The following is a 72,089-nucleotide window of genomic DNA, read 5'->3' as shown; positions in this document are numbered from 1 at the left end:
CTCTCATATCACAGTAGACATGACTATGTGGAAGATTCTGTAAAACCTACAAAGTAATGACAACTTAAACTTGGCAGTATGAGCAGAAAAGATAACTATGGGGTATTGGGAATAATACCCAGGGGATGAAATAATATGTACAACAAACTCCTGTGAGATTTACCTATGTAACAAGCTTTCACATGTACCTCCAAACCTAAAATAAAGGCCAAAATAATAAATAATGGCAGTACGACAGCAAAAAATGCCATTTAAAAATCATAATACTTTTCCATATGAGTAATAATTAGAAAATAAAATTTTTAAAATAGCATTTATAATTTTATAAAAATTAAACTACTTAGAAATAAATTTAGCAAATATGTGTAAAATCTTTATAATGAAAACTACACAGCATCACTGAGAACAATTAAAGATCTAAGTAAAAAATAACATTTATATGACAGAAAGCTCAATATTAAGATGTTTTCCACAATTTGACTTATACTTTCAGTGTTCTCACTTAGAAATTGACAATTTGATTCTAAAATGTATATGGCAATGCAAACATCCTAGAATAGGAAACCCTTTTAACAAAGAAGACAGAAAGTTGAAGAACTTGCATTACATTTTAACAAATAGTACTATAAAGCTGCAATAATTAAGATAGGATGGACTGGTCAAAACATAAATATATAGATAATTGGTATAGATTGGAGTACAGAAAGAGACCAACATGCATGTGGTCAGTTTTTTATGAAAATAAGAAAAACCACAATAGGGAAAGACATGCCTTTCTTCCAATGGTTCTAGAACAACTATATGTTTACACACACAAAAAAATCAGCATTCATTTTTATCTCACATCATAGAAAAAAACTAACACTTGGTATATTACAGACAAACAAGAGAGCTATCACTATAAATTTCTAGAGAAAAAATAGGGAAAAAAAAACTTCATGGCCTTAGGGGAAAAAAAAATAAAGATTTCTCTAGTTAGGACACAAGAAAAAACTATGAAGAGCAATATTCATGAATTACCCTTAGTCAAATTTTTTTAAAAACATATTTTTGCTTTCAAAAAACTTCATAAAGGTAATTAAAAGGCAAAATATAGAATGCTGTGAAATCCAGTTTATATCTTTGACAAAGGGTTTAAATCTAACTTGTGTACAAAATAATTACAACTCAAAAAAATCAGCAAAACATTTGCCAAAATTTTATAAAACACTTCAAAAAAGGCAACACTGTGCATATAAATACACAAAAAAGTTCAATATAATTAGTCATTCTGTAAATATGAAATAAAATAACAGTAATATAAAATTACAGAAAAACTTAGTTCTAAAATTTATGAAGATGTAGAGGAAAATAAATTTACATATGCTACTGCTGAGGATGTAGAATCATAAGACTACTTTGGAAAATTGTTTAGTAGTTTCAAACATATTTAAACAACATTGCTCCTATAAACCAGACATTTGATTTATTTGCATTTACTCAAGGGACATGAACATATTTAATATTATGATTTATACACAAATCTCAACAGAAGCTTTATTCACAACCATCAAAACCTGGCTGCAATTCAAGTGTCCATCGCCAGGTGAACAGACAAAATGTATTCACTGAGCATGCTCATTAATGGAAATAAATCATTATTGACACTTGGGTAAATTTTGAAACCATATGCTAAGTAAAGGAAGCCAGAAACAAATGTCATATGTTTCTATTTATATGCAAGTCTAGAAACTACAAACAAACTTATAGTGACCCTCAGCAAATCAGAGATTGCCTGGAGCTGGGAATACAGGAGAGATGGATGGATTGCAAAGTAGCCAGAAAAACCTTTTTGGAATGATAGAAAGGTTTTATATCTTGATTGTAGTACTGGTTTTGTGGCTGAGTATATATGTCAAAACTGTTGGAATTTTATACTATAAGTTGATTCAGTAAATTATGCCTCCATGAATTTGATAAAAGAAAGCATAGAAAGTGAAGTAATAAAATACTCAAACCCATGCAGAAAATAAGCATAAGAAAGCTAGAAGAGCTATAATCTTAATAGACAATTAGACTTAAAGATTTATAGTTTTACAAGAGGTATACATGTTACTGGATTTTGGGGGTGTTGCTTTTTCTGGTGGGAAACCTCTGTGGCTGGTGGCGCCTTTGCCCAAGTTCTTGTCCTGTGTCCAGGAGGAATGAGGTATACAGAGACGTGGAGAGTGAGCAAGACGAAGGGGAGCTTTATTAAGCGTTGCAATAGCTCAGAGGAGACCTGCAGTTGGTAGCTCCTCCTCCGTAGGCAGGTTGTCTTCTGGAGTGTTCAGCTCTCAACAGAGAGGCCCTGGGGTGGGTGGCTCCTTTCTGCAGCTGGTCGTCCCGTTGTCTTCCCAAGTCTCAACAGAGAGGGTAGCTCCTTTCGGCAGCTGGTCATTCCATCGTCTCTCTGACCTCTGCCCTGCTCTGGCTGAGCCTGGGGGTTTTTATGGACATCAGAGGGGAGGAAGTGCGTGCCAGTTGGTCTACGGGCAGCCATGGGCAGGCCTGAAAACGGCACCACAAGTACCTCCTCTGGTCCACGGGCCTGGCAGCCTGGCCCCAAGCCTTCAGGTCCTTCCTGGCCTGAAGCGGGGGCCTTACTGGGGACCTGCTCTCTTCCACCCAGGAAACTTTGCCTCCTGCTGCCATTCATGGCACCTAGGCTTGGCCCCAACTTTGCTCCTATATCAGAGCAGGAGCGAACAGCAGGGAGAAGCCAGGCAGTGGGAGCAGGCAATTCCTATTCTGCAAGGGCAGGGAGGGCCTTCCCGGGCCCCCAAGAGTGCAGGAATGCCTGAGGCTGCAGCTGCAGGTTTGGGCAGCTGCAGTTGTATGGTGGGGTGGGGGAGTTCCTGACTGCTCTGTAGAGAAGGAGGCACAGTTTTGCAGCGGTGGTTTGGGTGGCTGCAGTTGCATCCAGAAGGGCCGCACTCCTGCCTGTTTGCTCCTTGGAGCATGCAGCCTCAGCTGCGCCCCCTCGCAGCCTGGGGCAGGGGCTCCTGATCCTTGCTGGACCTTGGCTGGCGTCCAGGGCAGGGGCAATATTGCCATGAGCAGCCCGTTTCCCTGGCACTCAGCGGTGACCCGGGGCAGAGTGGATCACTCCGCGGGCCCAGCCATCGGGAGTAGAAGGCTCAGCAGTCACGGTGACGCCAGACAGACCCTGGGGACACGGCCCCAGGCGGCCCTGCACAGAGACTCCTCCTGAGGCCCAGGAACCTGGCACCCTTGGTCGGGGCAGCGGGGCAGCGGCCGGGTCCCTGAAGCCGGCACCACTCCCACTTCCCACCCCAGGCGCCCACAGTGCAGCCCAAGCTCTGTACTGAAGACACTCCCTGCCCGACCTGGCTGCTGCTCCTCTGCGCCACTCCCCCAGCAGTGGGCAACTCTGCCAAGGACCATCGCCCTGGCGTCAGGGTGACGGGATGCGGGGGATGGGTTGTCTGCCTCCTCCTGGCGCCCTTCCTACAGCAGCTGGCGTGATGATAGCGGCCGCACCAGGTAGCCCTCTGTTGCCACAAATATCACATGCCAATAGTAGTACTAATTAATCAAGAAGACATAAGAATCACAAATATGTATGCACTTAAAATCAGAGCATCAAAATCTGACAGATTAATGGTAGAAATAAAAAAAATCTCCCTCAACAAATTATAGAAGTAGACAAAAATACTTTCAGAATATAGAAGAATTAGATGTCGAATTAGATGTCAAATTAGATGTCAACGTGACTTAGTTGACATTTAGATAAAAAATAAATAATACACATCCTTTTCATGAATTCCTGAAAATGTTTCAATCAACTTTAGAAATTGTCAACTTATAGAGTTTATTATCTGCCCAAAATGGATTAAATTAACTGTAAATAACAATATGTTTTCCACAAAATTCCTTAGACCTTTGGAAAATATACCTTATTTTATTTTATTTGTTGTACTAAGAAGGCTTAACATGAAATCTAACCTATTAGCACATTTTTTTTCTTTTTTTTTTTTTTTTTTTTTTGAGATGGAGTCTCACTCTGTTGCCCAGGCTGGAGTCCAGTGGCACCATCTCGGCTCATTACAACCTCTGCCTCCCAGGTTCAAGCGATTCTCCTGCCTCAGCCTCTTAACTAGCTGGGACTACAGGTGTGTGCCACCACACCCAGCTAATTTTTGTATTTTTAGTAGAGACAAGGTTTCACCAGGCTGGTCTCAAACTCCTGACCTCAGGTGATCCGCCCACTTCAGCCTCCCAAAGTGTTAGGATTACAGGAGTGAACCCCTGCGCCCAGCCCTATTAGCAAATTTTTAAGAGTAAAATAAAATCTTATTTACCTTAGAAAAGTATTGCGCAGCAGATCTCTAGAACTTACTAATCTTCCCTAATTAAAACTTTATGCCTTTGATTAGTAATTTTCCATTGCCATGCTCTTCTCCCCCAGCTCCTGATAACAATTTTACTCTCTGATTCTATGACTTTGACTATTATAGATACTTCATCTAAGTGGAATCATGCAGTATTTGTTCTTCTGAGTGACTGGCTTGTTTGGCTTAGAATAATCTTTAAGGTTCATCAATGTCATAGTAAATGACAAAATTTCCTTTTTTAAAAGGTGGAATAATATCCCATTGTATGAATACACCATGTCTCTTGTCTGTTCATCAGTTAATGGACACATGGTTCGATCTCTGTTTTGGCAATTGTGAACTTTGCTGTAATGAACTTTGGGTTGCTAATATTTCTTTGAGATACTTATTTCAATACTTTAGGATAAATATTCAGAAATGTATTTGCTGGATCATATGTTCATTCTATTTTTAATTTTTTGAAGAACCTCCATACTGTTTTTATAGTGGCTGAACACTTTTACATTCCTATCATCCACGTACAAGAGTTTCAATTTTTTTACATCCTTACTAAGTTTTGTTTTTTCTTGTTTTTGTTGTGTTTTGTATTCTTTGTTTTTGTTTTGTTTTGTTTTTATAATACTCATACTAACCACTGTGAGGTGATGTCTCATTGTAGTTTTGGTTTGCATTTGGATATGATTAACTATGTTGCATGTATTTTCATATTCTTGTTGACCATTTGTCCATCTTTGGAGAAATATTTATTCAAATTTTTAGCCCATTTTTAACTTTGGGTTTTACGAGTTTTGTGTGTGTGTGTGTTTTGCTTGTTTGGGATTTTCTTGCTATTGAATCATAGGGGTTTCTTAAATACTTTGTCAATTAACCTCTTACCTAATATAATGTTTGCAAATATTTTCTCCCATTCTGTAGCTTGCCTTTTTGGTTTGTTGATTGTTTCCTTTGCTGTGCAGAAGCTTTTTAGTCCTATTTATTCCCACTTGTCTATTTTTATTTTTGTTGCCTATGCTTTGGTTTCATATTCATGAATTCAATGCCAAGAAAAATATCGTAAATATGTTTTTCCATATTTTCTTCTATAAGTTGGACCGTTTGAGGTTTTAACGTTTAAGCTTTTCATCTATTTTGAGTTGATTTTTTTATATGGTATAGTATACGAGTCCAAATTCATTATTGTGCATGTAAATATCTAGTGTTCTCAACACCGTTTGTTGAAAAGACTACCATTTCCTGATTGTGTGTTTGTAGAACCTTACTGAAGATCAATGAACCATGTGTGTATGGATTTACTTCTGGGCTCTCTATTCTGTTCCATTGGTTCATATGTCTGCATCTATGCCAATGCCCAACTATTCTGATTACTATAGCTTTGTAAAATAATTTAAAATTAGGAACTGTAATACTTCCATTATTGTTTTTGTTTATTATAATTGCGTTGGCTTTGGGGACTCTTTTGTGTTACACATAAATTTTAGAATTGTCTTTTTATACTTATGGAAAAAATGCCACTGGGAATTTGGATTTTGATAGGGATAATATTGAATCTGTAGATTACTTTGCACAGTTTGAACATTTCAACAATGCTAAGTCTTCTAATAAATGAATACCAGCTATATATTTTTCTATATCTTTTTAAATTTCTTTCTTCAATATTTGGTAGTTTTCATGTACAAGTCTTTTTCTTCCTTACTTAAGATATTCCTAAGTACTTTATTCTTTTTGATAGTATTGTAAATGGAAGTATTTTCTTAAATTCTTTTTTTGATAGTATGTTGTTTGTGTATACAAATGCAACTAATTATTGTATATTGATTTTGTATCCTGCCACTTCACTTTTTCTAGGTTATCCAGTTTGTTGGTATAGAATTGTTTACAGTAAGCTTTTATGGACCTTTTTTATTTTTCTTATAACAGTTGTAATGTCTCATCTTTCATTTATGATTATATTTATTTTAGTCTTTTTTCTTAGTCTAGCTAAAGGTTTGACAATTTTGTTGATCTCAAATTACCAACTCTTAGTTTTGTCTTCTGTTGTTTTTCTACTCTCTGTTTCATTTACTTCTCTTCTAATCTTTGTTATTTCCTTTCCTCCGCAAACATTGGTCTTGGTTTGTTCTTCTTTTTCTAGTTCCTTGAGGCGTAATGTTAGGTTGTTTATTTGAGATCTTTCTCTTTCTTTTAGTATAGGCATCTATTATTACAAGCTTCTCTTGTAGTACTACTTTTGATGTATCCAATAAGTTTTGCTATGTTATATTTTTATTTTCATTTGTTTAAATATATTTTCTAATTTTCTTTTTGATTCCTTCTTTGACTCAGTAATTTTTCAAAACTATTTCATTTAATTTTCACATTTTTGTGTATCCTTCAGAAGTTTTTCTTCTCTTGTTTCTGGTTTCATTATACTGTGGTTGGATAAGGTACTTAGCATGATTTCAATCTTTATAAAATTTTAAAAACTTGTGTTTTGATCTAACATCTGGTCTATCCCAGAGAATGTTCTGAGCCTACTTGAGAAGAATATATATTTTGCTGCTGTTGGGTTGCATGTTCTTTAAACATCTCTGGTTCATATAGTCTTAGCATTGCTCAAATCCACTGTTCATTGATTTTCTGTATGACTGACCTGTCCATTTTTTAAAGCGGAGAGTTGAATAGCCTACTGTTGTTTTGCTTTCTCTCCCTTCAATTCTGTCAATGTTTGCTTTATATACTTAAATTTTCTGATGTTGGATGCATATAATTTTTATATGTTCCCATTGATTATTTATTGATTATTTTACTGTCCTTCTTTATCTTTTGTAACAGGTTTTTGCTAAAAGTTTATTTTGTCTAATATAAATATACCTACTCTTGCTCACTTTTGCATGGAATAACTTTTTCCATCCCTTCACTTACAGGTTATTGTGTCTTTAAATCTAAAGTGAATATATTAATACAGCAAACAGTTGAATCTTGCTTTTCTTTAACCACTCCACGTCCTTTGATTAGGAATTTTAATGTGTTTACATTTGAAGTAAATATTAATAGGGAATGATTCACTATTGCCATTGTGTTTTTTTCTCTTTGTCTTAGAGGCTTTTGTCATTTTTTTCTCTTGTTTTCCTTTGTGTGTCATAGATTTTATATTGTTATGCTTTGATACCTTTCTCTTTGTGTTTGTATGTGTGTGTAACATCTGTAGTATTTTATTCATGTTCAACATGGGCCTTATGTAAAATATAACCATCTATTTTAAGCTGATAACTTAAGTTCAATAACATACTAAAAAAGTGTGCTTTTACTTCTTCCCAGCCACACACACATATTACGTTATTGATGTCACAATGTATGTCTATTTGTATTGTGTACTCTTTAGCATTGTTATTATAGGTTTTTAATACATTTTTCTTTTAAATTTTGTATAAGAATTCGAATTATTTACTCACCACTTTGACAGTGATACAGGGTTCTATATTTGTCTATATGTTATTTTAGTCTTAAGCTATTGTAGTGCTGCTTAGCTTCCTTTTTTTACCTTTAACAACTCTCTTTAGCATTTTTACAATGTGATCTAGTGGAGATGTACTCCCTCAGCTTTTATTTCTCTGAGAAAATTTATATCTCTCCATTATAAGAAACATTTTTGAGGAACTTTGGGCTTCTTGAATCAGGATGTCTGTTTTCTTTCCCATATTTGGGAAATTCCCAGCTATTATTATTTCTTTAAATAACTCTTTTAGTCTTTTGTTTATTTGTTTTTATTCTGGGACTTCCGTAATATTTATATTTAAAAGCTTGATGCCGTTCCATTAGTTCCTTAGGTTTTCTTTACTCTTTTACATTCCTTTTTTCTTTTTGTTCCTCTAGCTGATTAATTTGCAATGACTTGTCTTTGAGTTTCTTGATCCTTTCCTCTGTTTGATCTAGTCAACTGTTTAATGCCTCTAATAAATTTTTTATCTCAGTTATTGTATTCTTCAGCTCCATTAATTCTGTCTGGTACTTCACAAAACTTCTTTTTGTTGAAATTCTCATTTTGTTCACACATTGTTCTTTTGACCTTGGTGAGCATCTTTATGACAGTTATTTGAATTTTCTGTCAGGTAAATAACACACCTCCATTTTATTAATCAGTTTATGGAGATTTATCTTGTTGCTTTGTTTGAAAAGTATTTTTCTCCTTCTCTATTTTTCCTGATTCTCTGTGTTCATATCTGCATATTAGAGACAACAGCCACTTCTCCTAGTCTTTACAGACTAGCCCCGTACTGAACAAGACCCTCACAAATCAGCCTGGGCCAGAGATTTTGAAGGCTCCTCAAATATTCATGCTGTTGCAATCCACATTTTTTATTTTTAGTAGTCCGTGGTGTCTAGAGTATGATGAAACCTGTCAGTACTCACAGAGCCAATTTATCAGGCAACCCCTCCTTCAAGTTGGGTCGTTAGGTGGACAATGTACTTCATTCATTTTCTAGATAGAAGTTGGGATCTTGGATTTTTCCTCTGTCTGTGCTATCCGGAGCTAGTGTCACTGACTATGGTGACAGGCTAGACTGAAACCAGTCTTCTGGGTAACCCTTGGAAAAGTTAGGATATTGAACACTCAGTGCATCTCTTTTCCCTTTCTCGCCTCAAAATGAACCTGGGAGCTGGGGCTTTTTGTCCACTTGCTTGTTGTTGAGCCAGGGAGTGGCTATGGGGACCACCAGGCCAAATGTCTCTCTCTGATCTCACAGGGAGGCCTTAGGTGGCATAAAATGCTGTGTCCCAGTTTGATTAGAGCTCTGAGACAGAGTAGACAGAAGCTAATCTTTTGGGTAGCTCTCTGAAAAGTTGGGACATTGGACATTTAGTGCGCCACCACTTTTCCTTCTCAAGAAAAATCTGGGAGTTAGGATTTTACCACTGCTATTTCTGTGCTGAGCCGGGGGTGTGAGGGTGTTGACCCTCAGCCTGAACCATTGCTTCTGTTTTCACTAGCTCCAGGTGGCTAGAGTATGCCATGTTCCATATTCTGTATTCTCTTCAAAATAGGATAGAAAAATTGAGTCCTCTGTTCGCCTCTGAAAATGTTGGGATGTAGGATACGTGGTGTACCTCTTTTTATTCCAGAGAGAAGCTGGGAAAAGGTATTTCACATTGTCCTACTAGCTTCAGTGTGACTTATTTCATCTTCTGCAGGAATGCAGTAGCTTCTTAATTAGTTTCTGAATTTCTCACAAAGAGAAAATGTCTGTGAATTACTGTTGAAACCATGAGTTAGTCAGAGTAAAGGAGGGTTCAAGACTTCCTGTTCTGTTGTCTTGCTAATACCACTCCCACTGGAAAGTATTCTTATACATAACCCCTAAAGCACATAAATTAAAAAAAAAAATGTTTAAAGTATTTAAATCAATGAAAATAAAAATTTAATTATACCTATTAAAGAAATGAATTTAATAATCAACTAAACTTTTAGGCATAGATTTTTTTCTACCACTGATGAATTCTATCAAATTTGGCATAGAAGTTATGCCAAATCTACACATATTTCTCATAAAATAAAGAAAGTGCTATATTGATAATTTTATATTTGTTGTAATTTGTATAATTAATGGAACAGTAATCAATTAAAAAATACATTTACTCTTCTCCTCTCTTGAGGATAGTATGGGGTAGATGCTAAAAAAAGTTATAGCACTAACGGAACCCAACCAGAGACTGATGAAATGACCAAATAATTAAACATGAACTGACAGAATCAAGTACAAACACTATTCAGAGAAGCAAATGCTAGCTTGATGGTGGTCTCAGAAACTGATGAGACAATACTGTCTTACCCTTTCCCACTGAGTATAATGCAGCAAAGGGCCTCTTATAAAGGGAAAACTGATTCATTATAATGTGTTAGTTTTTAATGATGAAAAACTGGCTTTGTACATTTCCCCCTCTTAATAGCATAGTAACTTAAAAATTGGAAAGAGAATATTCATACATTTAATTATTAATTGACTCAATGAATATATACTTAGCACCTTCTTTTCCAGTCATTGTTGTACATACTAGGAGTACAGATGTGAATGAAACAGACAAATTCTTGCTTCCATGAAGCTTACATTCCAGTAGGAGGGTAGAGTCTTAATCAAATACAATTTTGAACAGTAAATCCAAAGAAGAATTTTGAAAAGTATTTGATTAGAGCACACTATATTTGAACATTCTATTTTTTTTGCCCAAATGGATCATCAATGCAATTTCCTTATTCATTTTAAATTATATTAAAACTCTATTTAATGCTGAATAGGTAGTTTTACTTGGTAATTTTAGACTGTTTAACTAGTTTTATGAGCTCTTATAAGCTTTGTACTTTTTTAGTCCAGCAGACTTAGGTGGTGTTGTACAAAGAATTCAGAATCTAATGATTTTTATAGAATCCAAAGTCTCACAAAATTGAACTTACTCCCTGTGGATTCTTTTTATGTAAACTGAATCTCTGGAGACTTTGACTCTTTTAAAATGTCCTACTCATTATTTCTGACCTTCCTTACATGGCATGTAATAAATGATGTGATCTATAGAGTGTGTCAATTTCATTGCCATCCAAATAGTCAAATATATAAAGCATTCTATTTGATGTTAGATTATTTTTTGTTTACCAATGATAGTGCATTCACAATTTTACAAATGGAAGAAACAAGATGGGGAGGGTTATGTAATATTTTTTCAGTTCTCTTTTTTAATAACTGAAGTATAAAGTTTTGTAGGAGGTAGGAAATAGAGTGTTATAACCAGGCACCATACTGATGAGAAAATATGCAATTAGTGAATGTGGTCATTTTAAAAGCTAGTCATTTTACCCATGCCTATGTCCTGAATGGTAAAGCCTAGGTTTTCTTCTAGGGTTTTTATGGTTTTAGGTCTAACATTTAAGTCTTTAATCCATCTTGAATTGATTTTTGTATAAGGTGTAAGGAAGGGATCCAGTTTCAGCTTTCTACATATGGCTAGCCAGTTTTCCCAGCACCATTTATTAAATAGGGAATCCTTTCCCCACTGCTTGTTTTTCTCAGGTTTGTCCCAAATGTCCAACAATGATAGACTGGATTAAGAAAATGTGGCACATATACACCATGGAATACTATGCAGCCATAAAAAATGATGAATTCATGTCCTTTGTAGGGACATAGATGAAATTGGAAATCATCATTCTCAGTAAACTATCGCAAGAACAAAAAACCAAACACTGCATATTCTCACTCATAGGTGGGAATTGAACAATAAGAACACATGGACACAGGAAGGGGAACATCACACTCTGGGGACTGTTGTGGGGTGGGGGGAGGGGGGAGGGATAGCACTGGGAGATATACCTAATGCTAGATGACGAGTCAGTGGGTGCAGCGCACCAGCATGGCACATGTATACGTATGTAACTAACCTGCACATTGCACACATGTACCCTAAAACCTAAAGTATAATAATAATAAATAAAATAAAATAAAATAAAATAAAATGAAATAAAATTTTAAAAAAGCTAGTCATTTTAAATTGAAGACTGATGGAGAAAAGAATTTTCCTAGCCAGAAATATAAATCTTTCTCCTCTTTTTAATTCTCAAGCTTTCATTTCTCAAATAAAGGATCAAAAATTTCAAAGTCAAATGCAGAGTTTCTGAATTCTGTATATATAATTTCATATCTATGCACAGTAGTTCCTTTAAAACCTATAATCACTAATTCTGTATAATTTGTAGAACACTAGGAAATTATGGCAGTAAGAACACTTGATTAATAGTTTTGCTATTCAGAGAATAAATAATATATGAAACAGACTTGTAAGAATTAGATTTTATTGTAGTTAAATTGAATGTATGCAATGCTGGGAAAACATTATTGGTGGTAAAAATAATTAATAACCTGTTGCCCTCAATGAAAATCACACTTATCAATAAAATGTATAATGTTAATAATAATGATAAAAATTTAATATCACTTGGAATTTTTTTGACAAATTCCTAAGGCAATATTATGACTTCTCAGTATGTATAATAACACAGCTTATCTTTAATTGATTAGCCTACAGTCATCAAATACAATCTTTCATTGGGTATTTCCACAGGATGCTTTGTCATAAATAAAAACACTATGTAGGTTGTGGCAACAAATGTCATGTAAATGACAAAACATTGGGAAATTCTCAAGAAAGTCCAGCTGGTTCTCTCAAGAGGATTCCTAGGACACCATCAACGTGGTAAACATGCCACAGTCCAGGAACTCCAAACTCATTCTGACAGGTTCCAAATACTGATTTCCTGGAACACACATGAAGTTATCTCCAGAGAAAGATTTGCATTCACCTCATGGAAAAGAAATGTAATTAAACAGAGCCTCCCTGTTTTGATGAACATTAGATCTAAAAGGAGATCTGACTTTCCCATAATCACTCATCTGAATGAAGAGACTTATGGCTCCTTCCTGCCCCACGCTGTTAAGGTTTAAAGCACATGGTTGTTCTACACATAAGGAACATATGAGGGAGTTGAGCTCTTTATTATTTCGGCCTTCATTAATGTTAACCAAAATGCACCTTTTTGCATTCTCTATATATTCACCAACTCCCACAACCTGATATAATGCCTGGCATTTTCGTGATAACCATTTGTCAAAAAGAATATAATATCAGGCTTATCTTTTCAAGTCTTGGTCTTCACACATTCTATTCATGTTTGTAGAAAATGCTTTTTCCTGTCTAGGATAAAATTACTTTTTGGAAGTCATTCATGCATACTCTTCAGTTCTCAAGCCTCATTTTATCAAGAAATTATTTCCTGGCCTATGAATAGCTTTATTCCTCCAGTGCTAATTTTGTAACAATATGTATTTTATAACACTAGTACAAGTTGGGGTAAGAAATTGTCACATTGTCTGTTTTCTGAATAAGTATAAGCATCACGGGGTCTGTTTCTCTCTTTCTGTGGATCCAGAGCCGTGCATACAGTGAGGACTCAATAAATATTTGTGGGAAAAATGAATAGGATTGAAGAGGTAGCCAATAATTGCAAATTTCATTGAAGAGGCTGTAACAATTATCTGCATGGTCTCAGTCCTAACTTCTTTTAACCAAACATTCTGTAACTTTTTAAATTTACTATTCTCCTCCTACTTTATGCAAGTTAACAGGTTGCAAGCTATATGCTTATGGCTTGAAATTTTGACATGAATACAAAAACACAAGCTTAAGAAATCTGTGATATGATATAGTAAATTAATATTTATGGATATAATTATGATTTGATCTACACTAAACTTGTTACTTTCAATTAGACTATGAAAACAATACAAATATGATTTGGAAGTATTTACTCAATGGAACATTTTTAAGTTTATTCTGTAAATCCAAGTTAAAGCTATTTTGAGTTCAAAATACATTTTTATGATATTTGCTTCTTAATTACTTTTTTTCTTTTTTCGACTTATGTTTAATGACATTTTTGTTTTAGAAAAGCAATGGGAAAAAACTCAACAGGATACACAACTAAATTCTATTAAGTTAAATCCCATATCTGACAGCAAAAGCCATTAATAATTTTCTTTTAAGAACCTATTTTGTCAGGTTTAAATATTTGTAAAATAAGATTTTTGTGACATTATCACTAAGTACTGAGCTCTAATTGAATTCTGTAGTGGATAGTTGGCGTCCATGGTTTTGCATTTGTATTTGTTTTTAATTTTATTTTGATAGGTGGTCCAGAATAAATGAATGGAAGAAAACATTTGATAGATACAGAGTCTTCCTTCTCATTTTCCAACTGGAACACAATTGCTTTATTTAAAATAGGGTTTGTAGAGGCAAGTAACATAAAACAAAAAAATGAAAAAAGATATATGCAATGTCTTTATATATCTGTGCCAGATTCTGTTTCACTTTTAAAGTTGTTTATAATATAATTAAGATAAATAAATGATAGAGTCAGCTTGAAGTCCTAATGGACTAACAATTTTGGACTATCCTTCCACTCATAAACAATTAGAAAACTGATAAAAGTGTATGAAAAACAACTTCATTTATGTTAGACAATCGATAGCATAGAACTATGAATCCTATGGGAAGGAAAAACATAAATGAAACACACAAAAATTGCTCAGCTTTCGGCTTGTACACACTTACAATGTTGCAATGCAGGAAGTTGAAAGTCCAAGAATATCATGGTGGTCCCACTGAAATGAAGAAACAGAGATCAGAGTTGAGGAGGCTAAAGTTGCTAGACTTTGTAACGCAGAGTACTAGAGAAGAGGAGGTCCAGAAATTGAAATAAGTAATTCTTTCATTGTTTATCTCAATAATAGCCTATGCGTGCACAGGAAAAGACTCTGCAAGTTTTGAGTGAGAAATGGTATCGGGGAGCTGTGAGGTGAACAGACATTATAGAAGTTGCAAAATGCTAGTTGTTTGGTTTCCCAGGAACCAGCATGGAGTGACATTAGTGACCTTTCTGATATTCAGCTGAAACCTCATAAAGGTGAACTCCAACACTTTAGTGATATACTGGATCTGGTTTAACAGATTAAAGCCAAACCTTGAAGAGTTTGTTTCTCACTAAAATGTAGAAAGTTGCAAGAAAACATCATTCCATCTCTAATGGCAAAATAAATTGTTAACCTATGAAATCAAAACTATTATTGACCTCTTCATAGTGCTGAGGTTGCAAGGCAACTAGGTAAACTAAATTCCAAATAGTCACAAGACTCTGAGAAGAGAGCTGGAAACCAGAATACAGTGAAAGGCAAATGTTAAAATAACACATGTTATATCAGAAGTGAAGAATTTCTTCACTGGGTTTATTACAAGACCAGATACAGAAGATGAAAAAATGAGAAAACTTAATTATAAATTACTAGAAATGGTCAAAATTAAAATGAAGAAGAGAAAATAAGTTAAAGATACATAATAAAGGACCCAAAGGCTTTGAGAAGTGGTAAATGCTCTACATATAATTAGAATCTCAGGAGGCAAAGGGGGAAGAACAGAGTAGAAGGAATATTTGAAAAAAGAATGGCTCATTATTTTCCCAAACTACTGAATGATTCCAAACCACAGATGTGTAAAACTCAGAAAACATAGAAAGCAATGAACACAGAGAAAAAATATATCTAGGCTCATCAAATTCCTACAGCTAAAAACCAAGAAGAAAAGAGAAAAATATCTCGAAATTAAGAAAACATAAAAAATCACAGTAAAATTGTAGTAATAATAACAGAAGATTGTACAGCAAAAATTATAAAGTATAAAAAAACAGAAAACCTGTCAACACAAAATCTTATAGCCTAGAAAATTATTTTTTAAAATTTAGGTAAAATAATTTTTTAAATACAAAGAGAAGTGATGAGAGAATTCATTGTCAGTAGATCTGCCCTATGAAAAATACTTTAATATAACAGTTTTCAGGTTTATGAGACATATTGCCAGATAGATATTTGGGTTTACACAAGGACGTGGAGAATATTGGATATATATATAAGCATTTTCCCTGGTTCTTATTATTTTAAAATATGAGTCTATGTAAAGTTAAAAAATATATTTTGGGGTTTATAACATATGCAGAATGAAAATTGTATAACCACCACTACACAGAACTGGGAAGAGAAAATGGGAGCATAGAGTTGCAATTAAATGATATAATATTATTAGAATGCAAATTGTTATAATTAAACATCTATATTGTAAATTCTCATACAATTAATAAAAATATTTATAATGTAGGTAAACTACCAAGACAAGGCTGAAGATAAAATGGAATCATAAAAAAATCAACTATTCTAAAAGAAGGCAGGCAAAACATTAAGGAGAAGGACTTAAGAATATATAAGATAATAAAATAACAAAAATAAGACAGGCTTAAGTCCAAACAAAGCAACGAATTATATTAAAAGTAAGTGGTCTAATGACTCCCATTAAAGAAAAGAGCTTATCATAATAAAATTAAAAAACAAACAATGCCACACCCTACACTGCCAGCAGAACCCCATTTTAAATAAAAGGAAAAAGGGTAGTTAAAAATGAATGGATAAAAAGTTGCATACCCTAAAAATTCTCATCAAAAGAAAATTTGAAAGATTGTATTTATATTACATAAGTATACTTAGCAAAAATAAACATTACCATGAAAAAAATGAGCATTTACCAATAAGTCCTATCCAACATTTAAGAAATAAGCAATATTAATCTTTCCACAACTCTTTGATAACATGAGAGAATATCTTTAAAATTGTTTTATGAGAACAACATTGTAATTATATGAGAAGATTATCATGATATTACAAGAAATAAAATTAAGGACACGTACAAATCATAAACATTCACCTCAAAACCTTCAATAAAATATTAGCAAGTAAAATCTGGTACTATATAGAATTATAATATGAAATGTATCCCCAAAATACAACATGAGTTTAACATCCAAAAATAAATTATGTAATCCACTTCCTTTACTTATTAAAGGCTAAAACTTATATGCTCATTAATAAGATGCAGAAAAACAGTTAATATATTCAATATCCATTCATTATTAAAAACTTTCTATAAACTAGGTATAGAAAGAAACTTTCTCAAACAGATAAAATGAATTTACAATAAAACCTAATGCTAGCAATATTGTGGCAGACAAACCTTAACAATGATCCCCATTGCTCCTTACTTGCTGATGTGTATGCTGTTGTACAATCCTCTCCCACAGAGTATAAGTGGGACATAAGACTTTCTTATAACCAATAAAATATGGCAAAGGTGACGTAATGTCACTCTTAGTAGGTTAAATCATGTACCCTATCTTATAATTTAGGAGTCAAAGAATGTCCTTGCATGTTTGATGTGATAAGCAGACAATAAAGAAATCTACTTGGCTTGAAACTACAGTTGCCTCTAGGACATGAAGATGACCTCCAGCCAACAGCCAACAAGACTTTGAAGCTTTCATTCACGTATTCACAAGGAAATGAATTCTGCCAACTACTTGAATTAACTTGGAAGTAGATTCTTCCTCAATTGTGCCTCCAGATGAGAATACAGTGGGCCTGGCAACTTGAGTTCAGGCTGACCCTGTACAGAACACTGATTTACCCGTGCCCAGATTTATCTGATCAACAGAAACTATGAGGTAATAGCAGTGTATTAAGTTAGCCTGATGACTTTTTACTAATTTGTTGCACAAAAGTAGAAAACTAATACAATTATATTTAGTAGAGAGAGAGAGAAATACAATCCACCCTAAGGCTCAGAACACAGCGAGAATGTATAGGTCCTAAACATTGCAAATGGCTAGTAAAATAAATAGAAACCATACATATAGGAGAGAATGAAATAAAAGTAGTTATTTATATAAAACATGACTATATAGTATGGGATCCAAGGATTTATTGTTTAAATTTCTGTTAAAACCTGTGTAATGTTATGGTCAACAGGAATTGCATAGTTTCACATTGAATAAACTAAACACGTTCATTAAGTGATGTAGCTTTAAATTGAGAGCATGTGTTTAACAAAAACTTAACACACTATAGAGAAACGTGTGTTCTAAATTTTAAAATATTTATAATTTATTAGCTCATGTAATTATTACATGTTGGGCTCAGAAAATTTAGAAAAAAAAGCTAGCCTAAGAACATATATTTGAGAAATCAAGTTATATAGTTAATTTTTACAATTAGGATTGTTGGACAAATCTAATAAAGTCATATAGATTTTAATAAAACCATACATGTGAAGAATCTTTATAAGTTAAAGAATCTGAGTTTAACTTTATTCTTAAGCAATTTTAAATTTTGGACACAATTTAAAGTTCAACAAAATGGTTTATCAATTCTGAAAAGTAATTGGAAATCATCAACAGAGAAACCCATGACAGCCTACCTAGGAGATATCTAACAATCCTGTTGGAGAGATGACCAGAAGTTTGAGGAAACAATTTTAGTTGCAATTTTGATTTGTTTTTAAAATCTGATTCCTACATTTATTTATAGAAAGCTATTTCTTCATTCTGATTTTGATTTATTTTGATATTTGTGAACATGCTAATTTTTAGTTTGCAGATTTTTAAAAAAAATTCATGTTACACTGCTTTGTCACTAAGCATAATGATAGAATTGCTAAAAATGGAAAAGATAATAAAATAATAAAAATGAAAATTTTTAATAAGTTAAATTTTTATCTCTTTACCTTTTCTTGTTTTTCATGTGGTACGTACGCTAAAAAGTAACCAAAATAATTGATAACAAGAGTCAGTGAATTATACAATCAACTAAATTAAAATCTAGCCACTAAGTAATAAAGAGAAAAAATTATATTATTGCCAATACATACTACAAATTGCAGGATATCTGCCTTGCAAAATTAGTCATCATATTTTACTGTTAATGTTCTAATTAAAATTTGCACATAAGCCTCAGTATACGTTAACGTGTAGCTATCAAAATAAATATTTATTCCTTTTTTGTATCAATCACTTATCATAATCTCACTTCTCCCTTACAAATAAAAGACCATGTATACAGGAGATTCACAAGTGTAAATAAATGAGAAACATTTGTTTTCTTAAAAACTTTACCTTCAGCAAACTTTAATCAAAATGTCTTTTGTAATGTATTTTGTGGTTTGCATCCAAAATGCACATTGAAGTGAGATTAATTTGTTATGATATCCTTGTCATTTCAGAGCATAGAAATGCACAATTAGCATCACCATTAGTTCCACAAAGTACTTTCTTCAGATTAAGAGTCAGCAAATTATTGTAAACAACATGATTTAATTCATTGGCAGTGATATTTTTGGCAGCTCAGTCACTGTTAGAGTTGTGCTAGAATTATTATTTTTTATTAGGAGACTCGATGAAATAGATGTGAGAAAACAACTGTGAAATTATAATCTGCATAATAAGTAATACTGAAGAAGTTATTCTTGTTTCCATGTGTATTTCAAAATACAAAAATATATTTAACTTCCAACCATTTCTCATATGTTTTTCTGTACTAACTAGCAATAACAAATGTTTATTTGTGACAAGAATACAAGTCAAGAACATGTGTAATACAGATAAATATAAAAGCAAAATAGATGACATAATAAAATACAGTTTTTGTATTAGAGCTCAACTGCGATTGGAGTAAACTTTCTAGATATTTAACAATATGTCCAACTAAATCTTCTTCTAGCCTTGAATATTTTTGGTTTTGGTATATAATTTGACTATTCACTACAATTGTTCTCTAAAGTTGACAGGTTATGTGTTTTCAAAAACTCTCTAGTTTAATTTTGATTCTGCTAAGTTAGAATTGTATTTAAATGTTATAAACCATAAGCTGTTCAACAGATAAATTATAAAAATATAATTAAAATGTAAACATATCCAGTAAAAGCAACGAGTAGTCTTGCAGAAATGGAAAAATATTTTGATGTTTAAATTTTAAAATAATTTTAGTGTTAAGGGAACTCTATAGAAACATTGGCTAACAAATATAAACATGTATGTATTATATTTTAAATTATAGGGAAGCAATTAATTCTAAATAGAGTGAAGATCATTTCATATTTAATCTTTTAGTTTTAATGTGTATGGGTAAATTCAATTAATAATATTAATGTAAATATTTTTATATTTGAGTCTTTTTTGACAAATACATTTTGCATATTACAGTCACTTGAAATAAAACCACCAAAAATATGCAAATATTTATTGAATCCATGCAATGAAATATAAGTAAGACTTTTTCCATGCTACACAGGGACTTCAAATACATGACAATAGAGACAAATGAATAAGGAAAAGAAATACAAAAATTTATCTTTTATCATGAGGATTGTTCTTTCCTGAAGGTGAGAAACATGAAGGATGAAATACTGTCAGAGACATGACATCACTAATTGTCCTTTGTCTCTCCAGCAGATATTATAACTAGTTTTTTCTTAGGAGCTACTATTTTTCAACATTCTGTTTAAATGGAATTCCATAGCTTGTCATTGTAAATTCATCCAGAAAGACAATGCAATTTTTTAGAATATAAGTTCAATATTGAGCCAACAATTAAACTTTGCCAGTTTATCAGATTTACTTTGCTCAGATAGTGCCATTAGCATCTGGCTGCTAATTGTCGGGCCTCTGAGCCCAAACAAAGCCATCATATCCCCTGTGACCTGCACTTATACATCCAGATGGCCTGAAACAACTGAACATCCACAAAATAAATGAAAATAGCCTTAATTGATGACATTCCACCATTGTGATTTGTTTCTGCCCCACCCTAACTGATCAATGTACGTTGTAATTTCCCTCCCTTAAGAAGGTTCTTTGTAATTCTCCCCACCCTTGAGAATGTACTTTGTGAGATCCACCACCTGCCAGCAAAACATTGCTCTTAACGCCACCGCCTATCCCAAAACCTATAAGAACTAATGATAATCCCACCACTCCTTTTTCGGACTCAGCCCGCCTGCACCCAGGTGAAATAAACAGCCTTGCTCTTCACACAAATTCTGTTGATGGACTTTCTTCACACAGACGTGTGAAACATTTGGTGCAGAAGATCCGGGTCAGAGGGACTCCTTCTGGAGACCAGTCTCCTGTCCTCACCCTCACTCCATGAAGAGATCCACCTACGACCTTGGGTCCTCAGACGAACCAGCCTAAGGAACATCTCACCAATTGCAAATCGGGTAAGCGGGCTTTTCACTCTCTTCTCCAGGCTCTCTCGCTACTCTTCAATCTCCCTGTCCTTCCAATTCCAGTTCTTTTTCCTCTAGTAGAGAGAAAGGAGACACATGTTATCAGTGGACCCAAAACTCTGGCGCTGGTCACGGACTCGGGAAGACAGCCTTCCCTTGGTGTTTAATCATTGTGGGGACGCCTGCCTGATTATTCACTCACATTCCATTGGTGTCTGATCACCACGGCGACACCTGCCTTGGTCATTCACTCACATTCCCTTGGTGGTAAGTCAATTGTGTGGACGCCTGCTTTGGCTGCTCACCCACATTGCAGTCCAGGACTACTCCCCACCCCGCTTCTCCGTGTCTCTGACCTTCTCTTTAAACTTGCCTCCTTCACTATGGGCAACTTTCCACCCTCCATTCCTCCTTCTTCTCCCTTAGCCTGTGTTCTCAAGAACTTAAAACCTCTCCAACTCTCTCCTTACCTAAAATCTAAGCGTCTTATTTTCTTCTGCAATACTGCTTGGCCCCAGTACAAACTCCACAGTAGTTCCAAGTGGCTAGACAATGGCACTTTCGATTTGTCTATCCTACATGATCTAGATAATTTTTATTGAAAAATGGGCAAATGGTCTGAGGTGCCTGACATCCAGGCATTCTTGTACGCATTGGTCCCTCCTTACTCTCTGCTCCCAATGCCACTCATCCCAAATCTTTATTCTTTCTCTCCTGTCTGTTCCTTCAGTCTCCACTCCAAGCTCTGAGTCCTTTGAATCCTTCTTTTCTATGGACTCATCTGACCTCTCCCCTTCTCCCCCAGGCTGCTCCTCGCCAGGCCTAGCCAGGCCCCAATTCTTCCTCAGCCACTGCTCCCCCACCCTAAAATCTTTCTATCACCTCCCCTCCTCACACCTGGTCTGGCTTACAGTTTCGTTCTGCGACTAGCCCTCCCCTACCTGCCCAACAATTTCCTCTTAAAGAGGTGGCTGGAGAATAGTCAAGGTTAATGCTCCTTTTTCTTCATCCGACCTCTCCCAAATCAGTTAGCATTTAGGCTTTTTCATCAAATATAAAACCCAGCCCAGTTCATGGCCCATTTGGCAACAATCCTTAGACGCTTTACTGTCCTAGACCCCAGAAGAAGGCTGTCTTATTCTCAATATGCATTTTATTACCCAATCCACTCCCGACTTTAGAAAAAGCTCCAAAAATTAGATTCCATCCCTCAAACCCCACAATAAGACCTAATTAACCTCGCCTTCAAGGTGTATGATAATAGAATAGAGGCAGCCAAGTAGCAGCATATTTCTGAGTTGCAATTACTTGCCTCCACTGTGAGAGAAACCCCAGCCACATCTCCAGCACACAAGAACTTCAAAACATCTAAACCGCAGTGGCCAGGCGTTCTTCCAGGACCCCCTCCCCCAGGATCTTGCCTCAAGTGCCAGAAATCTGGCCACTGGGCCAAGGAATGCCCACAGCCCAGGATTCCTCCTAAAATGTGTCCCATCTGTGCGGGACCCCACTGGAAATCGGACTGTCCAACTCTCCCGGCAGCCACTCCCAGAGCCCCTGGAACTCTGGCCCAAGGCTCTCTGACTGACTCCTTCCCAGATCTCCTCGGCTTAGCAGCTGAAGACTGATGCTGCCCAATCTCCTCAGAAGCCCCCGGGCCATCAAGGACGCCAGGCTTCGGGTAACTCTTACAGTGGAGGGTAAGTCAGTCCCCTGTTTAATCAATAACGGAGCTACCCACTCCACATTACCTTCTTTTTAAGGGCCTGTTTCCCTTGCCCCCATAACTGTTGAGGGTATTGACAGCCAAGCTTCAAAACCCCTTAAAACTCCCCCACTCTAGTGCCAACTTGGACAACATTCTTTTATGCACTCTTTTTTAGTTATCCCCACCTGCCCAGTTCTCTTATTAGGCCAAGATATTTTAACCAAATTATCTGCTTCTCTGATTATTCCTGGACCACAGCCACATCTCATTGCCACCCTTCTTCCCAACCCAGAGCCTCCTTCGTGTCTTCCTCTCATATCCCCTCCACCTTAACCCAAAAGTATGGGACACCTCCACATTCCCTCCCTGGCAACCGATCACATGCCCATTACTATCTCATTAAAACCTAATTACCCCTACCCCACTCAGTGCCAGTATCCCATCCCACAACAGGCTTTAAGGGGATTAAAGCCTGTTATTACTCGCCTGCTACAGCATGGGCTTCTAAAACCTATAAACTCTCCTTAAATTCTCCCATGTTACCTGTTCAAAAACCGGACAAGTCTTACAGATTAGTTCAGGATCCACACCTTATCAACCAAATTGTTTTGCCTATCCACCCTGTGGTGCCCAACTCGTACACTCTTTTGTCCTCAATACCTTCCTCCACAACTCACTATTCTGTTCTTGATCTTAAAGATGCTTTTTTCACTCTTCCCCTACACCCCTCGTCCCAGCCTCTCTTTGCTTTTACCTGGACTGACCCTGACACCCATCAGTCCCAGCAGATTAGTGTCACACACGTCCGTGTGAAGAGACCACCAAACAGGCTTTGTGTGAGTAACAAGGCTGTTTATTTCACCTGGGTGCAGGCAGGCTGAGTTCGAAAAGAGAGTCAGCAAAGGGTGGTGGGATTATCATCAGTTCTTATAGGTTTTGGTGTAGGCGGTGGAGTTAGGAGCAATGTTTTGCAAGCAGGGGGTGGATCTCACAAAGTACATTCTCAAAGGTGGGGAGAATTACAAAGAACCTTCTTAAGGGCGGGGGAGATTATTACAAAGTACATTAATCAGTTAGAGTGGGACAGAAACAAATCACAATGGTGCAATGTCATCAGTTAAGGCTGTTTTCACTTATTTTGTGGATATTCAGTTGTTTCAGGCCATCTGGATGTATAAGTGCAGGTCACAGGGGATATGATAGCTTAGCTTGGGCTCAGAGGCTTGACATTCCTGTCTTCTTATATTAATAAGAAAAACAAAACAAAATAGTGGTGAAGTGTTGAGGTGGTGAAAATTTTGGGGGGTGGTATGGAGAGATAATGGGTGATGTTTCTCAGGACTGCTGCATGTGGGATTAGGGGTGGCGTGGGAACCTAGAGTGGGACAGATTAAACTGAAGAAAGATTTTGGGGGTAAGGGGTGATATTGTGGGCTTGTTAGAAGGAGTATTTGTTGTATAGAATGATTAGTGATGGCCTGGATGCCGTTTTGTATGAACTGAGAAACTAAACGGAAGGAAGACACAAGGTCCGAATAAGAGAAGAAAAATAGGTATTAAAGGACTAAGAATTGGGAGGACCCAGGACATCCAATTAGGGAGTGCCCAAAGGGGTTCAGCATAATTATTTGCTTGATTGGCAAATTTTTGGGCTCTATCCTTGAGTTTTTTTATGTTGTCATATACCAGGCCAGATTGATTTAGGTAAAAAGCCACAGTGGTCAGGCATTCCTCTAGGACCTCCTCCCCTAGGATCTTGCTTCAAGTGTGGAAATCTGGCCACTGGGCCAAGGAATGCCCACAGCCCAGGATTCCTCCTAAGCCATGTCCCATTTGTACAGGACCCCACTGGATATCAGCCTTGTTGCTCTCACAAAGCCTGTTTGGTGGTCTCTTCTCACGGACGCATGTGACATTAAGCTGCTGGGACTGATGGGTGTCAGGGTCAGTCCAGGTAAAAGCAAAGAGAGGCTGGGATGAGGGGTGTAAGGGAATAGTGAATAAAGCATCTTTAAGATCAAGAATGGAATAGTGAGGTGTGGAGGAAAGTATTGAGGACGAAAGAATCTACGGGTTGGGCACCACAGGGTGGATAGGCAAAACAATTTGGTTGATAAGGCGCAGATCCTGAACTAATCTGTAAGACTTGTCCGGTTTTTGAACAGGTAACATGAGAGAACTGTAAGGAGAGTTTATAGATTTTAGAAGCCCATGCTGTAGCAGGCGAGTGATAACAGGCTTTAATCCCCAAGTAATCGAACTACAGTAAGAGCAGCTTTCATACATCGATGTTTTTAGTATGGCATGACAGTTACATACAATCTCTAATTTAATTCTTATTAATTTTTAATAATGAAACCAGATTCAAATAGGTGTTAGATGGCTTTATAGATGATGTTTCCTTGAAAGAAAGAAATGAATACGATTCTTTTGATCTTAAAAGCACACTATTACAAATGTTTCTGTTTATATTGCTGTATTTTCCATAATAAAAACTTAGAAATTGCATTTTAAAAATCAATGAAGACATTAAGATAAATGTTTAATTGAATAAATAAAACAAAAATGAGCAAAATGTATGTTTTGCAACAAATTGTAACAATGTATAAATTCATATATAGTATAAATAATTATTATTTTTAATTTTTTTTCTTGTGTCTTTGCCAGGTTTTGGTATCAGGATGATGCTGGTTTTGTATAATGATTAAGGAAAGAGGCCCTCCTCCTTAATTTTTTGGAATAGTTTCAGTAGTATTGGTACTAGCTCTTTGTTTATCTGGTAGAATTCAGCTGTGAATTCATCTGCTCCAGGACTCTTTCTGCTTGGTATATTTTTTATTACAGATTCCATTTCAGAACTCAATATTAGTCTCTTTAGAGTTACTCTTGTTTCCTGATTCAATCTTGGGAGATCATTTGTTTCCAGGAATTTATACATTTCCTCTAGATTTTCTAGTTGATGTGCATGGAGATGGTCACAGTAGTCTCTGAGACCTTTTGCATTTTTATGGGATCAGTTCCAATGTCACCTTTGTCATTTATGATTGTGTTTATTTTGGTCTTCTCTCTCTTTTCTTTTTCTTTGTTAATCCAGCTAGCAGTCCACTGATCTTGTTTAACCTTGCAAAAAAACAACTTTTGGTTTTGTTGATTCTTTGTATAGATTTTTTTATTCTCACTTTTGTTCAATTCTGTTCAAATTTTAGTTATTTATTTTCCTCTGCAAGCTTTGGGGTTACTTTTTTCTTGTTTTTCTAGGTGTAAAGTTAGGTTGTTAATTTGAGATCTTTCTAATTTTTTGAGGTAGGTGTTTAGCACTGCAAACTTTCCACTTAACACTTTATGGTGCATCCCTGGGACATTGGTATGTTGTGTCTCTGTTTCATTTATTCAAAAGAAGATTTTTATTTCTGCCTTAAGTTATTGTCTACTCAAAAGTCATTCAGGGACAAGTTGTTTCATTTCCATGTAGTTGTGTGATTTTGAGATATCTTCTTGGTATTGATTCTTGGTATTGTTCCACTGTGGTCAAAGAATATGGTTGCTATGATTTCTATTTTTTAAATTTACTCAGACCTGTTTTATGGTTGACCATGTGGTTGATCTTGGAGTATGTGTCATGTGCAGAGGAGAAGAATATACATTCTATTGTTGATGGGTAGAGTATCCTGTAGATTTCTATTAGGTACAATTGGTCAAGTGTTGAATTTAAGTCCAGAATTTATTTATTAGTTTTCTGCCCTGATGTACTGTCTAATGCTCACCGTGGGTAATAAAGTCCAACATATCTGATGAACATAGATGCAAAAATCCTTAAGAAGACACAACTAAATCAAGCAGTATATCAAAGGTTAATCCAACATGATCAAGTAGGCTTTATTCCTGAGATGAAATCTTGGTTCAACATAGCAAAATCAATAAATGTGATTCACCACATGAACAGATTAAAATAAAAACCATATGATCTTCTAAATAGACACAGAAAAAGTTGTTGACAAAATTCAACATCCCTTCATTATAAAAACTCTCAAGAAAATGGGCATTAAATGAAGATACCAACATTATATTAAACGGGCAGAAAACTAGAAGTATTCCCCTCGAAAACTAAAACAAGACAATGAAACAGTCTTCGAAACAAGACAAAAAAACAGTCTTCCTTCACCTCTTCAATACAATACTTGTGTTGGAAGTACTTGCCAGAGCAATCAGGCAAGAGAAAGAAATAAAAGCATCCATATAAGATTTTAAAAAGTCAAATTATCTCTCTTCACTGACAATATGATTCTATACCTAGAAAACACTAAAGACTCCATGAAAAGGCTCCTGGAACTGATAAATGACTTCAATAAAGTTTCAGGATACAAAATCAATGTATAAAAATTAGTAGCATCTCTATACACTAATAATGTTCTAGCCACGAGCCAAATTAAGAATGCAATTCAATCTGCAATAGCTGTCAAATTTAAATATCTAGAAATACAGCTAACCAAGAAGGTGAAAAATTACGACAAGAACTAAAAAACACCGCTGAAATAAATCGTATATCACACAAAGAAATGAAAAAAAAAAACATTGCATGCACATGGATTGAAAGACTCATTATTATTAAAAGGGTCATGTAGCCCCAAACAATCCACATATTCAACACTATTTCTATTAAACTACCAATGTCATTTTTCATAGAATTAGAAACAATTATTCTAAAATTCATATGGAAACAAAGAAGAACCCATATAGCCAAAGCAATCAAAAAGAGCAAAGCCAGAGGTGTAACATTACCTGACTTCAAATTCTACTATAAGGCCGCTGTACCCAAACAGCATGGTACTGGTACAGAAACACACACAGGCCAATGAAACAGAATGGAGAAACCAAAAATAAAGCCACACGCTTGCAGTAATATGATCTTTGACAAAGTTGACCAAAATAAGCAACGGAGAAATGACTCCCTATACAATAAATGGTGCTTGGATAATTGGCTAGTCATATGCAGAAGAATGAAGCTGGACCACTACATTTCCTCATATACAAAATTTAATTCGAGATGTATTACAGATTTATATGTAAGACCTCAAACTATAAGTACTCTAGAAAAAAAATTCCAGGAAACACCATTCTGGACATCGCCCTTATGAAAGAATTTTACTTAGTCCTCAAAACCAATTGCAACAAAAACAAAAATTGACAAGTGGGATCTAATTAAATTAGAGTTTCTGCATAGCAAAAGAAACCATCAAAAGAGTAAACAAACAACCTACAGAAAGGGAGAAAATATTCACAAACTATGTATCCAGCAAAGGCCAAATATCCAGAATATATAGGAAACTTAAAAAAATCAAGAGGCAAAAAACAAATACTTCTCAAAAGAACAGACACTTCTCAAAAGAAGACCTACAAGCAGCCAACAAATATATGAAAAAATGCTCTGTATCACTAATCATTAGATAAATGCAAATCCAAACCACAATGAGATACCATCTCACACCAGTCAGAATAGCTATTACTAAAAAGTCAAGAAACAGCAAGTGCTGGCAAGGCGGTGAAGAAAAGGGGATGCTGATACACTGTTGGTGGGAAGGTAAATTAGTTCAGCCACTATGGAGAGCAGTTTGGAGATTTCTCAGTGATATGATTTGCCTCTGTGTCCTTAAACAAATCTCATGACAAATTGTAATTTCCAATGTTGGGAGAGGGACCTGGTGGGAGATGACAGGATCGTGGGGGCAGATTTCCCCCTTGCTGGTCTTATGATAGTGAGTGAGTTCTCACAAGATATGGTTGTTTAAAAATGTGTAACACTTCCCCATTTGCTCGCTGTCTGTCCTGCTCCACCATGCTAAGATGTACTTGCTTCCCCTTTGCCTTTCAACATGATTGTAAGTTTCCTGAGGCCTCCCAGCCATGCTTCCTGTACAGCCTACAGAACTGTGAGTCAATTAAACCTCTTTTCTATATAAATTACCCAGTCTCAGGTAGCTCTTTATAGCAGTGTGAGAACAGACTAACACATTCAGTGAACTTAAAACAGAATTACCATTCAACTCAACAATCCCATTTTTATATATATATATATTTCATGTGTGTGTGTGTATATATATATATATATATAAAAAATGGGATTGCTGAGTTGAATGGTTATATATATATATATATTTCATGTATATATATATATACGTACATGAAAATAAAGCATTTCACCAAAAAGATAATGCACTTATATTTGTCACAGAAATATTCACAATAGCAAAGACATGAAATCAACATAGGTGCCCATCAATGTTAGGTTGAATAAAGAAAATGTGGTATATATACTCCATGGAATACTATGGAGCCATAAACAGAATGAAACTATATCCTTTGCAGCTACATGGATGGAGATGGAGACAACTGTCCTAAGGTATTTAACACGGGAATAGAAAACCAAAATCCTACATGTTATCACTTATAAGTGGGAGCTATACAATGGCTGCTCAGGGATGTAAAGATGTCAACAATAGAAACTAGGACTTGCTAGAGCAGGGAGTGAGGAAGGTAAGTGTTAAAAATCTAACTATCCAGTACTATGCTTAGTACCTGGGTAATGGGATCAATTAGATCCCAAACCTCAGCATCATGCAATATATACATGTAATAAACCTTCACATGTGCCCCCTACATCTAAAATAAAAGTTGAAATTATTTTTAAAGGTATAAATTATTACTAATTTTAATTATTTTAAAATAAATTAATACTATAAGCTTGAAATTTTTTAGATACACCATTATAAATAACAAATGATACTATTTTTACCCTTCAAATTGGGCTTTTTGGATGAAAGGGATAATGGGTTTCCTCTGACACTGTCAGAGTAGAAATATATAATAAGACACATACAAAACAACTTTTACTGAGGTTAGTACACCACACAAAGGATATCTCTTTTATTCACCATGTGAATCATTTATATTCCACTTAATTGCTACATTCTCTGGGTATTTTATTAATTTTACAGAGTAAGAAAAGATAAAGGAGAAATGTAAGTAGAACATAAAAGAAGGAAAAAGGAAACGGATAAATTGCTTTAAATGCATTCCATTATATTTTTGGATGAATACAATTAAGAATATATTTTATCTAAAGCATGTTAATATGATACTGAAGTGATGGTAGAAAGATGTGGGTGTGTGTGTTAATATGTGTTCATGTCTCTCCAGTAGGGAGAGGTGTGTCATACACACACAAACACTATCTTCCATAATAATTAACATGGTGTTCATTTTCAAAAAAAAAAAAAAAAAACCACACACACATATGTCCTATAGTCTTGTCTCTATAGGAAAGAGAGCACTGAGAATTGTTAGTTATTGTTTCTCCTTGATCATGCTGCCTATATTCAATTATTCTAAATCCATGTTGATCACAATAAAAGTCTGGAGACTTTTATTGCCTCTATGGTTTCTCTTTTATTTCTGATCTTAACCAATTTTAACATGTCATTTAATTTTACCTGCATTTAACTTGTAATAACATCTATCCATGTTTCTTGTCAAATTATGTCTTTCTTTTTGAGAGACAGAGACAGGGTCTCATTCTCTCATGCAGGCTGGAGTATAGTGGCATGATTATAGTGCACTGTAACCTTGAATTTCTGCGTACAAGTGATCTTCCTGCCTCAGCCTCCTCAATAGCTAAGAGTACAGTAGCATGCCACTACACTGAGGTATTTTTTGTTTTGTTTTATAGACATGGGAGTCTCACTATATTGCGCAGTCTTGTCTTGAACTCCTGGCCTCAAACAGTCCTCCTACCTAAATTATGTCTTCTAGTTATAGAATTACACAGGGGGAGACTAGTAGCTTCTTTGTCCCTGAAAAATCAGCAGGAGAGAAAGAATAACACAGATAGTAATGAAATCTACAAAGAAACAAGACTTCTGGTCAATAGAAATAATAGGTAATAGAAGCAAACCCACAGCTGGCCCATATATTGAAATTGTCAGACAGTGTCTAAAATAACTATGGAAAATAAGATACGGAACACTAACAAAGAGATGGAAACCATTAAAAGGAATATAATTTAAACATTAGAAAAACCCAGGAAGCATCAGAAATAAAGAATTAATGTGATGGGATTAATTGGTATCTGACACAGCAGGGGAATGTACTAATCCACAAGAAGACATACCAAAAGAAAAAATCTAAAGAGGGGACATGAAATAATAAACGTAGGATATGTGAGACAAAATCAAGAAATCTAAAACATGTGAAAACAGAAGTACAGAAGAAGAGAGGAGAGGGAATGTGGCTAGAAGTTATTTAAAGGGAAAAAGTAATACTGGCCTAAATTATTATGAAATTGAGAAAAAAATATAACCCACAGTTCTAAGACATGCAATTAACTCCATTCGTGACCGTGGGCATGTGTGTGCATAGGTACTTCAGTCAAGTTGTTGAAAACCAAAGAAAAGAAAAGGCTTAAAAAGCAGGGAGAGGGGGGAAATATGCATAATGTATAGGGGAATATCAAAAAGAAATATGGGTGACTCCTCATCAGAGCTAAGAGAGACCCAAAACAATAGAATGCTTTTTGGAAGTTGAGTTTTGGTGAAGCTTTTCTTTCTGATTTGTAGAATATCACCTTTCTGTGTCCTCATGTGACTCTTCCTAGACCCAGAGATAGATGAGAGAGAGAGTGCAAGAGAGAAAGAAAGAGAGAGAGAGAAAGACAGTGCTCTGGAGTTTCTTCTTATATGGGCACTAACATTATTGGATCAAGACCCTCCCATGTAGGACCTATTTTACCATAATTACAACCTTAGAACTCTCATCTCCTAAGATAGCCATGTATGGGTTTAGGGCATCAACATATCATATTTAGGGGACAAAAACTTTCAGTCAATAACAGACAAAAAAGAAAAAATGTTAACAGTCTATTGTAAATACTTGAGGGGAGAGGAAATGTGTAAGAATGTCATGGTCAAAATATGAAGCACATTCAAATTTAGAAAAATGTTAAGCAGTAAATAATGTATTAGAAAGGAAGATTTTTTTTACTCTAATACTAAAATCATTTTGTTTGAGAGGCCAAGTAAGAGATGACACTAGTCCTATAAAAATATAAAGGACTATAAACTACATGATAACATTTAGCCATAAAAGCATATATTATTTTTAATTGTAAAAAATACATATAAGATGTGATTCAAAAGTGCAAATCTCAATGAGTTTTGGCAATTGATGCTTATAAACGAACCACAATCAAGATTTATATTACTTCAGCAGACCAGAAAGTGAAGGTTGCCACATGCCTTCTTTTGGTAAACTATCTCCTATCCCAGGTTACCACTTTCTTATTTCTGTCACCACCCTTTAGTTTTGACTGTTATTGCACTCTGCTGATATGAAGCCACCTATATTCAAGTAACTTAATGCTTTTGAGATTCATCAATCTTTTATATGTCAATAACTTATTCCTTTCTATTATCTGATAGTATGCTATTGTAGTGCTATATCACAACATATTTTTCCATTGTCCTATTGATGAAGCTTGGGTGTTTCTAATTTTTTTGGCTCTTATGAATAAGGCTACTATAAATATTCTTGTGTAAATATTTTATAGGCATAATTTTTCTTACATTTTGCATAAATAGAAGTCCTAAGTGTATGTTTAATTTTTAAAGAAATTATTAATTGTTCAAAACAATCATAATATTTTTCATGGTAACTGGAAATATTTGAAATGTTTGAAAGTTCTAGTTCTCCATATTATTGCTTACATTTTAATGATTAGTCATTTTCTGTTTATTGAAATCTTAACCATTTGTGTGTGTGTGTGTACTAAATAGTGGTCCTGATTTGGATTCCTTACTAACTATTGATATTGAAAACCTTTTCATATGCTTATTGGTCATCTGTGTGTCATCTTTTGTGATGTATTTGATTAAGATTTTGCCCATTTTTAATTTTCAATATGTAGAAATTCTTTATGCATTCCAAATATGAGTTTTACTGTTAGAAAAAAAGTATTGGGACTGTATTCTCCAAATAACTTTATTATCTTTTTTTTTTTTTTAGACGGAGTCTCACTCTGTTGCCCAGGCTGGAGTGCAGTCATGTGATCTCGGCTCACTGCAAGCTCAGCCTCCTGGGTTCACGCCGTTCTCCTGCCTCAGCCTCCCGAGTAGTTGGGACTATAGGCGCCTGCCACCATGCCCAGCTAATGTTTTGTATTTTTAGTAGAGACAGGGTTTCATCATCTTGGCCAGGCTGGTCTCGATCTCCTGACCTTGTGATCCACCATCCTCAGCCTCCCAAAGTGCTGGGATTACAGAGATGAGCCACAACACCCGGTCAAATATGTTTATTATCTTATATTTTTTTAAATTATTTTATTTGATGGGCAGGTATTTTAAATTATATAGAGTCTAATTCATTTTTTTCTTTTCCTATGTTGCATGCTAGATTTTTTTCCAAGACATTTATGCCTACGTTATTGTTACAAAGTATATTTTTAGCTTTTTGAGTATATAACTTGTCTGACAGGAATTTATATATTGAGAATGACACAGGTAAAAATTATGACTTTTTTTTTTTAATATAGATATTCATGCTCCATAGATTTTGTGGGAAAACTCCACCAGGGGCAGCGTTCTAGTTCCACGGATTGACTGGGTACCTTGGTCAAAACTCAACTGTCCCCATATGTGAGACTCTATATCTACACTTTTATCCTGTTCCATGGATCTATTTGTCTTATACTGCTCCACACCAAACCTGAGTAAGATTTCTTGGATCGACCAGGACATCATCTTGAACATCCTTTTTGAACATTATTTAAGTTAGCCTAGTCTGTTGCATGTGGCCCCCAATTTTTAACAGAAAGCAAACAAGAATAATTGTCTACCCACTCCCGCCAGAAAAAACTCTACAACTCCAGGCCATCCACAATGCAATAACTAATTACTGAGTTAAAATTTCCATGCAATAAATGATATATATAGTTATACAACTATTTTTATTACATGCAATAAACTATAAACATGTGTGTATTTAAAGTATACTATTTGATAAGTTTTGACTTATCAAATGTTTACACTGTGGTACTAACACGCCATCAAAATAATTAATTTATCCATCAACCCCAAAATTTCTGTCTACTCCCTGATAACCTCTCTCTTCTGACATACTTCAGGCACCCACTGACCTGCTTTGTAGAACCATTAAGATTAGTTTATATTTTCCAGAATTTTGTTGAGATGAATTCATATATTATACACTCCTTTTGGTAGGGGAGAAGGGGTGTCTGTTTTACTCAAATTAATTATACTGATTCATCCATGTCATGCTTACCAATAGTTTATTTTTTATAACTGAGTAGTATTCTATTGTGTTTTCTCCATTTTATTGCTATTAAAAATAGAATAGCTATTAAAAAAAGTGTTTGAAATGTCTAAAGACAAATGCTTTCATTTGTCTTAATACCTAAGAGTGGAAATATAATGATACATTCAACGTGTTTTACCTTTTATTAATTTAGTAGTGTCTTGAAAGACCGACTCTGAATTTTAATCAAATATATCAATTTGTTTCATTGTGGGTCATGTTTTATTATTGTTACTAAGAAACATTTGCCTATATTAAGATAATAAATTTTCTTTCCTATATCTTCTTGTAGAATTCTCATAGTTTTAGGTTTATATTTAGTTCTACTGTCCACTTTGAATTGAGTTTTGTATACAGTGCAAGGTATAGACTATCTGCATATGGTTATTAAGTTATTGTAGAACCATTTTTGGCATGCCTATATTTTTTCCACTCAGTTGCCTTTTGTCAACTTTGTCAAAAGTTGGATTAGAGTTAGCACTCCATATCTGTGGATTTCACATCTGTGAATTCAACACAACCACAGATAAAAACAATTTTTTTAAATAAAATCAGATGGTTGCATCTGTACTAGGCAGATATTTTTCCTTGTCATAATACCCTAAGCAATACAGTAGAACCACTATTCGTATAGAATTTATACTGCAGTAAACTAGCACAAGAACAAAAAACCAAACACCGCATATTCTCATTCATAGGTGGGAATTGAACAATGAGAACACATGGACACAGGAAGGGGAACATCACACTTCAGGGATTGTTGTGGGGTGGGGGGAGGGGGGAGGGATAGCATTGGGAGATATACCTAATGCTAGATGACGAGTTAGTGGGTGCAGCACACCAACATGGCACATGTATACATATGTAACTAACCTGCACATTGCGCACATGTACCATAAATCCTAAAGTATAATAATAATCATAAAAAAAGAATCTGAAATGATATTTAAATAGCAATGACCACCATTTCAAAGTTATTGAGTGGATTTGTATTTTAGAATACTATGGCTGTTGAATAAAAGGAGACAATAGTTAAAAAGCAAAAAAAAAAAAAAAAAGAATTTATATTGCATTATATAGGATAATTAATCTAAAGATGATTTAAAGTATATGAGAGGATGTGTATAGGTTATATGCAGTACTATGCCATTTTATGTAAGGGACTTGGGCGTCTGTGGATTTTGGTGTCTGAGGGGGATCCTGAAACCAATCGTCTACCGATATGACAGGACAACTATATGTATCTGTGGGAGGCTATTTCAGGGCTCCCCATTCTTTCCAATTGATCTATTTTTCAATGATGCCAAACCACACTTTGTTGAATATTTTAGCCTTATTTAGTCTTGAAGTCAAATGTAGTGTTGAAGAATGTCTGGGAAAACCAAATAGAGCCATATGAAATAGAGCAGCACATCAATCAAAATAAATATCAGTGTTCATAATTAAATATAATAGAAAGAAATTAAAAGCACATAGACTATATACTGAATAATAGAATATAATAAATAATTTCATGACAATTCCTTTTTAATAGCATGTTATTTTGAACACTCAGTTAACTTCTGAACAAATATCACATCATTTTATGTTATTCCCTAAACCAATAATTTTCTGACCTATTGCTGTCTCTGAAATAAACTACAAAACCTGAGGGATCTCTATGCCAGTAGATGCCAATGAAGGTTTAATAAGGAGCCTATTTCCAAAGAATTCTTGATAAAAATAATGCTCATTGTCTTGTTTCTTTTAAAATATCTCCATGAATAAATATTTAAATAACATTTTAGTTGTATTATATCAGGTTAATGCGAATTTATTAATGAATTTTGAAACAATATTCATGGATTACTGTATCTTTGTGACTTAATTTTATCTATCATTGTCACTTTTATTTTTTGGTTCTTATCATGGGCTGAATAGTACTCCGCTACCCTGAGATATATGGCTATATTCTAAGCTACAGAACTTATACATGTGGGATCAGTTGGAGAAAAGGTCTTTGCAGATGATATTAATGTAAGGTTCTCAAGATGAGATCATCCTGGATTATCCAGGGAGGCCCTAAATCTAATAAAAAATGACCTTAAAACAGACCCAGAGGAGAGGTATATGAAGGGGAAGAGGCAATGTGACTAAGAAAGTAAAGATGAGAGTGATTCGGGAAAGGAAGCCTGGAAATTCCAGGAGGCACTGGAAGCTGGGAGAGGCTAGGAAAGAGTCTCCAGGAACATGCAGGCTGTTTGTGGCTCTGCTAATACCTTGATTTTGGATGTCTAGCCTCCAGAACTGTGAAAAAAAAAATTACCTATTGTTTTAAGCCCTCCAATTTTTGATAATTTTTTACAGCATATTTAGGAAACTCATTTAATTTTTATTAATATGTATTTCATTTAGATGAATATTTCTATTGTTTAGTATTAAAAAATACTGGCCAGGCATGGTGGCTTACACCTATAATCCTAGCACTGTGGGAGGCCGAGGCAGGGGGATCTCTACTGCTACCACTACTACTACTACCAGTAATAATAATTATAAATACAACATTTTGTATAACAATGCAAACTACAAGGTGTTGCCACAAACCTAATGTCATTAAAGAATCATTTTATCATAACATACAGCCACTTGCTTATGAGTCATAAGCTACTTTGTAAGCCCACTGAATTTTATGGATAAGAGCCCATTTCCCTTAAAAATGTATAACATGAAGGAATGGAATGTGTTGTTAAGGGCTCCTAAACTACATGTGAAGTTTTGTAATGTTACCTGAATATAGAATGTTATGAGTTAAAAATATAAACTATAAACTTTAGTGAAACTACTAATATATACATAAGATTTACAGTAAATAATGTAACAAAGGGTAAAAATGGAATATAAAAATTGCTACATGTTAAGAGTTTTGTATGTGAATTTACTTATGTTGGTAAATGAATGTTTTATTTTTTCTAATTTTGTTAAAATATTCTTGATATATTGATTTTCAAATGAAACATTTACTCTTCGGTTTCCACAAAAATGATGAATCTTTTATTATATAAATTGTTCTCTTTATGGCAACAAGTCTCCAAAGAAAATACAAACAATGAAACCACAAAAAAGAAAATTGCCTAATTTAGTCAAAGGTAGCATAAAAAGAGAAAATGTGAATCAAATAAGTTAGAATAAATTTTTTTAAATTTTTAATCACTATTAATATTTACATTAAATGTATGTGGTCAGAACACCTAAATTAAATGGAAGAGATGGTAATATTGGATTTAGAAAAGCAAAATCCAGTGATATGTTTCTTATATGAAACTACTTTAAATATAAAGTAAGTTAAAATGAAAATATAGACTATTATAGGCCATGCTTACATTAATAAAAAATAAACTATCATTATTAATGACAAAAATAAGATTAGGAGCAAACAAATAATATTAGGGAGAGGAGGACTATTGCCTAGTAAATAAGGAGCCAATTAACCCATCAGATTTATACACCTTAATACAGATCATCAAAAGACATAAAGCAGAATCTGGTAGATCTTCTGTTTCTACCAATAATAGACAACTTCACAGTTATAGTCAAAGATTTTAACTCTTAAAAAAATTACCAACTATATAGAATGCTTAAATAGTATGATAATCTAAACTGGTCTAATTTATCCAGCAATAATAGAATGTAGTTTTCTTAAGATTACATGAACAATTTATCAAAGTGAACTATATTTTTATGGACCATAATATACATCTCAATAAATTTAAAATGATTTACTTCATGCATGAATGCTCTCTGACCAAAATAGAATTAAGTTGGAAGTCAATAACAGAATAGTAACTGGAAAATCCTCTAGTAACTAAAGCTTAAATACACTTTTTTTTTTTTTTTTCAGAGACAGAATCTCGCTGTGTCACCCAGGCTGGAGTGCAGTGGTGCTATCTCAACTCACGGCAACCTCTGCCTCCCGGGTTCGAGCGATTCTCCTGCCTCAGCCTCCTGAGTAGCTGGGATTACAGGTGCACACACCATGCCCAGCTAATTTTTGTATTTTTAGTAGAGACAGGGTTTCACCATGTTGGTCACGCTAATTGCGAACTCCTGACCCCGTGATCCGCCCGCTTCGGCCTCCTCAAGTGCTGGGATTACAGGCGTGAGCCACCGCCCTGGCCTTAGATACTGTTTTAGATAACCCATCAGTGAACAAAGAAATCACCCACAAGTGAACGAAGAAATCAAAGGGAAGCTAAGAAAGTATTATGACCTGAATGACAATGAAAACATAACATATCAAAAATTGTACATTGCAAATGAAGAAGCTTCAGTGTGAAATTTATAACACTAAATGCCTATATTGGAAACAAAAAAGGGATCTCAAACTAATAACCTCAGCTCCCATCTGAGAACAATAAAAATAGAGTAAATGACACTTGAAGTGAGCAGAAGAAAATAATAAATATCAGTGTGGAAATCAGTGAAATAAATAATGAAAATCAGTAGAATAAATGTAACTAAGAGAAAATTTGTTCTTTTTGAAAATCTGTATAATTTATAAACTTCTCTCTCGAATGATCAGGAAAAATATAGGCGACACAAATTACCGAAATCAGGAATAAGAGAAACTATTATCAATGATCCTTCAGAAGTTAAAATTACCTTAAGAGGATATTAGGAATAGCTTTTTGCCAACCAATAAGACAACATAGATAAAATTTTAAAAATTACCCGAACTATATTATTTACCAGAACTGACTGAAAAGAAAATCGAAAACCTGAATAGACCCAAGAAGTAATAAAAATTAGTTCATAATAAAAATCTTTGTGTAAATATAATTCTAGGCTTAGATTGCATCACAGGTAAATTTTATCAAACACTGAAGAAGAAACAATACCAATACCACATAAACTCTTTCAGAATGTAGAGAAGAAGGAAAAATTACTAACCTAACCTATGAAGCCAGAACTGAGGTGATACCAAAGCAAAATGGAGGCTTTATTAGTGTAGAAAACTACATACTAATATTTCTCACCAAAAGATGCAATATCATTTCAAAATGTTAACATGTTGATTCTGAAAACATATTCAAAGGATTCTACAGCATAACCAACTGGGTGTATCTCAGGAATTAATGTATCCTACAATACAAAGAAGATTTAAGATTGGAAGCAAAATAATCTAGTATACCACTTCAGCAGAATAAAGAACAAAAGCTACCAGATTTCTCAAACAGATGAAGAAAAACTATCTTACATAACTCATTACACATTATCCTTAAGGTTTTCAACAAACTAGAAGCAGAAAGGATTTTTTCCAACTTGATGAGAAATATCTATAAAAAAGCAAAAGTAAATAAGATACTTATTGTTTAAACATTGAATATTTTCTCCCTAGGATTTTCCAAATCAAGCTATAAATTTAACACAAATGGAGGAGCCAAGATGGCCGAATAGGAACAGCTCCGGTCTACAGCTCCCAGCGCGAGCGACGCAGAAGACGGGTGATTTCTGCATTTCCATCTGAGGTACCGTGTTCATCTCACTAGGGAGTGCCAGACAGTGGGCGCAGGTCAGTGGGTGAGCGCACTGTGCGCCAGCGGAAGCAGGGGCGAGGCATTGCCTCACTCGGGAAGCGCAAGGGGTCAGGGAGTTCCCCTTACAGGGGTGACAGACGGCACCTGGAAAATCGGGCCACTCCCACCCGAATACTGTGCTTTTCCGACGGGCTTAGGAACCGGTGCCCCAGGAGAGTATAGCCCGCACCTGGCTCAGAGGGTCCTATGCCCACGGAGTCTCGCTGATTGCTAGCACAGCAGTCTGAGATCAAACAGCAAGTCGGCAGCGAGGCTGGGGGAGGGGCGCCCGCCATTGCCCAGGCTCGCTTAGGTAAACAAAGCAGCCTGGAAGCTTGAACTGGGTGGAGCCCACCACAGCTCAAGGAGGCCTGCCTGCCTCTGTAGGCTCCACCTCTGGGGGCAGGGCACAGACAAACAAAAAGACAGCAGTAACCTCTGCAGACTTAAATGTCCCTGTCTGACAGCTGTGAGGAGAGCAGTGGTTCTCCCAGCACGCAGCTGGAGATCTGAGAACGGGCTGACTGCCTCCTCAAGTGGGTCCCTGACCCCTGACCCCCGAGCAGCCTAACTGGGAGGCATCCCCCAGCAGGGGCAGACTGACACCTCACACGGCCGGCCAGGTACTCCAACAGACCTGCAGCTGAGGGTTCTGTCTGTTAGAAGGAAAACTAACAGAAAGGACATCCACACCAAAAACCCATCTGTACATCACCATCATCAAAGACCAAAAGGAGATAAAACCACAAAGATGGGGAAAAAACAGACCAGAAAAACCGGAAACTCTAAAAACCAGAGTACCTCTCCTCCTCCAAAGGAACGCAGTTCCTCACCAGCAACGGAACAAAGCTGGACGGAGAATGACTTTGACGAGCTGAGAGAAGAAGGCTTCAGACGATCAAATTACTCCGAGCTACGGGAGGATATTCAAACCAAAGGCAAAGAAGTTGAAAACTTTGAAAAAAATTTAGAAGAATGTATAACTAGAATAACCAATACAGAGAAGTGCTTAAAGGAGCTGATGGAGCTGAAAACCAAGGCTCGAGAACTACGTGAAGAATGCAGAAGCCTCAGGAGCCGATGCGATCAAATGGAAGAAAGGGTATCAGCCCTGGAAGATGAAATGAATGAAATGAAGCGAGAAGGGAAGTTTAGAGAAAAAAGAATAAAAAGAAACGAGCAAAGCCTCCAAGAAATGTGGGACTATGTGAAAAGACCAAATCTACGTCTGATTGGTGTACCTGAAAGTGACGGGGAGAATGGAAACAAGTTGGAAAACACTCTGCAGGATATTATCCAGGAGAACTTCCCCAATCTAGCAAGGCAGGCCAACATTCAGATTCAGGAAATACAGAGAACGCCACAAAGATACTCCTCGAGAAGAGCAACTCCAAGACACATAATTGTCAGATTCACCAAAGTTGAAATGAAGGAAAAAATGTTAAGGGCAGCCAGAGAGAAAGGTCGGGTTACCATCAAAGGGAAGCCCATCAGACTAACAGCGGATCTCTCGGCAGAAACCCTACAAGCCAGAAGAGAGTGGGGGCCAATATTCAACATTCTTAAAGAAAAGAATTTTCAACCCAGAATTTCATATCCTGCCAAACTAAGCTTCATAAGTGAAGGAGAAATAAAATACTTTACAGACAAGCAAATGCTGAGAGATTTTGTCACCACCAGGCCTGCCCTAAAAGAGCTCCTGAAGGAAGCGCTAAACATGGAAAGGCACAACCGGTACCAGCCACTGCAAAATCATACCGAAATGTATAGACCATCGAGACTAGGAAGAGACTGCATCAACTAACGAGAAAAATATCCAGCTAACATCATAATGACAGGATCAGATTCACACATAACAATATTAACTTTAAATGTAAATGGACTAAATGCTCCAATTAAAAGACACAGACTGGCAAATTGGATAAAGACTCAAGACCCATCAGTGTGCTGTATTCAGGAAACCCATCTCACGTGCAGAGACACACATAGGCTCAAAATAAAAGGATGGAGGAAGATCTACCAAGCAAATGGAAAACAAAAAAAGGCAGGGGTTGCAATCCTAGTCTCTGATAAAACAGACTTTAAACCAACAAAGATCAAAAGAGACAAAGAAGGCCATTACATAATGGTAAAGGGATTAATTCAACAAGAAGAGCTAACTATCCTAAATATATATGCACCCAATACAGGAGCACCCAGATTCATAAAGCAAGTCCTGAGTGTTATTAAAATTCCAGAAGAATTATTTTAGAAATTAAAAATTTGAACCTAAAATTAATATAAACTGCAAAGGAACTGCAATAGTAGAACAATTTTCAAAATGAATAAAGTTGGAGGACTTATACTTCCTGATTTCAAATTTAATAAAAAGCTACAGTAATCAACACACATAAATCAAATAGACAATATGACAAGTCCAAATGTTGACCTATGGTCAGTTAATTTTTACACATTTTTAAAATGCTGGGCTGGAACTCTTAGATTTATATGCAAAAAAGTAAAATTAGAACCTTACTTCATATTGTCTACAAAAATACTCCTAACGGTAAAAAAAAAAAAAAAAAAAAAAAAAAAAAAAAAAATTACAAAACTTCTAACAAAAAATATTTCAGAAAATCTTCATAGGTTTGGATTAGGCAAAGTGTTCTCAGATGTGACACAAAATTTTATCCACCCTTTTTAAAAATTGACATCACAATAAAAATATTTTGCTTTCAGAACATATCATTAAGTCCACAGAAAGATAAGGTACAGATTGGTAGAAAATATTTACAAATCATATATTCAAAAAAGAACTTTTATTTAAAGTCTATCAAGGACACTTCAATGGAATAACAAAAAGATAACTCAATTATTGAAATGAGCACAAGTTTTGAATGTGGATTTCACCAAAGAAAGCGTAAGAATGGCCAATAAGCACATGAAAATATGTTCAAAATAATACCTCATTAGGGAAATGTAAGTTGAAATGTGACCCCTAGAAAAGGCATAAGCTAAAAGACAAATTGTGCTAACTCATGTTGAGAATATGGAGGAACTGGAACCCTCATACATTGCTGGCGGGAATATAAAACTACAGCTACTTTGGAACACTTTTTGGTAGTTTCTTTAAAAGCTTTATCTAAATTTACCATATAACCCAAGAATTTCACTCCTAGGTAATTACTCAAGAGACATGAAAACATATGTTCACAGAAAGACTTGCACATAAATATTCTTAGCAGAATTATTCAAAATAGCAAAATACAAGAAATAGGCCATATGCCCATCAACTAGTGATTAAACAAAATATGCCACATACACATTTTGAATCAAATAATATTCAGTAATAACAAACAATGAACTATTGACACATGCAACATTAATGAATCACAAAAACATTATGTTGAAAGAAAGAAAAACAAGATAATTCTTATTCTGGGATTCATTTTACATGTAATTTCTAGGAAATACAAAATTATAGATTCTGAAAGCAGATCAGTGCTTGTCTGTGTCTCGGGGTGGGAAATGTTGACTGACAGAGGGAACAAGAAAAATTTTCTGAATGATGGAAATGTTGAAGTATTAGATTGTGGTGATTGTTTTACAACTGTAATAATTTACCAAAATTATACAACTGTATGTTTACAATGTTAGATTTTATGGTGTACAAATTACATCTTTGTAAAGCTGTTTTCATTGTACTTACTGTTTTAGCACAAATATATAAAGAACTTGGGAATGGTCATTCCCATCTTTACAATAAGAAAAATGCAGAACCAATTAAGGGTCGATGACTTGTTTTTTAGTATCCATAAATATCTGAACTTTTTAAGATCCACAAAGATCATGGGTGAAGACCGTCTCTGAAATCTGGAGAAACAGGCAAATACAGAAAATTGCAGCTGAAACAAAATCTCTTGAAGTCATAAACTGGTAAGAAAACTTAAATGGTAAATTGGTGAATTGATAGATGCTGATTATGGACTAGTGTGAGAGTTGATAAACTCCTAAGAGCTACTGCTTGGGGGAAGGAGGTAAACTTTTATGTGTTTTACCTTCACAAACTGGCCAGGCTTACACAGTGAAGAACTTGGAAAGATGTTCTCATGGCAAGGCATTTTGAATTTTGTCCAGAATGTACCTCTTATAAAAGGCCTATTCTCAGAATAAAAGATTTTATTAGAGCCTTATCCTTCTTAGGGATAGGGTGTTTATGCAACTTGAGACCCCTTTACTCTTCCAGGCTAACCTAAGGTGAGATATTAAGAAACACTTGTGAAACTCAAAAGACAAGAACACAGACCACTAAAAGACAGAGACATAATCATAAATATATAAAACACCTTCTCTCCTCCACACCTTACCACCATGTCAATAGGACTGCAGCATAATAGCATTGGGTTACTATTGAAAGAGCTGCAAGGTGCAGACTCCATGTAGGGAACATTCTGTAGAGAAGCCCAAAGACAGCAGGAGAGATATAAAGGTCAAAAAGGAAACTACTGAAACCTGTGGCTACAGCAAACATTAAATGCAGCCCCACTCTTAATTAGATTAACATAAAATTCCAATAAATGCTGTTATCTGAGTTGCTTTTACCCAATACATCAAATGTAGCATTTGACTAAAAATTACAAGTCATGCTAAAAGTAAAGAAAGAAACCACACACTGAAGAGACAAATCATGTATCAGACCAGATTCAGATATGACACAGATTTTGGAATTATCAGACAAGAAATTTTAAAAAACTATAATTAATATATGAGCTCTAAAGGACAAATTAGACAACATGCAGAAACATATGTGAAATGTAAGCAGAGACATGGAAACTCTAAGAAAAAAATCAAAAGAAAATGTTAGAAATCATAAACAATGTAACACGTTTGAAGAGTACCACTCAATGACATATTAGTAAATTGAGCATAGCTTAAAAAAGAATTAATGAGTTTCAAGATAGATTAAAATAAACATCCCAAAATGAAATGAAGGTAGAAAAATAAATGAACATACAACAACAAACTATCCAAGTACTGTAGGACAATTTCGAAATGTGTAACATAAATATAACTGGAATACCAGAGAGAGATATGAGACCATAGCAGAAAACATACTTGATGTAATAATAATGGCTGAAATTTTACAAAGTTGATGATAGGTATCGAAACACCAATCTGGGATGTTCAGAGAATATCAGGCAGATTAAATACCAAACTGTCCATATTTAGATATATTATATTCAAATTGTCGAAAACCAAATGCAAGGAAAAAAATCTTTGTAGAATGTTTTGTAGAAAATCTCTGTACATGACTGAGGAAAATTGTAGAAATTTTGTAGAAAGTCTCTGTAGATGATTGATGACTTTAACTATAGAAGAAAAAAGATAATAATTAGAGTAAACTTCCTATAAGATAACATGACAGCAAGAACAGAGTGGAGTTAAATATTTAAAGTATAGTAAGAACAAAATACCAAACTAGAATTTTAAGTTTAATGAAATTATTCTTCAAAATAAAGGAGAAATAAAGTCTCTCTCCAACAAAGGAAAACTAAAAAAATTCAATTCCAGCAGATCTACCATGCAATAACTTTTAAAGGAAGTTATTCTGGGAGAAGAAATGTAATATATAATAGAAACTTAGACTTATTAAAGAAAGGAAATCATCAGAGGAGGAATAAAGAAAAAATACCTTTTATTATACCATATTCCCAAAGTGATCTAAAATATAACTGTATAAAGTAATAAATAGTGTTAATTGAAGGTGGGCTTATTAGTTGTAAATGTACATTGCAAACTGTAGGACAGCTATTTAAAAATTCAAAATGTTGTATATTGATATGCTAAGACTGATATAAAATGGAATAATACCAAAAATTCAATTAAATCCTGAGAAGATAGAAATAGAGGGGAAAGCAATGAAAGAGTGAGAAGAAACAACAAACAGCAAATGCAACAAATAGAAAATAGTTACAAACATAGCAAACATATAATTTTCAATGTAAGTGGTCATGATATACCAATGAAAATACAGATTTTCAGAATAGATGAAAATATAAAATCCAACTTCATGTTGTCTCCAAGAACATATTTGAATATCAACAGACAAGTTAAAGAAAATACATAAAGAAAGGTACGCCATGCTAGTTAACCCTTATCAAAAGAAATCTGGAGTGATTATATTAAGTTCAGACAAAGTAGACATTAAAAAACGGGAATTATGACTGATAATAAGGAACACTACATAGTGATGAAAAGGTCAATACTTGCATGTATTCTCTTGTGTGTACCTAATAACAAAGCATCAAAATCTGTGAGGCAAAACTGATAGAAATGAAACATAATGTAAAACATTCACCAAGGTAGAACGTATTCTGAGACATAAACCACAGATTAACAAATTCAAAAAAAATGATATCATTCAAAGTATATTCTTAGATAACAATGGAATTAAACTAGAAATTAATAATGGAAAGATAACTGTAAAATTCCAAGATATTTGAAGATTAAAAATCTTACTTCTAAACATGTGCAAAGAAGAAATGATAAAATTAATTAAAAATATGTTTTGGAGTAAAGGAAAATGAAAATATAGGATCAAAATTTATGAGAGGCAGCAAAAACAATGCTTAGAAGGAAATAATGCAGCATTGAATGTGTAAACAAGAAGAGAAGAAAAATCTAAAATTAATGACATATTTCTACCTTAGAAAACTAGAGAGAAGAATAGCACTTTAAGACAACAGAGGAAAAATATAAATAATTTAAATAGAGCTGAAATTAATGTAATTTAAAATATAACAGCAATATAAATTAATAATAAAACCAAAAGATGCTTCTTTGAAAACATCTATAAAATTGATAAACTTCTAGCCATGCTGACCAAGAAAAAAGACGTAAGTCACAATTAACCATTGTCAAAAAGGAAAAAGGGATCATCAGTACTGATCCTAGTGACATTTAACGGATAATAAAAAATATCATGAACAACTCTGTGCTTACAAATTTGGTAACTTAGATAAAATTGAGCAATTCCCTGAAAGACAAAACCTTCCGAAACATACGCAAGTAGAAATGAATAATTTCTACAGACCTATATCTATTAAAAAATTAAATCAATGATTACCGACATTTAAAAAAAACAGTCGCAATTGGTTTAACTGGTGAATTCAATTAAAAACTTAAACACTTAAGAAATGATACCAGCATTGCCCTACTACCAAAATCAGAAAAAAAAAATCACTTAGAAAAGAAAGCTAAAAATCAATATATTTTCAATTTGAGATGCAAAATTTTAAACAAATTATTACCTAAATACAAGAATTTACAAAAAATGTACACCACAAGCAAGTAAAAACTATTCTAGGTATGCAAAGATGGTTCAACTTCCACAAATAAATTAATATAATCCACTCTGTCAATAGAGTGAAGAAAAGAAGTCATATGATCATGTAGTAAGTATGACAAAAGCATTTGACAACATCCAACACTCATTTATAATAAAATATCTCATCATACTAGGAATAGAAGTGAAATTCATCAATTTAATAATGAACATGCCCCCAAAATCTTATAGTTAATGTCATATTTAATGGTATTACAAAGATTGAAAATGAGACGAGCTGACTTCTCTTACTCTCCTATCACATACCATATTGGAAGTCCTAGCTAGAGCAATTTGATAAGAAAATAAATGAAAATAATACCATTTAAAAAAGAAGAAATAAAATTGACTTTGTCTACAGGTGACCTGATTGGCTACGTGGAAAATTCCCAAATAATCCATTAAGAAAATCCTCTCAGAATTAATAAGTGACATAGCAAGGTTAAGTGCAAAAAAAAAAATTATTTTTCGAAATACCAGCAACAAAGAATTGGAATTTGAGATTAAATATAATGCCATTTTAATAGCCTCAAAAATGTAATCTTAAGTAATCATATAACAAAATATGTACATGACTTTTATGTGAAAAATGTAAAATTCTGATGACACAAAAGGAAATCTAAACAGAGATATACTACATGTTGATGGATTGAACAAGTCAATAATGTTAAATGGCATTTCTTCCCAAATTGATCTACCGATTAAATGTAATCCCAGTCATATCTCAGCAAGATATTTTGCCTATGTCATCATGCTGATTGTCAAGTTTACATGAAAAGGCAAGCAACCTAAGATAGTCAAAACAATACTAATGAAGTAGATAGAACAAGTTGGAAGACTCACACTATTCAATTTCAAGATTTACTATAAAGCTACAAGGTATCATGATACTGGTAACATATAGATACGTAGGTGAATGGAACAAAATACAGAGCCTCAAAAGATATCCACACTAATATAGTCCACTGATCGTTGGATCAGTTGAGAAGAACTAAAGACAACTCAACGTAGAAAGGGTAGTCTTTTCATTATATGGTGTAAAAACAATTGGATACCCATTCGATAAAAGAAATAAATCTATGTACAGACTCATAAACTTTACATCATTCACAAAAATTTAATCAAATGGATTACAAATTGAAATATAACATGGAAACAAAAACTAAAACTGAAACAGTAGACATCTAGCAAGGATGCAGAAAAAAGGGAACCCTTGTACACTGTTGTTGGGAATGTAAATTAGTACAACCACTATGGACAACAGTTTGGAGGTTCCTAAAAAACTAAAAATAGAGTTACCATATGATCCAGCAATCTCACTGCTAAGTATGTACCCCCCAAAAAGGAAATCAGTGTTTTGAAGAGGTATCTGCACTCCTATTATATGTTCATTGCAGCACTATTCACAATAGCCAAGATTGGAAGAAACCTTCCAAAGAAAATGTGATACATATACACACTGAAGTGTTATTCAGCCATTAAAAGGAATGAGATCGTATCATTTGCAACAGGATGAATGGAATTGGAGGTCATTATTTTAAGTGAAAAAAGTCAGGCATAGAAAGACAAATGTTGTATGTTCTCACTTATTTATGGGAGCTAAAAATCAACATAAGTAAACTCATAGAAATACAGAGTAGAATGCTGATTACCAGAGGCTGGGAAGGGTAATGAGGGAGGGTGAGAGGGAACTGGGAATGGCAAATGAGCACAAACAAATACTTAGGATGAATTAAATCTAGTATTTGATAGAAAAACAGGGTGACTATAGTCAATAATAATTTAATTGTATATTTTAAAATCACTAAAAGTATAAAATTGGATTGTTTATAACACAAAGGATACATTATTGAGGTGATAGATACCTCCTGACATGGTTTGAATCTGCCCTCACCGAATCTCATGTTGAATATAATCCCCAGTGTTGAAGGTGGGCCTTGATGGGAGGTGATTGGATCATTGGGCCAGAGTTCTCATGAAAGGGTTAGCACCATCCTCTTGGTGCTGTTCTCATGATAGTGAGTGAGTGAATTATCAGGAGATCTGGTTGTTTAAAAGTGTATTGCCCTTCTCCCCTTTCTGTCTTCCTCCTGCACCAGCCATGTGAAGACAGACACCTGCTCATGCTTTTCCTTCCACCATGATTGTAAGTTTCCTGAGATCACCACAGAAGCAGATGCTGCCATGCTTCCTGTACAGTCTGCAGAACTGTGAGCCAATTATTCGGTGTTATACAATTACTTTCAATGGCAAAAACCACACACTTATGATAATTTTAAGATAGTGTTCAGAGTTCTGAATAAAATGGATGTTAACTCTTAAAGAGTACTTGAAAAGAAGCTGCCACACTTTAAAATCAAGATAAGGGTATGAGGGAATGCATCTCTGAGAAGGGGACATTGAAGCTGAAACTTTAATGTTAAAATGTCTTATAAATATTGAGTATACTGATGGCTTCATGGGAGAATTAATGTCAAACTCATCAAATTATACACTTAAATATGTATTATTTACTGTATGTCAATTATATCTCAGTAACACTGTTTTAAAAAAAGTTTGATCCAGAAAATTCCTTAGGCATTTTCAAAGATGCTTCTGTAAGGGGAAAGTAAGCTGATTGTTGTCACATAGGATGATCTTGGGAATGGCCAGGTAGGCATGCTTCCTAAGCTGACAGATACCAGCCATGATCTCTTGGTCTGTGTCCCCATGGGCTGTTAGAGAAGCTCCATCCGATGGCATTTGTCAATTCATCTCTGTGTGTGTCCATCTCTGTTTCCCTGGGTCTTCCCTGAATTTAATTCAAGTACCACTAAATGTGGGGTCTCACCTGGAGCTGTGGTAGTTCATAGATTGCTCTGTGTGTGCATTTAAGACATTAGATAAACAAAAGCAATTGAAGAGTAGCAACCTTATAGAAATCAGAGAATGAGCCTCAGAGGAGGGAGTAGTGTGACCTCTGAGAGAACAAGTAGCAGTGATCGTGAGCCAGATAACTGGCCGAGTCAAGAAAGGACCACAAGCCAGGTTTGGGAAACATGGATGCATTTACCAGAGATTCCTGAGAATACATGAAAGAGAAATTTACTAAGCAATTTGAGTGTCTTCAGCTTGTAAGAGCTCCAGGAGTTCTACATCAAAAGGGCCAACATCAGTAATATAATGGAAAGAAGAGCCTAGGTACTTGGTTTGTCCTTGAAGTTGCATTTAAAATTCATCCAGAATCTGATGGAAATCTTGACAGATGTTAAAGTCTCCAGTGAGTCTGCAGTTTTACATGAGAAGAGTTAAGCCACTGAGATTTAATTCATTAATTATATCTATATTTATTCATGTATGTATAAATACACACACACACAAATGCACACACGCAAAAACAGACATATTCTCCTATGATCTAGGCACAGATCTAAGCATTCCCCAGCTAATGTAGGCACTCAGAAACAGCACTAAAGTAAACACACTGCATCTCTGATATTTAATAGTAATTAAGTAATAATCACCAGTAAACCAAAAACGTGATAATTTAAGAAAATGATAAGTGTTAGTAAATGTACAAAACAGAGACGTGATATACAGAGAAGTACTGAAACCAGTCAGATATAAGGGTCAAGAAAAGCCTCTCTGAAAATTATCTATTTGAATTGAGATCTAAATTGTACAATGTCATACAGGGACATAGTCAATTCCAAAGGCATTAATTCCACAGAGAGGAAGGAGCATATGCCAAGGCTCAAGCCAATAATGAACTTGGCATGTCTGAGGAATAAAAGGCAAGATGGTGTGGCTGGAGCATGGTCATGGAGCCAGTGGTAGAAAATGAGGTTCTGGACACAGAAATTGGCAAGATTATGTGGGACCATGATGATATGCTAAGATTTTTCTAGGAATTTGGAAAACATGCTAATAGTATTGAGGAATATTGAAAAATTGTAATCAGAGGAAAGACTTCAATTTCAAAAACGAATGTGCTTTGTCTTGGGTACTACCTGATGAACCCAAAACCAATTTATTATTATTATATAATCACAGGCTGGGCTGAAGTGGGGTAGTTATGATTAAATAAAGTTTTTGTCCTTTTTTTTAAAAGTACCTTTCTACTTGGATTTCAATCTGAAATTTTTCCTTTTGCCGAAGGAGATAACACTATTTCAAAAAAAGAAATAAAGAATGCATACTATGTCCCATGGAAAGCATATATCAGGGTATTACTTTCATTCATTCAGGTTCTGAAAGGGATATTTAGATAGTCTGTAACTTTTAATCTCTCTAGGCTTAGTCAATTGAACACCACTTCCAGAATTTGGATATCAACAAGTTTTGTCCTGTTAGGAAATGCTGTTCCCTCATCTCTACCTATTTTACAGCCAACCTCTCCGTTCCCAAATGTTCTGTCTCTTTCCATTCTATTTCCATACAGGCACTTTTGTAACCCAGGACCTCTGGCATCTAACCTATGACTTCTATCTCAGATTGTGTCCCTTCTCTCTCAGTTTGGGCTTCTGCTTAGCTTCAGGATGTTTTTACAGAATCAGCCCTCCCCCATCAACCTGCCCTCTAGCCAGGACAAGAAGACTCAAATCAGACTCACTAACATTGTCCCTATTCCTCAGTACTAGCATCAGAAATTACAGGGTAGTACACAATACCAAAAAGCATAGTGGCAAAAATATGTAAAGATACTACCGCTATTTTAGATTTTGCAATTTTAGTGTAGGGGTTTGTGGCAAGAGAAAATAATATTAACTAGACACATATAGTAAATTGTCAGAAGTTTTTGTCCTGGAAAATATTGGTGAATTGGCCATTATTTAAATTAAGCAGACCATTGGCTAGGTAGACACTTTGGTATGGTAATAATAATACATATAGTGAGACTTTTGTTCTTTGTCAACAGATATCTTGAGAGGTGTCTTTTATTTTAAGAAGAGCACTATTAAGATAAATTTTTTGTTGATAGTATAATACTACCTATCACCGCTAAAAGAAATATGATGTTTTAGTTATGTGTGTGTGTGTGTGTGTGTGTTTTTTTTTTTTTTGAGATATAGTTTCACTCTGTTTGTTGCCCAGGCTGGAGTGCAATGGCACGATCTCGGCTCACTGCAACCTCTGCTGCCCAGGTTCAAGCAATTCTCCTGCCTTAGCCTCCCAGGTAGCTGAAATTACAGGCACCTGCCACCGCGTCTGGCTAATTTTTGTAGTTTTTAGTAGAGATGGGGTTTCACCATCTTGGCCAGGCAGGTCTTGAACTCCTGACCTCATGTTCCACCTTCCTGAGCCTTCCAAAGTGCTGAGATTACAGGCATGAGCCACCGCACCTGGCCAATTATGTGTATCTTAGCAGAAATAATTAGCAGATTGTTCCATCTTATTAAGTTAACCAGACAGTTTTAAATAAGTGCATTATAGCACTTATAATAATAGGACAAATCAATTTTACTCAGAACATATTTACTTGTTTCTTCCCACATTCCAGACATTTGTGTGTGCTAGTGGTTGGTACCAGAGTTAGAGTGAGAGAGAGATGAATAGGCAGAACGCAGGGGTTTTTTTTTATGGCAGTGAAACAATTTTGTATGATACACGGATGATCTGTAATGTTCAGTCTCTATGATAGCCCAGGAAACAAGCTATATGCTCTAATACATTCTTGTTGTCTGGTTCTAACCAAGTGTATACTGTTGATGTATATAGAATTTTTTAAAAGTCACTTCAAAATCATTTAGTGTCCTATATGTATAATATCTGGGAATACTTGAATACATTTAATTTTTGATGATTAATTATAATAAAACAGTGATCTTAAATATCAAATATCATATAAGGAGTATCCAAAACTTTCAATGCCTATGATTTTTCACATTACATCAGTTTCCAGCAAGTAGATTAATTGCACTGTAAAAATGGGTCACAAGTTATTCGATCAAATGAAACTCTGATTCAGAAGTTCTAAACAAAAAGGAAGACGACAAAGTCAAACTAAAAAAGAGATTTAGAAAATTGTGTTTTGTTTTCTTTTTTTTTTAACTTCAGAGTAGATTCAGTCTGAGTCAAGGCTGAATTACTTCAAAGATTTTTCATAAGTGATGTCAAGTAATTTCAAATGAATTGAAGCTGCCAGGTTTAAGAGAGATATTGAAGGTATCAGGACCCTAAGGACACTGGAAACTTCACTAGTTTAAAATTAATTTAAAGTATATTAACATCAAACACTGGGAAATGCAGGTTAGCAATAGCATTAGAGGAAGACTTTGGGAATACTACTCTAGGCTCTTTCCTTATGAGATATTAGCTGTCACTGAAAAGCTACTTGTAGCCTATATAAATGTATTTTCAAACTTTTAGAAATCCAGATTCTATATTTCTTAGAAATTCAATTCTGGATTGACTGGCGGTGGTTTAGTTTCCCTACTTTAGCTGCACTTGCTTCTGAGAAATCATCCACAAATTAATGCATCAACACTGAAGTTTGCTTGTGTATTTTTATGCTGCCCAGACATTCTAGTACTTTATAACAAAATAAACTAAATTATCCTGGGAATCGTAGCTTTGCTTATTCATTCTTCAATGTGAAAATTAGAATGAAAGTTACGTTATATCCCAATTTTTAAGCAAAGTTCTTAGTAACAGAATACCCAGTTTACATCAAAACAATGAGATAAAACTGGCTGAATAATATTTTAACCAGGAAAAAAATAAAAAACAAAACATGAAAATAAAAATAATAGAAAAAAGTGAGTATTATGTGATACTATTGAAGAGTTTTGTTGTCATTTTTCCCTTTCCTACACCCTACTGGGAACAGTGTTCTGTGACTTCTTTCTTTTTTTTTTGAAACAGGGTTTTATTCTATAGCCCAAGCTGAGTGCAATGGCCCAGTCTCAGCTCACTGCAACCTCCGCCTCCCAGGCTCAAGCCATCCTTCCACCACAGTCTCCCAAGTAGCTAGGACCAAAGGTGCACACCACCACACCTGGCTATTTTTTGTATTTTTTGTAGAGATGGGGATTTTGCCATGTTGGCCAAGCTTGTCTCAAACTCCTGACCTCAAATAATCTGTCTGCCTCAGCCTCTCAAAATGCTGGGATTACAGGTATGAGCCACTGTGCCAGCCTCTGGACATATTTTAACCAATATTGGAAATTGTTTTCTAGACTGACACTTACAAATTCTTTAAAATTAAGTAAGCAAAAAATTGGTAGGCACATGACTATACCTTCAGTATTTGGGATAAACTGTAGAGAGATAGTTTTTCTGATGCCAATATTAAGTAACCAAGGTTTTGAAGTTTTCCAATGGAGCTACAGGAGGTCATGCCAAGTAGTTTAGAAAAGGCTTTAAGATCTTTATTTCAATGTCAAATAATTGAAACTTCTCAAAAACTAGGATCTAACATAACTTTCATCCAAGGGTTCACATTAAAGAATGAATAAGCAAAGCTACAATTCCTAGGGTAAATCCCAGATAATTTAGAACCCACTAGCTACCATTACAAAAAACACATAATTTTTGGTTTTCATTGAATAGAATTATCCATCTTTGCTATAATAGAAAACTTTTAACCAACAGGATCAGGAACTATAGGAGGCTGATTAGTCAAAAGAGGCAAATAGGACATGGAGACATAAAAAACTAATATGGTTATAATTAAACACTTTTTCTTTCAATTTTAATAGAGGATTAATTTGCCAAACAATTAATATAATTCAAAGACTTTTTGTTATCGTTGTCGTTTTTCATTGAGTCTTTTCTTTATACTGATTATTCTGTGGAACATATTTACGTTAACGTAACTGTGATGAATCACTTATTTCCATTTTTAGAGTTCTTTTAAGATTTTGAGCTTAATAACATTTATTAACACAGAATAGTTTTTAAAAATAGGATAATTTAAAAAATTTTATTCTGGATTTTATTTTCCAATCATTTTGCCCGCACTTAATTTGATAGATAGCACGATTATTAGCAAGTTCAATGTCTTGACTCTCCACAACATTTAGTTTAGTTTTAATTGTAAAGTTCTTTTTATTTTTACACTTGAATTCCAACTATTTATCAAAAATTTTATTAAAGTTTATGTAATAAAAATTTAAATCCAACAATACTTGGGATCAAATACAAATAGTTTTCATTAAGCCTCCAATTCAATTGGTGCGAGTAGCTCAGACTGTGTCAGAAAATAAACTCATTAATTTTTGTTGTGAAGGAGAGGAGAAGCTGGTGCATGTCAATTAAGTGAAGTTTATTTAAAAGATCTTATACATATAATTAATCTATCCTAAAATATGATCTTTCTCTATTGCATTGTGCCTTTGTGGACGTCAGTATTATCGAATAAAAATAAGTTCCAATTTAATATGTCAATAGATGCACTTAAATATATTTTAAAAATTTCTTTCCAAAGCAATTTAAAATGCATATAAGGAAAACATAAATAACATATTTGACAAATTAAATGCTCTTCTATGCAAATTCTAATATCTGTTTCAGAAATCATTTCTACAAGAAAATGAAATATTAAAAGCTCTGCAATACAAATGTGCATTTTATTTTAAAAAAGGAAAACAGAGACACCAATGAAAAGAAAGGGTTTTTAAGAGCTATTTTAGAGTAAAAACTTAATATATTAATTCTTTAAGAAGTAATTTTTGTTGTAAAGGAAAGGAGGAGCTTGTGCATGTCAATTAAGTGGAATTTATTTTAAAAATCTCATAAATATTATTAATCTATCCTAAAATATTCTTTCTGTACTGCATTGTGCCTTTGCGGACAAACTGGAACAGAGGCTGAAAATATGACTGCGAAAGAGATAAAACAGTGACTTTCCCTGAGTTTAACTTTAAGAAAATATAAAATCATATATACCCATGTGTGTTTGCATAATTTTATTACATATGATTTTATTGGAAAATATTTTCTATTTGAATATATATATTCAAACATAAGATGAGGAGGGAGAATAGAGCTTTAAGAAGTGGGCAAAATAGAAAACAAGTAAATAGAAAGTGGATTTAAATACAAATATGCCAAGAATTTACATTAAATATAAACAGAATACTCTAATGAAAAGACAAATGTAAAATAAAATAAAAAATCGAAAGCCATCTGTATGAGACTTACAGTCAACTAAGCAAACTGTAAGCATATAGAAAGTTTTAATCTAAAAATTTTTCCATGAAATCAATAGCCAATAAAAACTTAAGGCATTTATTTTAATATTGGTCAGAGTAAACTTTAAGGACAGAAACATTACTAAGAATAAAGAAAAACTTTTCATAATGACAATAGAATTAAACTCCTAGGAAGATAACACATTTCTAAATTTCAGTGTAACCAGCATTATTCTAAAATATGTGTTTAAAAATGAACAGCCTAAAGGGATGAAATAATTAGTTATATAATCATAATAGACAATTTTTTTTTTTTGAGACAGGGTCTGGCTCTGTCGCCCAGGCTGGAGTGCAGTGATGCGATCACAGCTCACTCCAACCTCCACCTCCCGTGATCAAGCCATTCTCCCACATCAGTCTCCCAAAGTACTGGGGTTACAGGCATGATCCACCATGCCCAGCCCATAGCAGAAGATTTGAAAACAATTATCTCAATGGATGATTTTTTTAAATAAGAAAAAACTCTCAATATTGATACAGAAGATCTGAAAAACAAAATTAACAAATGACTTAATAAACATATACAGAACATAGTATCTAACAAAAATAAACTGTTAACATAGAAAAATTACATAAATTGACCTCATTGTGACTCTTAAAAATAGCTTCAACCAATATTAAAGGATTAAAATTATTTAAAGTATGCTTCTAGTCACAGTGGAATTAAGTTGTAAAATACTAACCAAAATATAATGGGAAAAGTTCCATAATATTTTATTCAAAATGGCAATAAATTAATGAATATACTTCTTAACAATCTATGGGACTCAACAATCAATAGAACCTCATATACAAAAATATTTGAACCTAATAATTATAATGCAATTATCAAAACAAAACAAACAACAAATGAAAAAGTCCAAAATCATGTGCATTACAGTTAATTGTGCTTAGAAGAAAATTTGTTGCAAAAATGCCTGTATTTAAAAAAATAAAAGTCTAAAATCTTGCTACCATTTTAAATATTTAGAAATGAATAGCAAAGTAAAAAATAAAAAGAAGAAACTTATAAAAATAAAAATAAACAAATATAAAGAAAGAAAATTTAGAATTGAGAAAATCGAAGAACAAAAAGTGGATTTTTTTGAAAATGTAAAACAACTTTTTAAACTTCTAGCTACTGGAGTGATGTGAGAGAAAGAGAACAAAATACTAACATATAGATGATTAATTCAGGAACATCACTTTTGATGGAGAAGACATTAAATACAATGAAAGGATATTAAATATAATTTTATACCAATAATTTTGAGTATTTTGATAAAATTAATGTTTTTCTAAAATTTCAACTTTAAATGAAAGACATAGATAACCGAAAATGACTAATATATATTAAAATAATTTTATCTGTTACTAAAATGCATTTCAAAAATAAATTTCAAAGCTCCTATAGACTGGTTAATTCTTCTAAAAATATATGAAAATTATAACATAGGAATTCTACATACTCTTTAGAGGAAAAACTGAAAGGGACTTCAACCCCATTTTGTTTGTTTGTTTGTTTGTTTGTCTGAGACGGAGTCTCACTCTGTTGCTCAGGCTGGACTGCAATGGCACAATCTTGGCTCACTGCAACCTCCGCCTCCCAGATTGAAGCAATTCTTCTGCCTCAGCCGCCTGAGTACCTGGGATTACAGGCACGTGCCACCACGCCTGGCTAATTTTTGTATTTTTAGTTGAGATGGGGTTTCACCATGTTGGTAAGGCTGGTCTCGAACTCCTGACCTTCTGATCTGCCCACTTCGGCTTCCCAAAGTGCTGGGATTACAGGCATGAGCCACTTCGCCCAGCCAAGCCCATGTTTCAAAGTCTTAAAACTCTGTAACCTAAAACTGATAAGAGCATTTAAGAGAGTAAAAATATACAGACAAATAATACTTCTTTGAAATAGAACAAAATGTTATCAAATAAAATTCATTAATATGAAAAACTGAGTTTATTCCAGAAATGGAAGTATTATCTAACATTTAACAATTTACAATTAATACAATCAATCTCTTCAAGATGTCACATTAAGAGTAAAAAACAATCACATGACCCTATAATATTCAAAAAAGCAGTCGACAACTTTAAACACCCATCATACTTAAATTTCTTATTAAATTAGGACTACAAAGACAGATTTCTCAATCTGCTAGAAATATAAACAGTAAACCAACTGCAAAAAGAGTAAAATATTTAAAGCTTTCACTGAGGTTTGTAATCAACACATATATTCACTATTTTATTTGTGGTTCTAGAACAGTACAGAAAAGCCTAGAAAGGCTTGGGGAAAAAAAAATCACTATTAGCAGAATTGATGACAGCATAGTAAACCCAACAAAATCAATAGAGAACTGACTAGAATTAATAATTCCACACAGCAAGCTCCCGGGATACATAGAAAAATTTTTTTTAATATAAAATGTATATTTATGTTTATATATTTATATTTATATATTTATATATTTAAATATATATTTATATTTATATATTTATATATTTAAATATATATTTAAATTTATAATATAATATAACATAATCTATATGATATAATATAATTATAACATAATATATATAATGTAATATAATATTTAAATAAAATATATTTATATTTATAGAAACATATTTAAATAAAATATATTTATATTTATAGAAACATATATTTAAATAAAATATATTTATATTTATAGAAACATATATTTAAATAAAATATATTTATATTTATAGAAACATATATTTAAATAAAATATATTTATATTTATAGAAACATATATTTAAATAAAATATATTTATATTTATAGAAACATATATTTAAATAAAATATATTTATATTTATAGAAACATATTTAAATAAAATATATTTATATTTATAGAAACATATATTTAAATAAAATATATTTATATTTATAGAAACATATATTTAAATAAAATATATTTATATTTATAGAAACATATTTAAATAAAATATATTTATATTTATAGAAACATATTTAAATAAAATATATTTATATTTATAGAAACATATATTTAAATAAAATATATTTATATTTATAGAAACATATATTTAAATAAAATATATTTATATTTATAGAAACATATATTTAAATAAAATATATTTATATTTATAGAAACATATATTTAAATAAAATATATTTATATTTATAGAAACATATATTTAAATAAAATATATATAACTATATATTTAAATAAAATAAAATATATATTTATATAAATTTATATTTAAATAAAATATATTTATAATTATATAAGTATATATTTATATTTATATAAATATATACTTATATAAGTATATGTTTATATTCATATAAATATATATTTATATAAGTATATGTTTATATTCATATCAATATATATTTATATAAGTATATGTTTATATTCATATCAATATATATTTATATAAGTATATGTTTATATTCATATCAATATATATTTATATAAGTATATGTTTATATTCATATAAATATATATTTATATAAGTATATGTTTATATTCATATCAATATATATTTATATAAGTATATGTTTATATTCATATCAATATATATTTATATAAGTATATGTTTATATTCATATCAATATATATTTATATAAGTATATGTTTATATTCATATCAATATATATTTATATAAGTATATGTTTATATTCATATCAATATATATTTATATAAGTATATGTTTATATTCATATCAATATATATTTATATAAGTATATGTTTATATTCATATCAATATATATTTATATAAGTATATGTTTATATTCATATCAATATATATTTATATAAGTATATGTTTATATTCATATCAATATATATTTATATAAGTATATGTTTATAGTCATATCAATATATATTTATATAAGTATATGTTTATAGTCATATAAATATATAATAAATATATATTTATATAAGTATATGTTTATATTCATATAAATATATATTTATATAAGTATATGTTTATATTCATATAAATGTATATTTATATAAGTATATGTTTATATTCATATAAATGTATATTTATATAAGTATATGTTTATATTCATATAAATGTATATTTATATAAGTATATGTTTATATTCATAGAAATGTATATTTATATAAGTATATGTTTATATTCATAGAAATGTATATTTATATAAGTATATGTTTATATTCATAGAAATATATATTTATATAAGTATATGTTTATATTCATAGAAATATATATTTATATAAGTATATGTTTATATTCATAGAAATATATATTTATATAAGTATATGTTTATATTCATAGAAATATATATTTATATAAGTATATGTTTATATTCACAGAAATATATATTTATATAAGTATATGTTTATATTCATAGAAATATATATTTATATAAGTATATGTTTATATTCATAGAAATATATATTTATATAAGTATATGTTTATATTCATAGAAATATATATTTATATAAGTATATGTTTATATTCATAGAAATATATATTTATATAAGTATATGTTTATATTCATAGAAATATATATTTATATAAGTATATGTTTATATTCATATAAATATATATTTATATAAGTATATGTTTATATTCATATAAATATATATTTATATAAGTATATGTTTATATTCATATAAATATAATTTATAGTTATATATAAATTATATTTAAGTATATATTTAAATAAAATATATTCATAGTTATATAATATATATTATATAATATACTTATATTTATACAATATATATTATATAATATATATTATACAATATATAATATAATATATATTATACAATATATATTATATAATATATATTATACAATATATATTATATAATATATATTATACAATAGATAATATAATATATATTATACAATGTATATTGTAGAATATATATTATACAATATATATTGTATAATATATATTTATACAATATACATTGTATAATATATATTTATACAAATATATTATATAATATATATTTATACAAATATATTATATAAATATATATATACACAATATATATTATATAAATATACATATTTATACTATATACATTATATAAATATATATATTTATACTATATACATTATATAAATATATATATTTATACTATATACATTATATAAATATATATATTTTACTGTATATTTATATAATATATATTATATATTTAATAAATATATATATTTATATAAAATATATATATATTTTTAAGATGGAATCTCACTCTGTCACCCGGCTTGAGTGCAGTGGTGGGATCTCGGCTCACTGCAACTTCCGCATCCCGGGTTCAAGCGATTCTCCTGCCTCAGCCTCCCAAGTAGTTGGGACTACAGGCGGGTGCCACCACGCCCAGCTAATTTTTGTATTTTTAGTATGAACGGGGTTTCGCCATGTTGGCCTGGATGGTCTCAGTCTCTTGGCCCATGATCCGCCTGCCTGGGCCTCCCAAAGTGCTGGGATTACAGGCATAAGCCACGGTGCCCAGGCAGAAAAATATGATAAATTTAATGCATGCATATACAGTATGTATACATGATATATGTGTGTACTTATGAATGTATGCATGCCTCTGTATATCCAATAATAAAGAAATTGGACACAAATTTAAACATACACTATTTATCATAGCACCAATAACATGTTTTAAACCACCACTCTTTTTCTGTGATACTCAAAAGTAACTCATTTTCTGCTGAAAATGCCTAGATTATTGTATGGCCATATGATAGCTGAGATAATTACTCTTCTATATGTTTACTGCACAGAGAAATATAGTCAGTCTCCAGTGCCCAACCAATTAGGAAAATTCAACCCAATGGTGCAAACCCAGATTCTATCTTGCTCCTGAGTTAGTAAGGTGTGGTAGATACAGGAAATATGAAGGATCACCATCCTCATATCCAATAATTCTTCTATTTCCCTACAACCATATTTATATGGACCTAATATCCATTTTAAGTAAAAATTTTCTTATAGAAATGTGTAGTTTCTATTCTAAGAATTTAATTAAAATCAGTAGAACTGCATTTTTACTTACTTTTCATTGCAATATATAGTTTTCAAATACAAAAAGCACATATTCTCATGAAGCGATACGTACTAAATGCTATTCTTCACAACAGATTTTTTTTACATCCTATGAAAATAAATATATTTGTGTAATTTTCCAATAAAACTACATACCCAGACATATCTATCAGTTGTAAATTTCAAGGAAATTAAAATGGCTGAGAAATATACCTCTGAAAGAGAGACATAACAAATAATGAGTGACCTTTAACTGTAACGGTTCTAGCAAGAACAGCTATAATTGTTTAGAAAAATGAAAGAAATTGTTCCTGTGATTACTCTGTGGCCTGAATCCAATGGTAAAAATGAATTGCTGCTGTGTGATTGCTTTTTGAAAATTGGCTACCAGGTGAATTTAATTCATGGGAAAGATTAAAAGTTTGCATGAAGATAAACAAATTTAAAAGTCAACAAAAAGAGGAAAGTATGCATGAACCACAATTATTTTGAAAGTCTATTTACCCTTTAATGTTTCTGGAATGAGAATTTTTTCTATTATTATTATATAGAAAATCTTTTCATCATATGATGTTTAGATTCTGGGTTCCAGATAACTATATCTATTCTTAATAGATTTTGCAGAAAGCATGTAATTAGTTTAAGTAGCCTATGAATAGAAAATCAGATATCAATGCTACAGTGTCAATACAAGTACAGCTATGGAAAATACTTTCCATCCCACAAGACTCTACTGAAAGAAAACTCACTATTGCCACACTATTCCTTTTGGAACATAAGATGCTATAGACCAAACATTCACCCTTCACCAGAATTGACTCAGAGGAAGCAAATAGCTCTAACAATATGCTTAAAAGAAATATACATCTCCAAATTCACATCCAGTGTTCCAAGTTGCTAATTTCTTCATTTCACATTTTATGTTGGGGCTACTGCTTGGTTTAACCTAGACCACATCTACATCCTTAGTCAGAAGAGACCCTGAGAAATACAACTTCCCTGGAAGAGGAGGTCGAAGTGCAATGGAATAGATATTGAGTAAACAATCCTTAGAACACACTTTATTTCTGTGAAAACTCAACTCTGCCTCTTTGAATACTCAACATCCATGGATATAATCAATCATACAAAAAAATAATAGGAACAAATCTATGTTCTTGCCTAACATAATAAAATTTTCCTTCATAAAAATGAAATGTAGTTGCACTTCTTCCTAAATTAAAGAGATAATATTCCAGTGGTCACTATCTTTGTCTCTAGCTAATGTTCATTCTTCCCCATGTTCAGTCACAATTCTGTAACACTGTAAAGTAGAAAGAATTATTTTAATAACAACCTGCAAACCTTGAATAAAATTGTAGAGGAAAAAGAGCAGGAAACAAGAAAATTGATAAATATAAATATGTACATAATAAATAAAATAACATTATGAACTAGCACCTGTATTTTTTGTTTCTTAAATAAGCCTCAAAGCAATAATTTATATTCATAATTTCCTCTTTACACTACCCCCTCCATTTATCCTTGTCTTTATTCAGCAACCCCGAGGGTCAGCGTGCTCTACTTGTTGGACTATAACTCATGAATTTTTGTAGTCATGCCAATATGTTTAAAGTGTAATTTTCTGTTAGTTTTACTAATAGATATACAGTGTGATGATATAGCCCAGAGGATCACTTGAATTTCAGGTATCACCTTCAGTGAATATACTAGGTGTTTATAATGCTATTTCTTCTTGATAATAGAATCCATGTACCCAGCTAAAATAATAATAAATTTCCTGTTTTCCTTATTTGAACGAGAACTAAAATTGGTGTGGTGGGCTATTCTATATCTTTCTAAATGGAACAGTAGTACAATTTTTCAGTGAAAGGAACTGAAAAATTGCAGGTATAGCAATCAAACATTTGCAAGTAGACCTTTAGTATATATTAGTGAATTGTTCTACTCCTGCGTATATTTTGATATTAATACCTTAATATCCTACTTTTGGGAAATCTGGAACAATATAAAGGTGACTCATTCAAAATATATATTTCACCCCATAGGACAGCATCTTCCCAGAGACAGGGTTCTCACAAAGCTATAACTTTGCCTTCAATTAGCCAAATACAACGTTGTGTAAGTAAGGCTATGAGGGAATCAATTTAGCTCTCCTTATTGGAGTATGTTTTGTACCTCAATACATCTCAGACAATTGGAACTGTAGACATTTTACTGTGATATCTTGTGATATCTGGATTACCTCCTGTATTATATTTTTTTAAATTTATGAGACACAAATTGCCAATACTGTAGCTACTTAACCAAGCAGAGATTTATTATTTCCTAGTTCTGTAGGTGAGAAGTTTGATGGTCTTGAGTAAGTACTCTATATAGGGTTTTACAAAGTCAAAATCAAGTTGTATGCAAGTCTAAGCTCTTAGAAATTAACTGGGAGAGCCCATTTCTAGATTCAATTCAGTTGTCGGTCGATTTTAGCTCTATGTACATGTAATATTGATATCCCGGCTGTCAGCACGTATTGTTCGCAATTTCTAGAGACTTGCCATATTTCGTTGCTCATAGTTCTCTTATATTTCTTTAAAGCCAGCAGGAGTGGATGAAGTCCTTCTCACACTTTAAATCTCTTTGACCTCCACTTTTGCTCATCTCCTTTGTCAACTGCCAGAGAAAGACCTCTGTTACTAAGAGCTTGTATGATTAGACTGGACCAATCAGGATCATCCAGAAAAAAAGAAAACCAGTAGGGGAATACATACAGACACACACATATCACACATATTCACATGTTGATAAAGGTTTATTGGAAGCCGTGGGGGGGATTGACCCAAGGAAACACACCAACAAAGTTTGGCATGTTTCAAAGTCTGTTACAAGTTGGAATGCTTAAACATGCACACGTATGTTTATTGCGGCACTGTTCACAATAGCAAAGACTTGGAACCAACCCAAATGTCCAACAATGATAGACTGGATTAAGAAAATGTGGCACATATACACCATGGAATACTATGCAGCCATAAAAAATGATGAGTTCATGTCCTTTGTAGGGACATGGATGAAACTGGAAATCATCATTCTCAGTAAACTATCGCAAGGACAAAAAACCAAACACCGCATGTTCTCACTCGTAGGTGGGAATTGAACAATGAGAACACTTGGACACAGGAAGGGGAACATCACACACCGGGGACTGCTGTGGGGTGGGGGGAGGGATAGCATTAGGAGATATACCTAATGCTAAATGATGAGTTAATGAGTGCAGCACACCAGAATGGCACATGTATACATATGTAACTAACCTGCACATTGTGCACATGTACATGTACCCTAAAACTTAAAGTGTAATAATAATAAAATAAAATAAAATAAAATAAAAAAGAGACCCTAAGGAAAAAAAAAGTTTAGAAAAAGGGAAGAGGATTGCTTATATTGGAGTTGTCCTTTTTTATTGGAGGGTATGATACAGAGGTTACAATTATTGGCTACAGATTACAACATGCAGGCTAAACTAAAATGTTCTACATGCAAAACAATCAGTAAAATTTCATAATTCAAAAACAAATGAACAAAAATATATGATTCAGTAACATATTATTGCTTTTAAAAATGTCAATAGGTTACATATTAATGAGTGTCAACACTATTGTGAGGAACTCACGATAAGATCAGAGGAATTCATGATAAAATTCTTTACTCAGGGACGGGAGGTAAGCCACGAATCCTAGGACCTTTCCCAAGCAGTTAATTTGGAAGCCTGTCAAATATGACCTGTATGTTATCTATGTATCTATCTATGTATTTATGTATCTATGTATCTATCTATCTATCTATCATCTGTCTATCTAAAGAGATTTATATTAAGGTATTGACGTATATTATACAAAGTCCAAAATCTGAGCAGTAGGCTGGTAGGCTGGAACTCTAGCAGGAGCTGATGCAGAACCTCAAGTCCTAAGGCAGTCTGATAGCAGAATATCTTCTTTCAGGGAGATCAGTTTTATATTCTTAAGGTTTTCAACTTATTGGATAAGGCCCAACCACATAATGCGGACTAATCTGTTTTATTCAAAGTTTATTGATTTAAATATTGCTAAAATGATGTTGTCTTGATTACCCTAACAGTCAACACAGCTGTACCAAAGAAAATGTCAACTTTGGGAATCTTTGATGCTCATACACTGATAGTGTTATGCCATGGACTCACTAACTGCCACTAACGTCTTCTTTGATCCACTCAACTGGGCCATAGGGAATAAGTGGGAACCTTCTAACTCTAGAGACTGACATAAATTCCCTTAAATGGCCCTTGATAAAATTCCCACTCCTGAGTCAGTTCACAGATACAGAGTTCCTTGAAAGTAGCTGAGGCTTGATTCTGTTTTGGAAGCACCCTGAGATAACATCATAAGCACGACTTCCTTATGGTTTTCCTTAATGGCACTTAGAACCACTTTTCAGAATGTTCAGTGGGAAAAGTACATTTTGGGGGATGTTGGCAACACTCTCTGAGTTAACACCAATTCCTGAGAATACAAAATTCTACTGTAATTACCAGCAAGTAGGAGAAGCTTCAAAGGCTCAGTTGATAAATGATTTATAAAGGTCTCAGCAGGCCTAAGAAATTATTCTATGGTAATTCCCTCAGTTTCAAAATTTGTAATTTTGGGGAGATTTAGAAACAATATAGTAAAGTCCAGTGTATTCTTCAGATAGTTTCCCCCATTAGTTACATGTTACGTACAGTACAATATCAAAAACAGCCATTTGACATTGACATAATATGAGTGTATAGTTCTAAGACATTCACCACGTATAATTATGCAATCAAGGTACATAAAACTATTTTATTTATGATTCCAGGGATAAAATAATCAATCAAATCAAAATAGTGAATAAATTTCACTGGTAACATTTCCTATGCCACAAATAGGGCAGTTTCAAGGAATTTCAAGATTGGAGTTCTATTCATGAATATGTTTTTCAATGTTATAGAAAAAGTATTCTCTGGGTTCTCTCAGGGACATAGTTAGGATGTCAATGTTGTATCACATATAATCCATCAACTCCAACATTTTTATTCCTTATATATTTCTTTATATCTTATCATGATATTTCTTGAATTTCGACTTCGCATTTAATGAGCCACTAATGACTTCCAGATAAAGTCCATGAAACGAAACAGCTGTTAAAATCATTCTTAATTTCTCAAGCTAACACATATATTCATAAATTTCTGCAAGCCCAATATATTTATTCTAATATACAATTATTTCATTCTCCATCTAGCCACTTCAAAATATCCACACACAATTCCTAGATTCCTGATCCTAATAAATTTGGAGAGAGATTATGTCTTGTACTTATGTTGGTATATAAACCATTCTATATAAGTTGGGTCTTCTGATTTCTCTCCTGGAACATCCTGAATATGTCATCGTTTATAGATCTGGTGGAAATGAAGGAAGATAGGAAAGGGATATTGGGAAATCTGCATCCCGATTGTGTTAGGATTTGTAGATAATCTAACTAATAAGATATAGATAGATATAGATAAATAAGTATGTAGATATGTAGAAAGAGATTTATTATACAATACTGGCTGACAGTATTTTTTTTTTCTTTTTGAGATGGAGTCTCGCACTGTCACCTGCACTGGAGTGCAGTGGTGCGATCTCAGCTCACTGCAAGCTCCGCCTCCTGGGTTCAAGTGATCCTCTCACTTCAGCCTCCCAAGTAGCTGGGACTACAGGTGCCTGCCACCACGCCCAGCTAATTTTTTGGTATTTTTAGTAGAAATGGGGTTTCACCATGTTGGCCAATCTGGTCTCGAACTCCTGACCTCGTGATTCATCCACCATGGCCTCTCAAAGTGCTGGAATTACAGGTGTGAGTCACCGTGCCCAGTTGCCATTGATACTCTTAACAAAGTATATCAACTTTCCCAAGTTCTTCTTTGGAGCTGTTTGGTGCTTTATTTATTTTGTTATATGAGTATAATTGTGTGTTAATATTTTGATTAATGATTGGCGACTTTGTCTCTGAACCTTTATTTTAGAAGTATGTATTTATGAATCTTTAAATTTCTATCACCTAGCTAAGTAGCTGTCTTCATGATACTTGTGAAATAAATGTTAACTGAATTAGAGATTGATTGAACAGATAGGTAAATAAATGAACATAGAATTCCTTGGGCTGCCATCTCAAACATTTAATTTTTCAGGTTTGGACAATATTTCTCTCGGGTTTTCCTCCTTTTTCTTATTTCTTGTATTCTATTCTTTGTCTCCTGCTATCTTCCAACACACTGTAGTGTTTTTGACCAACCTTGGATTATCTTATTTTCTACATATTCAGGCTCTGTATTTATAAAGTCCTTGTTTATATTTATTCATTAATTTTAAGAGGATTATGGACTTTTCAAAGATAATTGTCATTTATATTAGTACTTTAAATTTTTTCCAGTGCCTAGTATTTAGGTAGAGGCCAAATTTAATCTACCACTGATTTTAATGAAGCCATATGTGTACCTTGGAGCAGTGTCGATTTGTCTAGGGTGAACAATCAAAATCCATCTTCTAAATTTTCTCTAAGGTAATGTATATAATTTTTTCAACTTTTATTTTAGATTCAGTAGGTACACGTGAAGTTTTTTTCCTTGGGTATATTGCATGATGCTGAAGTTTGGGGTACAAACGATACCATCACCCAAATACTGAGCAGAGTACCCAATAGTTAATTTTTTCACCCTTCTCGCCTTCCTCCCTCTCTCCCACCTCTAGTAGCCCCTAACTGCTATTGTCGCCACCTTTATGTCCATGAGTACCCAACATTTATGTAAGTGAGAGTGTGTGGTGTTTGGTTTTCTATCCCTGCATTAATTTGTTTAGGATAACAGCCTTTAGCTGCATCCGCTTTGCTGCAAAGGACATGACTTTACTCTTTTTTATGGTTGTGTAGTATTCTATGGTATGTATGTAATCACATTTTCTTTATTTAATCCACCACTAATGGCCACCTAGGTTGGTTCCATGTCTTTGCTATTGTGAGTGGTACTGTGATGGACATAGGCATGTGTGTGTCTTTTTAGTAGAACAATTTGTTTTATTTGGGGTATATAGCCAGTAATGGGATCATTGGATTGGAGGATATTTCTATTTCTAAGTTAATATTTCTTAATTACATGTATGAACATGGTGTTTACCACCGTAACCCTTACTGGCTTTTTTTTTAGTTTTCAAAAAATTTTCTAATTCATAAACTAGAGAGACAAATCTGTCTTTAAGACCTGTTCCATGACTCCACCATCAGTATATTCTCATAGATTGTCATTTTTATGTTTTTTAACTCCTTTCACACTTTAAGGTGTGTTCTTACTAAATGGGGATGTGCTATCACATTTAAATCTTTGTATCTTATTTCTTCTTTATAGCTTATCATTTACCTCAGAGACGTGCCTCAAGGCTCAATTTAAGCTCAATCTCTGGGAGCCTCATTTGTCTCTGAAGATACCTATGTACTATTCAAAATACTTTCACAGCGTTGTAGAAATTTTAGTTCATCTTCTGTCTCCTACACATCATAAAAACTCCAGGAAAGTTTCCAGTACTATTTCTTACTTACCAACGCATTGCTAGTAACTACTACCATGCTTCATATTTTAAATACTCAAGGAATATATATATTTTTTTTTGCTAAATAAAGGTGTTGTTAAATTCAACTGGAACCATCTGGGGCAGAGAGTCCAGATTGTATAATGAACAATCCATATAAACATTTAAGTTTTTATACATCAATTATTAAAGTAGTTCACAACATTCAACTAATAAAAATTTAAAAACAAATATACACAATTCCAGGTATGCAAGGCTGTTTCAGCGTTTGAACACCAATTTAATCCATAACATCAACAGGCTAAAGAGGAAAAATTATATGAATATATCAAATAGATGCAGAGAAGACATTTGAAAAAATCCAATACCCATATATGATTAAAAACAAAACCTCTCAGCAAACTTGGAATAGAGAGAAACTTACTCAACTTGATGAAGAATATCCACAAGAAACCTATAGTAACATCATACCTAATGGTGAGAAACTGGATGTTTTCCCTTTAAGATAGGAAATGAGGCAAGGATGCCCACTCATCATTTCTAGCTAATGCAACAAGACAAGTCATGAAAATAAAAGGTAAAGGTTGGGAAGCAAGAAATAAAACTGCTGACAGATGACATGATTGTCTATTTATAAAGTCCGAAACAATTAGAAAAAAACCTCCTAGTACTAATATGCAGTTATAGCAAAGTTGCAGAATACAATTTTGACATACGAAAGTCAGTTGATTTACTATATATCATCAATGAACAATTGAAATATTATTAAAACAGAACACCATTTATATTAGCATGAAAAATAAACAACTTAAATTTAAATCTAACAAAATATGTTCAAGTTCTTTATGATGAAAACAGTAAAGCTCTAATGAAATAAATCAAAGAAATCTTTTCTAAATAATAGAAAGATACCAAATATTCAGGAATAGAAAAATTCAGTAGTGTTAACATCTCAGTTCTTCACCATTTGATCCATAGATTCAATGCAAACACAAGTTACTTGGTGAATTTTGAAAAACTAATTCTAAAGTTTATATGGAAATGCAAAGACCCAACATAATTGACACATTAAATTAGAATAAAAATGTATGCCCTGCAAGACACTGATCAGAGAATAAAATGACAAGCTACAAAGTGAGAGAAAATATTTACAGGTACATATTTGATAGAGGATGTTTATCAAAAAAATACAAAAGACCTTTAAAAACAACAAAAAGAAAACAGACAATGCAATTAATAAGCGGACAAAAGATTTGAATGTACCACTCACCTTCAAACACAAGAACCTGCACATAAGTGTCTATAGTAGTTTTATTCATATGTGACACAACTTGGAATCAATCAAGATGTCCTTGAATGGGTGAATAGATAAACTGTGGAATATTGGTACAATGCAATATTTTCAGCAATAAAAGGAATGAGCTATCAAACCATGAAAATACATGAAGGAGCATTCAATGCATATTGCTCAGTGAAAGACACCAGTTTGAAAGGGCTGTAAACTGCATGATTCCAACAATATTACATTCTGGAAAAGGGCAAACTATAGAGATGTAAAAATAAAGGGCAGGGAGAGAAAAGAGAATAGGAAGAGCCCAAAAGTTGTTTTGGGCAGCAAAACTGTTCTGCATTATCCAGTAATGGTGGATATATGACACTACAATTGACAAAACTCATACAACAGTATAACACAAAAAGTAAACCCTAATATAAACTGCAGACTTTCATTAATAATAATGTATTAATATTGGTTCATCAATTATAACTAATATATCACACTAATGGAAGGTGTTATTATAAAAGGAGTTTAAATGAGCAGGGATCCGGAGTATATTGGAACTCTTTGTATTTTCTGTTCAATTTGTCTGTAAATATTACATCACTAAAAAAAGAGTCTATTGATTTAAAAACCAGTATACACAGTGGATATGCAATTGGTTATGATACAATACAAATTTTCTGCTTATTCATTTACCTTAAGCTAGTGTATTTCTATGAATAAACTCTTGGTCAGTAACAGAGTAATAATTTCTATAGGATGTTTACATCTGAATTAGTAATAAATACTGTATTTTTCCAAAATATTACTTGACAACAGTTAAAATTAAATACCCAGTACTAATTTGCATGACAAACATTTTAAAATCAATTATTAGAGGTTATATTTCAACTAAATAGCAAATGAACCACTAGTGCATTAACATAACATTCATAATAACGTGCATTTTAATGAGATTTTCACCTATATATTC

General features: G+C 33.3%; 2 long non-coding RNA genes across 4 annotated transcripts; one reads left to right on the top strand and one right to left on the bottom strand.

The window, feature by feature from the left end:
* Window positions 1–12,252: 12,252 nt before the first annotated feature.
* Window positions 12,253–40,004, bottom strand: LOC129058942 (uncharacterized). Of its 3 annotated transcripts, none has more exons than XR_008524424.2 (5): window positions 39,865–40,004; window positions 21,031–21,127; window positions 18,555–18,583; window positions 14,511–14,560; window positions 12,253–12,654 (listed from the first exon to the last, which is right to left on the bottom strand). It is a non-coding gene; the product is annotated as an uncharacterized LOC129058942 (long non-coding RNA). The 3 variants fall into 3 exon arrangements; XR_008524425.2 differs by having other exon boundaries at window positions 39,780–39,867; XR_010139657.1 differs by lacking the exons at window positions 18,555–18,583; window positions 39,865–40,004 and having other exon boundaries at window positions 21,031–21,890.
* LOC134761267 (uncharacterized) lies at window positions 21,293–51,844 on the top strand. Its single transcript, XR_010139658.1, has 4 exons — window positions 21,293–22,753; window positions 39,497–39,626; window positions 43,490–43,589; window positions 49,137–51,844. It is a non-coding gene; the product is annotated as an uncharacterized LOC134761267 (long non-coding RNA).
* Window positions 51,845–72,089: the final 20,245 nt, after the last annotated feature.

Source organism: Pongo abelii, chromosome 3 (assembly GCF_028885655.2).
Source record: "Pongo abelii isolate AG06213 chromosome 3, NHGRI_mPonAbe1-v2.0_pri, whole genome shotgun sequence".
NCBI lineage: Eukaryota > Metazoa > Chordata > Mammalia > Primates > Hominidae > Pongo > Pongo abelii.
The sequence above is the reverse complement of the archived record's forward strand: the minus strand, read 5'-3'. Positions and strand labels throughout refer to the sequence as shown.